This window comes from Trachypithecus francoisi, unplaced genomic scaffold (assembly GCF_009764315.1).
Source record: "Trachypithecus francoisi isolate TF-2019V2 unplaced genomic scaffold, Tfra_2.0 Lachesis_group7, whole genome shotgun sequence".
NCBI classification, from domain to species: Eukaryota; Metazoa; Chordata; class Mammalia; order Primates; family Cercopithecidae; genus Trachypithecus; species Trachypithecus francoisi.
Genome location: NW_022681472.1, coordinates 21011617 through 21072564, shown reverse-complemented (window position 1 = coordinate 21072564; position 60948 = coordinate 21011617). Strand labels below are relative to the sequence as shown.

The 60948-nt window shown below is 42.1% G+C and overlaps 1 protein-coding gene across 2 annotated transcripts; it reads left to right on the top strand.

Moving 5' to 3' along the window:
- Window positions 1–1121: 1121 nt before the first annotated feature.
- Window positions 1122–35661, top strand: ARMC1 (armadillo repeat containing 1). Of its 2 annotated transcripts, XM_033202411.1 has the most exons (7): window positions 1122–1337; window positions 12043–12260; window positions 16723–16814; window positions 23026–23215; window positions 32563–32679; window positions 32764–32838; window positions 33515–35661. In XM_033202411.1, the coding sequence occupies exons 2-7, from the start codon at window positions 12078–12080 to the stop codon at window positions 33704–33706; spliced, it is 849 nt and encodes a 282-aa protein (XP_033058302.1). In that variant the 5' UTR covers window positions 1122–1337; window positions 12043–12077; the 3' UTR covers window positions 33707–35661. The 2 variants fall into 2 exon arrangements, with proteins under 2 accessions (XP_033058302.1, XP_033058303.1); XM_033202412.1 differs by lacking the exons at window positions 1122–1337; window positions 23026–23215 and having other exon boundaries at window positions 12194–12260.
- Window positions 35662–60948: the final 25287 nt, after the last annotated feature.

Sequence of the window (60948 nt, the reverse complement as noted above, 5' to 3'; positions counted from 1 at the left end):
CACCCGCCTAGGCCTCCCAAAGTGCTGGGATTACACGTGTGAGCCACCGCGCCAGGCCTATTTGTTTTCTACTTAGCTTATCTGGCGCCTATTTTGAGTTCATTGGAAGCAAGAAGATAACCGAGAACAAGGGAACGGAAAGAAATCCAAGAAGCTGCTTGGTTTTTAAATTCACTTACGAAGTATAGGAGATACTAGCATTGAATACAATCTGGGATATTTATTGTTATTTACACTCTTTTCCTATTAGAGGCGTCTCATATTCCTTCTGACTTTAACACATGAGCTACGTGGCCGAATCAAACTGTTATAGAGCGAATCCAGAATCTGTTCATTGGGGTTATTGATTGCAAATGGATACATTATTCTCAAAGATCTGCCTGCGGGTTAAGAGTAGGTTTATATTTAGATAAATTTAAAAAAATAAAATCTATGCCCAAAGAAAACAAAAACTTCAAGTGATTGCCATCCATAAAACAAGTATATAAATCCTTACTTTGATAAACTACATAGAAGATATTTTAAAATACGAATTTGAGAAGATTCTGATCATAAATTCCTTACCAAAAAAAAAAAAAGAAAACTTCTTCTCCAAAATAAATTACTACTTAAACGAAAACTGTACTTTGCGTCTTTCAAGCTGCTAGGGAGACAGTGGACACCAAGAAGAAATAAACGAAAATCCAAGGAATGCCTAATGTAGTGCTAACGTCCACAGTAAAACACAAAACAAAAAAAAATTATGAATTAAGACTCACAGAACCGAATAAAATATTAGGTATTGCCTTTATTAGAATTGCAAGAGTTGCTAAAGCAGAAATACTCAATTTGAATTACCGAATGCAGTACCGGTTAAGTCCTACCGGCCCCAGAAGGCTGGGAATTGAAGTTGTCAAAGTGCGACAGTTTCCCAGCCGGAATCAAATTTCTTCGGTTAGGGCTTGGTGGACGGCGAGTAGTTAGGGCCAATATAGTGTTCCTGGGTCCTCATTGGATCCGTTCCTCGAACACTTAGTGTATTTCCCTAAACCACCTATGAGCGCTTCACTCTAAAAAGACCTTCACTGATTGGATACTTTATCCTCACGTTGGACTCATTAGCAGCCAATAGGAGGGCAAAAGCGACAGAGGCGTCAGGTCACCTGGGAAGAGTCTGCAGAGCCTTTGCCCGCCAGCGCCTTGGCTCTTTGGGTTCGTGAGTTAGTCCGGTTGTTTGCGATCGCGGCGGCCGGGGCTGCGAACCCAAGGGCTCGCTCCGCGCCGCCTGGGTCTCTACCTCATCCGTAGGTGTGGCCCTGATGGTGCGGCAGGCTCTGGACTCCTAAAGCTCTGGAGCGGTATGTGGGGTCCATGGGCGGCAGACAAAGCAGTGGAGCCGGGAAGGCCGCGGGAAGCGGCCCCTGCACCGAGGCAGCGAATCTGCCTGGGAGGGGCGCCCCGTCTGCCTCTTGTCAGATCCAGTAGTGCGTCCCAGTGAGGCGCTTTAGCACGCTCTACCTCCACGTGTCCCGTGAATCTGTTAGCTTTGCTCACTTCTCTGTCCCCCTCACATCCGACTTTTACTAACCCCAGCATTATTGATGGGTGTCATCTCATCTTTGGTAACTCTCTGTTATTCTTTGGTAACTCTCTGTTAGTTTTGTGGACCTGCATGTCTCCTAAGAGCGGAAAGACATAGTTGTGTTAGGCTTAATTCAAGAGAGACCAGTGTTCCCATTTTTATATTTAAGACTGTATTTTGGGAGGGCGGGGGTAGGTACTCGTGAAGTTAGCAACTCCTTTGGTGATACTTAGTGCACTGAAGTGTTAGGGCGATGAAGAAGGTACCTCCAACACCTGGCGGGACAGATGTCCCCACATGAGCAAGTAATATTCTGGTTTGGTAATTGCTGGTGTTTGATTTTACCATTTCGCGTTCTTACTTTAATCTGATAACCGCTGAGGATTGTTATGTGAGATAACTGAGGCTCTGATAACTTAACGTCTCAAAGTTACAGTTAACTCTTCGAGTAAGGGGAAAGTCAGATTTAATCTCAACGCTTATGTTATTTTTATCAAAGCCCACCTACCTGAATAAGGATTTAGGTTAAACGTATTCCCTCTGCAGCTCTTAGCATGTGAGAATTAAATCTTTGAATTGAATGGTGAATCTTGACTGTACTGTACGAGAAGGAAAAATCTTTCAGGCATCTGCCTAACTACAGGTGTCTCACATGTATCATCTAACTGCTTGCTTCTCAAAGTGTGACAAGTAGCATAGGCCTCACCTGGAAGCTTGTTGGAAATGCAGAATCTCAGACTCTCCCACCTACTGAATCAGTATTTGCTTTTTAACAGGAACCTTTAAGTTACCAGAGTGCTCATTAAAGGATGAGGAGTATTCTTTGTCATAGAATGATTTGTTTGTCCAAGTTGAACTAAACAAAAGATAAAGTAAAGGTATAAAAAGTTTTTTCGGCCGGGCGCGGTGGCTCAAGCCTGTAATCCCAGCACTTTGGAGGCCGAGACGGGCGGATCACGAGGTCAGGAGATCGAGACCATCCTGGCTAACACAGTGAAACCCCGTCTCTACTAAAAAAACACAAAAAAACTAGCCGGCGCGGTGGCGGGCGCCTGTAGTCCCAGCTACTCGGGAGGCTGAGGCAGGAGAATGGCGTGAACCCGGGAGGCGAGCTTGCAGTGAGCTGAGATCCGGCACTGCACTCCAGTCTGGGCGACAGAGCGAGACTCCGTCTCAAAAAAAAAAAAAAAAAAAAAAAAAAAAAAGTTTTTTCACATTTTCATCATTTGTTAGTGAGGCTATGGCCTTTATTTTTATTTTTTTGAGACGGAGTATCGCTCTGTGGCTCAGGCTGGATCAGTGGCGCGATCTCGGCTCACTGCAACGTCTGCCTCCCGGGTTCAAGCGATTCTCCTGCCTCAACGTCTGGAGTAGCAGAGGCCTTGGCCTCCCGAAGTGCTGAGATTACAGGCGTGAGCCACGTGCCCGGCCTCTTGTAGAGTTTATTATTATTATTATTATTTTGAGACCGAATCTCGCTCTGTTGCCCAGGCTGGAGTGCAGTGCCACAATCTCGGCTCACTGCAAGTTCCGCCTCCCAGTTTCACGCCGTTCTCCTGACCCAGCCTCTCGAATAGCTGGGACTGCAGGCATCCGCCATCACGCCCGGCTAATTTTTTGTATTTTTAGTAGAGATGGGGTTTTACCATGTGAGCCAGGATGGTCGCAATCTCCTGACCTCGTGATCCGCCCGTCTGGGCCTCCCAAATTTTATTATTTTGAGATGAGCTGTGACTCTGTGGAGCGCCCAGGCTCAGGTGATCCTGCCACCTCAGCTTTTGTATTTTTAGTAGAGATGGGGTTTTGCCATGTTTCCCAGGCTGGTCTTGAACTCCTAGGCTCAAGAGATCCACCCCCGGGCCTCCCGAAGTGCTTGGATTACCGGCCTGAGCCATGGCACCGGGCCATCTCACAGAGTTTTAGAGCTTAGCGTTTTATTCGTATGTTCATAGCCATGTTTAAAAGAGATGCATTTATACACCAACATAAAGTTTTAGTGGCTCTTTGTTTTTTTTTGTTTTTGTTTTTTTTTTGGTTTTTTTTTTGAGACGGAGTCTCGCTCTGTCGCCCAGGCTGGAGTGCAGTGGCCGGATCTCAGCTCACTGCAAGCTCCGCCTCCCGGGTTTACGCCATTCTCCTGCCTCAGCCTCCCGAGTAGCTGGGACTACAGGCGCCCGCCACCTCGCCCCGCTAGTTTTTTGTATTTTTTTAGTAGAGACGGGGTTTCACCGTGTTCGCCAGGATGGTCTCGATCTCCTGACCTTGTGATCCGCCCGTCTCGGCCTCCCAAAGTGCTGGGATTACAGGCTTGAGCCACCGCGCCCGGCCGACTCTTTGTTTTGGCAGCAGAAATTACGTGGTATGTTTATTAAAATGAGTATTGGGCTCTCTCTCCAAATACTCCTATTTAGGATGGGGATAGAGCCTAGGTCTTTGCATTTTAACAGTAATCCCAGTTTATTCTGTTCAGGTCCCCACTTCTTGGTGTTAGCATTTTAGATAAAACACAACTAGAGAAAAACTTATTTTCTTTTGAACTTAATGCAATACTCATTGTAGAAGAAGATAGGAAGGTTTTTTTTTTTTTTTAAACTTACCTTATGGTTTATTGGTTACTATAAAATTGCTCAGGTCAGTATATTTCAGATTATTTAATAATTCTTCTCATGCCTGTAATCCCAGCACTTTGGGAGGCTAAGGTGGGTGGATCACCTGAAGTCAGGAATTTGAGACCAGCCTGACCAATGTGGCAAAACCCCCTCTCTACTAAAAAATATAAAAATTAGCTGGACATGGTGGTGCATGCCTGTAGTCCCAGATACTTGGGAGGGTGAGGCATGAGAATAGCTTGAACCTGGGCAGCAGAGGTTACAGTGAGCTAGGATCATACCACTGTACTGCCTGGGTGACAGAGTGAGACTCTGTCTTGATTAAAAAAAAAAAGCAAAAAACCAATTCTTTTGGCCAGTGCAGTGGCTTATGCCTGTAATCCTAGCACTTTGGGAACCTGAGGTGCACAGATTGCTTGAGCCCAGGAGTTTGAGACCTGCCCAGGCAACACAGCGAAACCCTGTCTCTACAAAAAATACAGAAATTAACTGGTTATGGTGGCATATGCCTATAGTCTCAGCTACTCGGGTGGCATATGCCTATAGTCTCAGCTACTCGGGAGACTGAGTTGGGAGGATAGCTTGAGCCTGGGAGGTGGAGGCTGCAGCTCACTCTGTCAAATCCCCAGGCTCAGGTGATCCTCCCACCTCAGTTTTTGTATTTTTAGTAGAGATGGGGTTTTGCCACGTTACCCAGACTGGTCTTGAACTTCTGGGCTCAAACGATCCACCCCACTGGCCCTCTCCCAAAGTGCTTGGATTACCAGCCTGAGCCATGGCACCTGGCCATCTTACAGAGTTTTAGAGCTTAGCGTTCTATTCATATGTTCATAGCCATGTTTGAAAGACATGCCTTTATACACCAGCATAAAGTTTTAGTGGCTCTGCCACTGCCATCCAGCCTGGGCAACAGAATGAGACCCTATCTCAAAAATAAAATAATAATTATTTTGCATTTTGCCAAATTGGGCATATAGTGGATAGGATAGACTGAATCCTGAAATATTCATTTAAAATCATTTTTTCCAACCTATGAAGATAGACTTTTTTTTTTTTTTTTTTTTTTAAGAGACAGGGTCTTGCTATGTTGGCCATGCTGTGGTAAAGTGGCTGTTCACAGGCAAGATCATAGCACACTGCAGCCTTGAACTCTGGCCTCAAGTAGTCGTCCTGCTTCAGCCTCCCGAGTGACTGCACCCAGCAAAGGCAGACATTTTTATCAAACAGCTTGAGTGTTTGTGTGAAGTTGATAAAATTAACAGAAACATAATATGTATCTAATACATGAATTGGGGTTAGAGTTGTAACTTTTGTTTATCTGTTTTCAATTTCCTAACTGTTCTATTGCTATCTCATAAAATCTGCTTTGTGAACTCTGCAATCCACAGAAATATTGATCATTTAACAGAATTTAAGCAATGGCCAGGCACGGTGGTGCACGCCTGTAATCCCAGCACTTTGGGAGGCCAAGGAGGGCAGATCACCTGAGGTCAGGAGTTCAAGACCAGCCTGGCCAATATGGCGAAACCCTGTCTCTACTAAAAATCAAAAATTAGCCAGGCATGGTGACGGGCACTTGTAGTCCCAGCTACTTGGGAGGCTGAGGCAGGAGAATCACTTGTACCTGAGAGGTGGAGGTTGCGATAAGCCAAAATTGTGCCACGCCCATCCAGCCTGGGTGACAGTGAGACCCTGTCTCAAAGAAAAAAAAGAAAAATTCAAGAAATGTGGTAGTTAGAAATGGATGTCAGAGTGACTTGCTATCATCAAGAATATTAAAGTAAGAAAAATGAGTCTTAACTGTGAGGAGTTCTCTCCTGAAGTTTTACATAAAACCCTTGTAATTTGAGGGACAAATCACAGCTTCTGTCAGGTTTTCTTGCCTTCCTTTAAATGCCATGGGAAATGTAGTGACCACAGCTTCTGCCTCTGTTATACAGTAAACCCATGACATTGTCAGATTCAACCAAGCATGAATCAAAAATATTGTACAGTATTCTCAGGATTTGAAATCTGTGGATATAGAGCACCAGCTGCATTAGCTAAGGTCTTTGATGGATCCTGTGCAGATGCTGATTTGAGCCACTCCTTATCAGTGCTATTTGAAGATTGGAAGGTTTTTGTTGTTGTTGTTTATTTTATTTTATTTTTTTTGATGGAGTCTCACGCTGTTGCCCAGGTTGGAGTGCAGTGGCGCTATCTCAGCTCACTGCAACCTGTGCCTCCCGAGTTCAAGCGATTCTCCTGCCTCAGCTTCCCAAATAGCTGAGATTACAGGCGCCTGTCACCATGCCCAGCTAATTTTTGGATTTTTAGTAGAGACAGAGTTTCACCATGCTGGCCAGGCTGGTCGCAAACTCCTGACCTCAGGTAATCGGCCCACCTTGGCCTCCCAAAGTGTTGGGATTACAGGCATGAGCCACTGCACCCTGCCAAAGATTGAAAGTTTTAGTCGTTTTGATTTTTGTTCATCCCAAAAGAAGAGTAAAACTATATAACTTTTTTTCAGTATAGTTCCTACTGAATAGTTATCTAATGGCTCCTTGAATGAGAATGTAACTCTCCAGTTTCAAGGCCAGCATTGTATGCAGAAGGCCAACACTCAGAGTGTTTGGTTCTTTTTTCCCTGATTTATTGTAAAAAATTTTATTGTAAATTGGTAATTTATAGTTGTATATATTTATGGGGTACAAAATGATGTTATGATTCATGAATATAAAGTGGAGCAATTAAATCAAGCTAGTTAACATCTATCACCTCATACTTATTTTTTGTGGTGAGACCACTTGAAATTTACTCACAACAATTCTTCTCTGTTTTGGTTTTGAGACGGAGTCTACCTTTATTGCCCAGGCTGGAGTGCAGTGGCATGATCTCGGCTCACTGCAGCCTCCACCTCCCGAGTTCAAGCAGTTCTTTGGCCTCAGCCTCCTGAGTAGCTGGGATTCCAGGTTTACGCCACCACGCCCGATTAATTTTTGTATTTTTAGTAGAGATGACATTTCACCATATTGGTCAGGCTGGTCTCAAACCCTGACTTCAGGTGATCCACCCGCCTTGTCCTCCCAAAGTGCTGGCATTACAGGCATAAGTCATCATAGCCTTTTTAAAACCCGGAATACACTATTTTGTTTTGATTTTTTTTTTTTTTTTTTTTTTTGAGACGGAGTCTCACTCTGTTGCCCAGGCTGGAGTACAGTGGTACGATCTTGGCTCACTGTAACTTCTGTCTCCCAGATTTAAGCGATTCTCCTGCTTCAGCCTCCCGAGTAGCAGGGATTACGGGTGCCCACCACCACATCCAGCTAATTTTTGTACTTTTAGTGGAGACGGAGTTTCACCATGTTGATCAGGCTGGTCTTGACCTCCTGACCTTGTGATCCACCTGCCTCAGTCTCCCAAAGTGCTGGGATTACAGGCATGAGCCACCGCACCCATCCAGAATACACTATTATTAACTATATTCACCATGTTGTGCAATAGATGTCAAAAAAAACCCTCACTTATTCCTACTACAACTTTGTATCCTTTGATCGTCATCTCCTCATTTTGCCTATCCCCCAGCCTCTTACCACCATTCTATTCTCTGCTGCTGAGTTGTGTTTAGTTTCAACAGTTAAGCAACAACATGCAGCATTTCTCTTTCTGTGCCTACCTCACTTCATTTAGTACTTCATTTAATGTTCTCCAGTTCTGTCCATGTTGTCATAAGTGACAGAATTTCCTTCTTTTTGAAGGCTAAATAGTATTGCATTGTGTCATTGTGTATGTATATCACATTTTCTTTCTTTCTTTTTTTTTTTTTTTGAGTTGGACTCTCGTCCTGTCACCCAGGCTGTAGTGCAATGGCGCGATCTCAGCTCACTGCAACCTCCACTTCCCTGGTTCAATCAGTTCTCCCTGCCTCAGCCTCCTGAGTAGCTGGGATTACAGGCGCCCACCACTATGCTCAGCTATTTTTGTATTTTTAGTAGAGACGGGGTTTCACCATGTTGACCAGGGTGGTCTCAAACTTCTGACCTTATGATCTGCTTGCCTTGGCCTCCCAAAGTGCTGGGATTACAGGCGTGAGCCACTGCGCCCGGCCAGTGTACCACATTTTCTTTACCCATTCATCTGTTGATGGATACTCATGTTGATTCCATAACTTGGCTGCTGTGAATGTTGCTGTAATAAACATGGGAGGGCAGACCATCTATTAGACAAATTGATTTCCAGTCTTGTGGGTAAATACCCAGAAGTGGGATTGCTGGATTGTGTATCTGGTTCTTTAGCTGTGACTTGCCTCTTGGGTCTTTATGCCAATGATTGGTTCTGCAGGTTCTATTTTGGAAAGAATTTATGCTAGTAACAGCACTTAAAGCTTATGGGTGTCTGGGCACCATGGCTCAAACCTGTGATCCAAGCACTTTGGGAGGCCAAGGTGGGTGAATCATTCACCTGAGGTCAGGAGTTTGAGACTAGCCTGGCCAACGTGGTGAAACCCTGTCTGTACTAAAAACACAAAAATTACCCAGGGATAGCGGTGTGCACCTGTAATCCCAGCTACTCAGGAGGCTGAGGCAGGAGAATCGCTTGAACCCGGGAGGCCGAGGTTGCAGTGAACCGAGATTGTGCCACTGCACTCCTTCCAGCCTGGGTAATGGAGTAAGACTGTCTCAAAAGAAAAAAAAGAAGAAGAAAAAAAAAGCTTATGGGTAAGCTGGTTGGTAAATGGGGATATTCAGGATGCTGATAATATGATAATAGAGGCACCTAAGAGGCAAAATGCTGTCAAATCCCTTAGTTGTATTGCTGTGTGTTCAGTGTGTGGCTTTTTCTTGTGTCTTGATTTTTAAAAAATTGCAGTAATACCTATTTTCCTTTTGAGAAAATTACTTGCCAAATACTGTCCTACTGAAGCCGTCTTTTCTCTGAGTTTTTTATTTTGCATTTTCTCTGAGTTTTTTATTTTTGCATTTGCTCGGCTCACTGTAACCTCCGCTTCCCTGGTTCAATCAGTTCTCCCTGCCTCAGCCTCCTGAGTTGCTGGGATTACAGGCGCCCGCCACCATGCTCAGCTGCTTTTTGTATTTTTAGTAGAGACAGGGTTTCACCATGTTGACCAGGCTGGTCTCAAACTCCTGACCTGCAAATTAAAATTATTAGTGTATTTTAACACTAAATATATTTTTTGGCCATGTGGTATGAGTTAAGGGTCTTAGCAGTGGTTTAAAAATTGCTAAGAAGTTATTCCAATGCCATTTATTGAATAATCTTACTATTTTTTATTGATTTTTGACATGATATAACTTTATTGAACATTTATTGTGTGCCAGGCACTAGTATGTATGGTGTTTATGTGTATTGTCATTTCATCTGGAGAGTAACGCTATTTGGTAGCTGCTATAATTGACCCCATTTTAGAGATGAAGAAACTGAGACAGAGTTTAAGGGATTTTCCTAAAATCACAAAGTTACCCAGTGATGGGGCCTGGGTCTGACTCAGTTGATCCTTCTTCCTTATATCAAATGCATAAATAACTTTCTGGGAGGAAGTATCTTTATCTCTCCACTTTCCCCCAGTTAGCACTATTGCTTATAGCTTTGTGTATTTCAATACATAGTAAGGCCAGTTTTGCCTTATTACCTTTTTCCTTCAGATAACTTCAGTAATCTTTGTGGACTTACAGAATAATCTTGTCCCTGTTGCCCTGACAGTTGGCATTGTTACTGATGTTAACATTAAACTCATTAATTTATGGAAAGTATTTACACTTTTACATTCTTACTAATAAGGAATATACTATGTAAGTTAATTGAAGTTACTATTTTTAATTTGCTGCATATATGAAGATCATTTCTTGACATTTTGATTCTTCATATGTCCAGCATGTTGCATTTTCTATAATACCCTGTTTACTTTTATGGGAAAAAGATATGCTGACTTTATTTATTTTTTTGAGACAAGAGTCTCGCTCTGTTGCCCAGGCTGGAGTGCAGTGGTGCAATCTTGGCTCACTGCCTCCTGGGTTCCAGCTGTTCTCCTATCTCAGGCTTCTGAGTTGCTGGGACTACAGGCGCATGCCACCACTTCTGGCTAATTGTGTTTCTACTAGAGATGAGCCTCCATCATCTTGGCTAATCTGGTCTATTTATTTGTTTTTTTTTTTTAGAGACGGAGTCTTGCCATGTCGCCCAGGCTGGAGTGCAGTGGTGCGATCTCGGCTCACTGCAACCTCCGCCTCCCGGATTCAAGTGATTCCCCTGCCTCAGCCTCCTGAGTGGCTGGGATTACAGGTGCATGTCACCACGCCTGGCTAATTTTTATATTTTTAGTAGAGACAGGGTTTCACCGTGTTGACCAGGCTGGTCTGAAACTCCTGACCCCAGGTGATCCACCCACCTCGGCCTCCCAAAGTGCTGGGATTACAGGCGTGAGCCACTGTGCCCAGCCGATATGCTGAATTTTTTTTTTTTTTTGAGACAGAGTTTTGCTCCTGCAATGGCGTCATCTCGGCTCATTGCAACCTCTCCCTCCTGTATTCAATCAATTCTCCTGCCTCAGCCTCCCGAGTAGCTAGGATTACAGGCGCGTGCCACCACGCCCAGCTAATTTTGTATTTTTAATAGAGATGGGGTTTCACCATGTCAGCCAGGCTGATCTCGAACTCCTGACCTCAGGAGATCTGCCTGCCTCAGCCTTCCAAAGTGCTGGGATTACAGGCATGAGCTACTGTGCCCGGCCGAAATGCTGATTTTAAAACGAAAGTATGAGGCATGAGGCCAGACACTGTGGCTCATGCCTGTAATCCCAGCATTTTGGGAGGCTGAGGTGGGCAGATCATTTGAGGTCAGGAGTTGGAGACCAGCCTAACCAACATGGTGAAACCTAGTCTCTACTAAAAATACAAAAAAAAAAAAAGCCGGGCATGGTGGTCTGTGTACGTAATCCCAGCTACTTAGGAGGCTGAGGCAGGAGAATTGCTTGAACCGGGAGGCAGAGATGGTAGTGAGCTGAGGTTGCGCCACTGCACTCCAGCCCGTGTGATAGGATGAGACTCTGTCTCAGAAAAAAACAAACAACGAAAACGAAGTATGCAAAGTGGCAAGACTGCTGACGAGTTTAGGAAATAATAAGTAATATTTTAGGCCAGTTCTATGCTAACTAGATTTTGTTATGTGGGGCAAATTATTGAACTTCTCTATGACTGTCTCCTCATCTGGCAAGTGAATTACGTCAAATTCTGTTTCATTCTTCCCTATTCTTTTCTGTTAGGCGGTAGAATATGGCATAATCAGATGAACAGATGTGTTTAGATTCAGTCTAGATTCACTGTAATCTTTCACACTACTGGCCTGAGCCACAGGCTAAATACCTTTCCTGTCTTCTTGATTTACAGACTTCTGCCTCTGTTTTCCAAGGGCATTTTATTCTTTGTAGACAGAGTATGCTAGGTTTTTGTTCATTGATGAATAAGCAAGCTATAAGCTAGCCACTCTTCCCTCAGGCACTAGTTTTAGGGGTAGAAATAGTCTAGAGGAAAAAAAGCACTGGCAATATTAACAGTTTTAGAAGGATAGCAAAGGTTACAAGCTTGAACTATAGAGATCTTTATTGTGACTTTATTGTTAAAATATGTATGCTAAAAAGTAATTTGTGGGAATATAGAGGTTAACATATGTTCTTTAAATATTGTGCACCCAAGTTTTTTCAGTCATCTTATGTTCATTTTACTTTTCTCAAACTGTAGAGTTGCTGACTTCTAAGTTTTTGTGTGATTTATTTGTAGTTACCTGATTCTTTCTAAATGTGTTGTAATCCTGGTTATTTCACAAGTGCCATAATATACCTCAGCAACCTAGAACTAATTCTGCAAACCTTTTCTACAGAATTTAAGATTTTATTCGTGTGCATGGCATAGAAGATGAATTCTTCCACCTCCACCATGAGTGAAGAGCCTGATGCTCTATCGGTAGTTAACCAGTTACGGGATCTAGCAGCAGATCCATTAAACAGAAGAGCCATCGTCCAGGATCAGGGATGTCTGCCTGGCCTTATTTTATTTATGGACCATCCCAACCCTCCAGTCGTCCACTCTGCTTTACTTGTAAGTTACCTTTAGTAATTTCAATCTCTGTTTTATTTTTGCAATTAAGGAGAGAATTTGCAAAAAGTGCTAGATGACATGGTAAAAAAACTGAAAGCAATTAATAGTTTGTATTTATGTATGTACAAACATATGTATGTGTGGTCTATTTACACCAGTAGTAACATGCTACATTGTTTTTATTCTTTTGTTTGTTTGTTTTTTTGAGACAGAGTCTCCCTGTGTCATCCAGGCCTGGAGTACAATGTGGCAGGATCTTAGTTCACTGCAGTCTCCCCCTCCTGGATTTAAACCATCCTCCCCCACCTCAGCCTCCTGAGTAGCTGGGATGATAGGCACATACCACCATGCCAGGCAAATTTTTGATATTTTTGTAGAGATAGGATTTCGCTATTGGCCAGGCTGGTCTCAAACTCCTGGGCTCAAGTGATCCTTTCACTTTTACCTTCCAAAATGTTGGGATTACAGCTGTGAGTCACCATGGCTGGCCCTATTTTTATTCTTTAATACAAACTGTCGCATACTCCATGCATGGAATGTTCTACCACTTCCTTTCCATTTAACAGTCTTGAGGATTGGATCATATCATACACATAGACACCCAAAGAGGCACTTATTTTGTTTTTATTTTATAACAGCTTTTTAAGATGTAAGCACACAGCATCATACAATTCACTCATTTAAAGTATACAATTAAGTAGTGCTAGTATATTCACAGAGTTGTGTCACCATCACCACAACTTTTTATTTTTATTTATTTTTTTGTAACTACATTTTGTTTTTTTTTTAGTCGCGATAGGATGTAGCTGTGTTAACTAGGCTGGTCTCAAACTCCTGGCCTCAAGTGATTCTTCTACCTCGACCTCTCAAACTGCTTAGATTACAGATGTGAGCCACTGTGCCTGGCCCACCACAACTTTTTACCTATTGCTTCCCAGACCCCCCAACTCCCTATCCCTAAGCAAACTATTAATCTACTTTTTGTATGTTTATATTTGCCTATTCTGGCAAAAATGCCTATATATTTTGCATATAAATAGGGCCTAGTATGGTGGCTCACGCCTGTAATCCCAGCACTTTGGGAGGCCGAGGTGGGTGGATCACCTGAGGTCAGGAGTTCGACACTAGCTTGGCCAACATGGTGAAACCCCGTCTCTAAAAATACAAAAAAATTAGCCGGGCGTGGTGGTGGGTGCCTGAAATCCCAGCTACTCAGGAGGCTGAGGCAGGAGAATCCCTTGAATCCAGGAGGCAGAGGTTGCAGTGAGCCAAGAGTGTGCCGTTGCACTCCAGCCTGGGCAACAAGAGCGAAACTCCATTAAAAAAAAAAGTTGTTAAAATTAATGTCATGGGAAATTAATATTACTTAAATTTTATCTATTGTCCTTTACTTAAGGACTCATGATAAATTCCCCATTTAGTCTAATTTCATAAGTTTGTACAGAAGGCATATAGGCTTTTCCTTTTGGAAAAGTTTTTCTATTTTGCCTTTACAGAATGAAGTTTAGCAGTCAAAAAAGACATTGGTGTAAGAGAACAGTAGTAACAAATGGGAAAAATGGCACAGCCCACAGTCTGGTTTCTATTTCAATAAGAAATGCAATAAGGATGAGAAGAAAGAGAGGGTTGGTCTATAGATAGGGACTTGGGGCTAAAGGAAGTCTTTTTTTTTTTTTTTTTAATAGACTAGAACATGTCTAAATTCAGAGGGCAAGGGCTACTAGAATGGGAGAGGTTTGAGGGGAAGGCTCTCATAATTGCAGAAAATAGGAAAGATTTGCTAATGATAAAGTTGTTCAGCAGTGTTGAGGGGCTGATTAGTTTGGTAATACTGAATCAGTATGATTCAGGCCTGCTGTAGGCTCGGAGAGCCAAGTAGTTGGATTTGTGCAGAGTTGTTACTTGGCCAGGTTAAGTTGGGCAGAATGATTGCGCAAGGGAGTTTAGGGTCTTGGCAGGATTGTTTGAAATGATATACAGTAGGTACTAGGCTGAATAAGGAAGGGAAGTATAAAGTCATGGAGGCCGGCCGGGCGCGGTGGCTCAAGCCTGTAATCCCAGCACTTTGGGAGGCCGAGACGGGCGGATCACGAGGTCAGGAGATCGAGACCATCCTGGCTAATACGGTGAAACCCCGTCTCTACTAAAAAAAACACAAAAAACTAGCCGGGCGCGGTGGTGGGCGCCTGTAGTCCCAGCTACTCGGGAGGCTGAGGCAGGAGAATGGCGGGAACCCGGGAGGCGGAGCTTGCAGTGAGCTGAGATCTGGCCACTGCACTCCAGCCTGGGCGACAGAGCGAGACTCCGTCTCAAAAAAAAATAATAAATAAATAAATAAATAAAGTCATGGAGGGACTGAACTAAGGAGAAGGATCAATGGGTGGAAGTTCCCAAGATGCTGAAGAAAAGATTTTTTTGTTGTTGTCTTTTCTGTTTTTGAGACAGAGTTTTGCTCTTGCCGCCCAGGCTGGAAAGCAATGGTGTGATCTTGGCTCACTGCAACCTCTGCCTCCTGAGTTCAAGCGATTCTTCTCCCTCAGCCGTCTGAATAGCTAGAATTACAGACCCGCACCATCACACGTGGCTAATTTTTAATATTTTTAGTAGAGACGGTTTTTCACCATGTTGGCCAAGCTAGTCTCGAACTCATGACCTCAGGCGATCTGCCCGTCCTGGCCTCTCAGAGTGTTGAGATTATAGGTGTGAGCCACCACGCCTGGCCATCAGGTGTGTTGTTTTGTTTTTATGATTTCATTTTTTTGTCACTGTTAGCTTATTAGTATACACTTTTGTTTTTATTTTATTTAGTGGTTGCTGTAGGTTTTACAATATGCATCTTTAACTTATTACAGCCTACCTGTAAATGAATCCTACCCTTAACATGTAGTGTAAGAATCACACGAGTATATTTCCATTTCTTCCTCCCATCTTTTGTGCTATTTTTGTCATACATTTTACTTCTACATATGTTTAAAAACCTACAGTGTATATATTTTTGCTTTAAACAGTCAATTATCTTTTAAAGAGATTAAAAATTTAAAAATGTCTTTTTTTTTTTGAGATGGAGTCTTACTCTGTCGCCCAGGCTGGAGTGCATTGGCACAATCGCAGCTCACTGCAACCTCTGTCTCCCAGGTTCAAGTGATTCTTCTGCCTCAGCCTCCCTAGCAGCTGAGATTACAGGTGCACATAGCATGCCTGGCTAATTTTTGTACTTTTAGTAGAGACGGGGTTTTGCCATGTTGGCCAGGCTGGTCTTGACTCCTGAGCTCATGTGATCTGCCCGCCTCAGCTTCCCAAAGTACTGGGATTACAGGTGTGAGCCACCATGCCTAGCAAAAAAAGGTCTTTTATATTTACCTTCATTTTTATGTTTCTGGTGTTCTTTATTCCCCAGTATAGATTCATTTTTGTTGTTTGGGTTTTGTGTTTGTTTTTGTTTTGAAACAGGGTCTCAGCTGGGTGTGGTGACTCATGCCTGTAATCCCAGCACTTTGGGAGGTGGAGGCGGGTGGATCACCTAAGGTCAGGAGTTCGAGATCAGCCTGATCAACATGGCGAAAACCCGTCTCCACTAAAAATACAAAAATTAGCCAAGCGTGGCGGCCGGCGCCTATAATCCCAGCAGGAGGCTAAGGCAAGAAAATCCCTTGGACCTGGGGGGCGGAGGTTGTGGTAGGTCGAGTTTGTGCCACTTCACTCAAGCCTGGGTGAAAGAACAAAAACCCCATCACACACACACAAAAAAAAAAAAAGAGAAAAAAGATTTTGCTCTATTGTCTTCTGGCATGTATGGTTTCTAATAAGAAAACTGCCGTAATTCTTGTTCTTCTCTTATGTAATGCCTTTTTCTGGCTTCTTCTGGGACTTTATTAGTGATTTTCAGCAAATAATTATGATGTCTTTGATATGGATGGTGGTTTTTTTTTTGAGATACAGTCTTGCTCTGTCACCCAGGCTGGAGTGCAGTGGTGCCATCTCGATTCACTGCAACCTCCGCCTCCTGGGTTCAAGCCATTCTCCTGCCTCAGCCTCCTGAGTCGCTGGGATGCGTGCCATCATGCCCAGCTAATTTTTGTATTTTTAGTAGAAACAGGGTTTTGTTTTTGCCAGGCTGGTCTCAAATTCCTGACCTCAAGTGATCCACCTGCCTTAGCCTCCCAAAATGCTGGGATTACAGGCGTGAGCCACCCAGTACCCATCTTTTTTTTTTTTTTTTTATTTTTTTGAGACTTGTGAATAAGTTAGGAACCTTCATTTCAAAGAGTAGATCAGCTGTTACAGCTCAAAGGATCATTTCTTCCTTAGGGAATAATTCTGAATCATCACATTTAAAGGATTTTATTATAAAAACAAAAACCTATTTTCTCTTTTTTTAAAATTTTCTTGTAATAAGTTGGTAGTAGTTTCAATTTTGAATAGTCTGGACAGACGAATTAACTTATTACTGTTTCTGCTGTAGGCTCTTCGATACTTGGCAGAATGCCGTGCAAACAGAGAAAAGATGAAAGGAGAACTGGGTATGATGTTGAGCTTACAAAATGTTATACAGAAGTAAGTACAACAGACAGTGTCTCATTTATTTACATATATACTTATGCTACTTACTTACAGGGCCTCACTATGTTGCCCAGGCTGGGCTCAAGCGATCTTCCCACCTTGGCTTTCCAAAGTGCTGGAATTACAGGCATGGTTACTACTATTATTGGATTACTATGTTTTAATGTCGTATAGTTAACTGTTTTTAATCATTTAGCTGGCTGAGGGAGGAGAATCGCCTGAACCTGGGAGGTGGAGGTTGCAGTGAGCTGAGATCGTGCCATTGCATTCTAGCCTGGGCGACAGAACAAGACGCCATCTCAAAAAAAAAAAAAAGAAATTTCAATTTTAGGTAGAGAAAAATTACAAATTATTCAGGAAGTAGTTTGTTACTGTAGGAAAATGGTGAAACTGCGGAACTATAAAATAAGCAAGTTAAGATGGTGCTGGTGGGGCATTTAATATTTCGGACATGCAGGACATGGTGGCTCATGCCTGAAATCCCAGCAATTTGGGAGGCCAAGGCAGGCGGATCACTTGTGGCCAGGAGTTCAAGACCAGCCTGGCCAACGTGGTGAAATCTCGTTTCTACTAAAAATACAAAAATTAGCTTGGTGTGGTGGCATGTGCCTGTAATCCCAGCTACGCGGGAGGCTGAGGCAAGAGGATCACTTGAACCTGGGAGGTGGATATTGCAGTGAGCTGAGATCTTGCCACTGCACTCTAGCCTGGGCAACAGAGCGAGACTGTGTCTCAAAAAAAAGAAAAAAAAAGTATATAACCATTGTTGCTAATCTCTCATCTGTAACTGCTTTGTTTATCTAAGTAGACAGAAGCTTGTGTGACTTTCTAGATATAGTTTTGTAGTAAATTCTTAAGTTTATAATTAAAATAGTGGGAGTAGCCCCAGTAGCTATACTGGCAATTATAAGCATGCATACTCCCACTTTGCACATTGTTCATATGAATATCAATACTTGGCTATTTTTCCCCTCATCCTGTTGCTGCTAATGTGGAAGCCACTAGAACTGGTTTGTAAGAGAAGCCCTAAAGCCCTAAGGAATCCATTGGATATAATGGTTTATCTTCTGTGCAATGTATCTGAAATGGTTTCACCTCTATACTATCCTTGGAGTAATTGAAAAAGTAATAACTCAGGGTTTTTTTGTTTGGTTGGTTGGTTTTTTGAGACAGGGTCTCACTGTGTTGCCGAGGCTGGAGTACAGTGGTATGATCATGGCTCACTGCAGCCTCAACCTCCCAAGCTCCAGCTCTTCTCCTACCTCATCCTCCCAAGTAGCTGGGATTACAGACATGTGCCATTATACCTGGCTAATTTTTTAATTATTTTGTAGAGACATGGTCTCACTATGTTGCCTAGGCTGCTCTCCTGGGATCAAGCAATCCTTCTGCCTCAGCCTCCCAAAGTGCTGGAATTACAGGCATGAGCCATCACACCCTGCCCAGATAGTTGTTGTTGTTGTTGTTTTTTAATCGAACTAAATTCTTTTACAGGACCTCAGTTCAGAAAGGGTGCTAGAGAAGTGGTCAGAAGGATAGAAGCAGTGATTAACCAGGAAGAGGAGGGCTGGTTTAAGGATGATGACAGCAGAAGCATCTTCCTTTTTTTTCTGAAGCGGGTCTAGTATGGTAATCAATAGCAACATGTGGCAATTTAAATCAATTAAAATTAATGGCAGGGTGTGGTGGCTCACACCTGTGATCCCAGCACTTTGGGAGGCGGGTAGATCACCTGAGGTAAGGAGTTCAAGGCCAGCCTGGCCAACATAGTGAAACCCCATCTCTACCAAAAATATAAAAATTTAAAAATTAGCCAGGTGTGGTGGCGGGCGCCTGTAATCCCAGCTACTCAGGAGGCTGAAGCAAGAGAATCGCCTGAACCCAGGAGGCAGAGGTTGCAGTGAGCTAAGATCGTGCCACTACACTCTAGCCTGGGCGAGAGAATGAGACTCCCTCTCAAAAATAATAATAATAATAATAATAATAGTAATAATTAATTAAAATTAAAAACTCAGCTCCTCAGTCATATTAGCCATATTCCAAGTGTTTAGTCATGTCGCTAGTGACACTATTTCCATCATCTCAGAAAGTTCTGATGTAGAGTGCTGCTCTGAAATTTTTCTTTTCTTGTCTTTTTTTTTTTGAGACTGGATCTCACTGTGTCGCCTTGGCTGGTGCGATGTTAGCTCAGTGCAACCTCTGCCTCACAGGCTCAAGTAATCCTCCTGCCCTAGCCTCCTGAGTAGCAGGGAGTTAGGCCATCATGTCCTGCTAATTTTTTTTTGTTTTGTTGTGGGTCTCATTCGGTTGCCCAGGCTGGAGTGCAATATCGCGATCTTGGCTCACTGCAACGTCTGCCTCCTGGGCTCAAGCAGTTCTCCTGTCTCAGCCTCCCAAGTACCTGGGATTACAGGTGCCCGCCACCATGCCTGGCTAATTTTTGTACTTTTAGTAGAGACAGTATTTCACCATGTTGGCCAGGCTGATTTCGAACTCCTGACCTCATGTGATCTGCCTGTCTCAGCCTCCCAAAGTATTGGGATTATAGGCGTGAGCCACTGCTCCTGGCCTTTTTTTATGTGTGTGTTTTTTTTTTTTTTTTTTTTTTTTTTTTGTAGAGATGGGGTCTCGACATGTTGCCTAGACTGATTTCGAACTCCTGGACTCAAGTGATCCTCCTATCTCAGCCTTCCAACATGCTGGGATTATAGGTGTGAGCCACCGTGCCCAGCTGCTCTAAAATTTTTTTTTTCTTTTTGAGACAAAGTCTTACTCTGTCACTCAGGCTTGAGTGCAATGGCTGTGATCTCAGCTCATTGCAACCTCTTCCTTTCAGTTTCAAGCGATTCTCCTGCCTCAGCCTCCCAAGTACCTGGGACTACAGGTGCATGACACCACACCCGGCTAATTTTTAGTAGAGATGGAGTCTCACCATTTTGGCCAGGCTGGTCTCGAACTCCTGGCCTCAGGTGATCCACCTGCACTCGGCCTCCCTGTAAGTGCTGGGATTACAGGCATGAATCACCACCCCCAGCCTGCTCTAAAATCTCTTTGCTTAACTGCATCTAGGGCTTTTTTTGTGTTTTGGATTATTTTTGTTTCATGGACTATTTATTGGCGAATTACTGAGTCAAAGATGTAAATATCTTTGTCTTTGTATCCCTGTTAATTGTTTTCAAGTAATACCAATGATGCTTTTACCAGCAGTTACTTTTTTTTTTTTTGAGATGGAGTCTTGCTCTGTAGCCCAGGCTGGAGTGCAGTGACGTGATCTCAGCTCACTGCAACCTCTGCCTCCTGGGTTCAAGCGATTCTCCTGCCTCAGTCTCCCAAGAAACTGGGACTATAGGCGCCCGCCACACCTGGCTAATTTTTTGTATTTTAGTAGAAATGGGATTTCACCATGTTAGCCAGGATGGTCTCGATCTCCTGACCTCATGATCCACCCACCTCGGCCTCCCAAAGTGCTAGGATTACAGGTGTGAACCACTATGCCTGGCCTGACAGTTCCCTTTTTATTAGATTTTCCGAACATTGGAATAGTTTCTTCACATCATAGTTCTCCTACCCTGTTTAATTTGAAATCAACTTTAAAAACAATTTAAACATCTCCGTTGAGACTGATAGAAAATGGATGGTTTGGGTGGGGACATAATTCCACTGAAATTGATTTGGAAAACTTTTTACTTGGATTTTTCTGGTGATTTTTAGGTTCTTAAAGGGATTAATGGTTTGGCGCTGTGGCTCATGCCTGTAATCTCAGCACTTTGGGAGGCCAAGGTGGGCATATCATGAGGTCAGGAGTTCGAGATCAGCCTGACCAACATGGTGAAACCCCGTCTCAAACTCCTAACCTCAAGTGATCCACCCACCTCAGCCCCACAAAGTGTTGGGATTACAGACATAAGTCACTGCGCCCGGCCCGGTTTTTTTTTTTTTAAACTTAAATTCATAAGTTTCTCTAATCATTGTCTCTTCATGCCCTTTATAACTTGTTCTTGGCTGATATTTAAAATATCTGAGAACTTCAGTGACTTTTCAATAAACTCTAAAATAACTATCAATAAAAATGCTGAGACAACTAATACAAATTAGTCTTTTTGATAGCTTCCTGTAACACACAGTTAAAGTCACCAGAAGTAACTTATCTCTGGTCAACAGTGGCCCAGAAAAGCACCTGATATAGTAATTGAGTGTCTGGAATACTGTCAGATTATCACCCCTGGAATTAAAGCTCTAAATAGCTAGAACATATACAATCTGAATATCGGAAAATGAAGTATTCTTACTCATTCAATAAATAACTTGCAAACATTTTTGTTAGGTTCTATGGAAGGTACAAAAAGGATACCTTCCACCTCTTAAAGACTTCATATACTTATAAAAGAAACAGAAAATTAAGATCAGTAGTATAAGTACAAGCATAGTACTCTGATTGTAAAGGGAGAATTTGGTTATTAGGTAGAGGCATTATATGGAAGGTGTTGGTTAAGCTGAGCCTTCAAACGTTGAAATAAGAGTTGGAAAGCCTGCAGTCTGGGTGAAGCTCTTCCAGCTAAGGAAAGGCCTAAACAAAACTTAAGGGTAGAAAGCACTCGAGAGCGAAGAACATATAAAAATGCATGGTCTTTGTAGGAGATCGCCAAGTGTCATAGTCAACCCAAAGAATAATAGAAGGACAAAATGAGCTGATGGAGATAGCCAAATGGGGCCAGATTTTAAGGCCTTGAGTGTACATTAAAGGGTTTGGGCTTAGTTGAGCCCATTGATAGGTGAAATGAGGATTCTTTTCTTACGGTTACATGTACTTACTCTGTTCAATTCCACTAATAAGAGCCATTAGACTGTTGTCCAGTGTGGTTAGCCACTCACTCTGTTTGGCAAATTAATTAAAGGTCTATAAAATTTTTTTAGTTGCACTAGCCGCATTTCAAGGGCTCAGTAGCCTCATGTGAGTGGAGAGTGCAGCTACAGAACATTTCTATCACTGCAGAAAGATTATTGGACAGCACGGTCCCCTAGTTGTTGATGTGAGGATCTCTAGTAGGATTTAAGAGCTTAAGAATGAAAACTTTTGTTAGAGCTGTGGTTTTATGATAAATACATAATTTGTAATATGTAAAAAAAAATGTAAATTAAAAAACAATTGGTTTCAACATACAAAGAAATCTTGAAATTAGTTGATAGTATGAATGATCCTATTCCAATTTGGTTTCTCCTTTTGGATTTTTATATGTTGCATTTTCTTAAAAGTCAAGGTACTTTCAAATTGAGAGTTGAATGTTAGTGATAATACAGGAACATATTACAACCTGATCTTGTTAGTTGATTTTGTATTTAATTATTATTATTATTATTATATTTTTTTTGAGACGGAGACTCACTCTGTCGCCCGGGTTGGAGTGCAGTGACCGGATCTCAGCTCACTGCAAGCTCCGCCTCCCGGGTTTACGGTGCCTCAGCCTCCCGAGTAGCTGGGACTACAGGCGCCCGCCTAGTTTTTTGTATTTTTTTAGTAGAGACAGGGTTTCATCGTGTTAGCCAGGATGGTCTCGATCTCCTGACCTCGTGATCCGCCCATCTCGGCCTCCCAAAGTGCTGGGATTACAGGCTTGAGCCAGCGCGCCCGGCCATATTTAATTATTTTTATTAGGCTTTTTTTTTTTTTTTTTGAGATGGAGTCTCCCTCTGTCGCCCAGGCTGGATTCCAGTGGTGTGATCTGAGCTCGCTGCAACTTCTGCCTCCCGAGTTCAAGCAATTCTCCTCTCTCAGACCTCTCAGACTCCTGAGTAGCTAGGATTACATGCGTGCACCACCACACCCAGCTAATTTTTGTATTTTAGTAGAGATGGGGTTTCACTATGTTGGTCATGCTTGAACTCCTGACCTCAGTGATCCACCTACCTTGGCCTCCCAAAGTGCTGGGATTATAGGCATGAGCCACCGCGCCCAGCCAAATGTGTTTTTATACCTCTATAGTGATAGATTTTGAATCTCAATGAGCCACGTGTTTAAAATGAAATTAGAAGATTGTTATAGACAAGATGCTTTTTCTACATTATTGATTATTCTAGGATTCACTGCTATTGCTTTTAAATTGAATAAAGCATTAGAGTGAAAGAAACAAGGCTCCTTTTAGTGGAGAAATAAAATTACAGAATCAGTAGAAGTGACAAGACTAATTATATATGTGTTTCTTTCAAGAACTACAACTCCAGGAGAAACAAAACTTCTGGCCTCTGAAATCTATGACATTCTTCAGTCCTCCAATATGGCAGATGGTGATAGTTTCAATGAAATGAATTCACGTCGAAGGAAAGCTCAGTTTTTTCTGGGAACTACAAACAAACGTGCCAAAACAGTGGTTTTGCATATAGATGGCCTTGATGATACGGTAAGGTCTGTTAGATGGGAAAGAGAAATCATGTTACTAGTTTCTTCAGTGTCCCTTGCTAACAGTCTTTGAGAATAAATCTCGCTATCAGTATTTTACTAATACAAAGGGTCATTTTGTGCTAAAGAGGTCAATCATAGGATATAAGAATTTAAAATATTTATGTCCCTAATAATAGAACATCGAAATATGTGAAGTAAATCTTACAGAAATGGGGAGAAATAGAAAAATCCACAGTTAGAAGCAGAGATTTTTAACACAGCTCTCTCAATTAATACAGGAAGCATACAGAAAATCAGTTAAGATATAGAAGACTCAATGCTATCAACCAATTTAACCTAATTTTTATTTTATTTTATTTATTTATTTTTTATGTATTTTTTGAGATGGAGTCTCACTCTGTCACCCAGGCTAGAGCACAGTGGTGCAATCTTGGCTCAATGCAACCTCTGCCTCCCAGGTTCAGGTGTCTCTCCAGCCTTGGCCTCCCAAATGGCTGGAATTACAAGTGTGCGCCACCATGCCCAGCTAATTTTTGTATTTTTAGTAAAGATGGGGTTTCACCATGTTGGCCAAGCTGGTCTCAACTCCTGACCTCAGGTAGTCTGCCCGCCACAGCCTCCCAAATGCTCGATAACAGGGATGAACCACCGTGCCCGGCCCAAAGCATGTTCTTTGAGCACAGTGAATGCAAATTAGAAATCAATAACAGAAAGATATCTGAAAAATTTCCCCCAAATTTGTGAAACTAAGTGACACATTTCTTTTTTTTTTCCTTTTCTTTTTTCAGGGACAGGGTCTCATTCTGTGGCCCAGACTGGAGTGCAGTGGCACAATCATAGTCTACTGCAGCCTCGAACTCCTGGGCTCAAGTAATCTTTCTGCCTCAGTCTCCTCAGTAGCTGGGACTACAGACATGTGCCACCATACCTGGCTAATTTTTAAGTTTTTGCAGAGATGGAGTCTTGCTGTGTTGCCAGGTCTTAGACTCCTGGCCTCAACCAATCCTCCTGCCTCAACCCTGCAAAGAGCTTGGATTACAGGCGTGAACCACTGCACCTAGCAAAATAGCACATTTCTAAAGTAATCTATGAGTCAGTAAATAAAAGAGAAATTAGCATTTTGAACTGAATAAAAATGAAAGTGAACTGAATAAAAATGAAAGTGTAGGCCAGGCGCGGTGGCTCACACCTATAATCCCAGCACTTTGGGAGGCTAAGGCAGAAGGATCATGAGGTCAGGAGTTTGAGACCAGTCTGGCCAACATAGTGAAACCCTGTCTCTACTAAAAATACAAAAATTATCTGGGCATGGTGGTGCACCTGTAGTCCCAGCTACTCGGGAGGCTGAGGCAGGAGAATCGCTTGAACCCAGGAGGTGGAGGTTGTGGCGAGCTGAGATGACGCCACTGCACTCCAGCCTGGGCAACAGAGTGAGACTCCATCTCAAAAAAAAAAAAAAAAAAAAGTGAAGAAAGTGTAATAAAAATGGAAGTGATATGTACATGAAAGTGTAGCTGAAATTTGTTGGAAGTAGTTAAAAGATGTTTAAAGTGGAAATTCATTAGCTCCAGATGCATAACTGTTTATATACAAAAAAGAAAGGGTATCAAGTCAGTGACTTAAGCTTCTATCTTTTTTTTTTTTTTTTTTTTTTTTGAGACGGAGTCTGGCTCTGTCGCCCAGGCTGGAGTGCAGTGGCTGGATCTCAGCTCACTGCAAGCTCCACCTCCTGGGCTTTCGCCATTCTCCTGCCTCAGCCTCCCAAGTAGCTGGGACTACAGGCGCCCGCCACCTCGCCCAGCTAGTTTTTTGTATTTTTTAGTAGAGACGGGGTTTCACTGTGTTAGCCAGGATGGTCTCGATCTCTTGACCTCATGATCCGCCCGTCTCGGCCTCCCGAAGTGCTGGGATTACAGGCTTGAGCCACCGCGCCCGGCCAAGCTTCTATCTTAAAAAAATAGAAGAAGCTGAAGGGAATCACTGGATCTCAAGAGTTCAAGGTTATGGTGGTCTATGATTGTGTCACTACACACTCCTGTGTAGGCAACAAAAACCCTGTCTCAGAAAAAAAAAAGAAACTAGAAAAAGAGAGCAAATTAAAGCCACAACAAGCAGAGGAGAAGAAACAAGAAAGATCCGGGAAATGAAAAACAGTAGAGAAAAACCAATGAAATCAAAAGCTGGTGTTTGACATGATTGTTAAAATTGGTAAGCCTCTAGTCGAACAGATCAAGAGTAAAAAAGTCATAAATTATCAATATCAGAAATGAGAGAGGATACCACTGCAGATCCTACAAACATCAAAAGGATAAGTGAGGGGCCAGGCATGGTGGCTCACGCCTCTGTAATGCCAGCACTTTGGGAGGCTGAGGCAGGCGGATCACTTGAGGTCAGGAGTTTGAGACCAGCCTGGCCAACATGGTGAAACCCCATCTCTACTAAAAATATAAAAATTAGCCAGGTGTCATGGTGCAGGCCTGTAATCCCAGCTACATGGGAGGCTGAGGCAGGAGAATCGCTTGAACCCAGGAGGCAGAGGTTGCAGTGAGTGGAGATCATGCCCTCCAGCCTGGGCGACAGCAAGACTCCATGTCAAAAAAAAAAAAAAAAAAAAGGATAAGTGAATATTTTCAATACCTTTTGCCAGTAAATTTCATAATGTAGATGAAACAGGTTTCATGAAAGACACAGATGACCGAAGCTCACTCAAGAAGAAACAGATGACCCGATTAATTGTATATCTTCTAAAGAAATGGAATTTGTAGCTAAAAATCATGCCATAAATAAAACTTCAAGCCCAGATAGAAGCATGTTTTCTAGTGTCACTGGTTTTTAATTTTTTTTTTTTTTTTGAGAGAGGGTTTTACTCTTGTTGCCCAGGCTGAAGTGCAATGGCACAATCTCGGCTCGCTGCAACCTCCACCTCCTGGATTCAAGCCTTTTTCCTGCCTCAGCCTCCCAAGTAGCTGGGATTACAGATGCCTGCCACCACACCCAGTGAATTTTTTATTTAGTAGAGACGGGGTTTCGCCATGTTGGCCAGGCTGATCTCTAACTCCTGACCTCAGGTAATCCATCTGCCTTGGTCTCCCAAAGTGCTGGGATTACAGGCATGATCCACTGCGGCTGGCCTTAAATTTTATTTTGTCAGCCTGGCGCAGTGCCTCACACCTATAATCCCAGCACTTTGGGAGGCTGAGGCAGGTGGATCACGAGGTCAGGAGTTTAAGACCAGCCTGACCAACATGGTGAAACCTCGTCTCTACTAAAGATACAAAAAATTAGTGGGGCGTGGTGGTGCACGCCTGTAATCTCAGCTACTCAGGAGGTTGAGGCCGGAGAATCCCTTGAACCTGGGAGGTAGAGGTTGCAGTGAGCCGAGATTGTGCCATTGTACTCCAGCCTGGGCAACAGGTGAGACCCCGTCACACACACACAAAAATGTTTATTTTGTCTATATTTTTAGTTGTTTAGAGGCTAAATCTGGTCCCTGTTAATCCATCTGGACTGCAACTGGAAGTTCCCCTGAAGTTACCTTGCACAGAGATTATATAACTTTATGTATTTAGGGGTAGCAGTTGGTAGATTACCACTTACCTCTTTAGCAATGCCAGGTAGGTTACATTAGATTATTCACAGCTTTTTTCTGTTTTTTTTTCTTTTTTTTTGAGACAGAGTCTCACTCTGTCCCCCAGGCTGGAGTGCAGTGGCGTGATCTCGGCTCACTGCAATCTTTGCCTCCCAGGTTCAAATGATTCTCCTGCCTCAGTCTCCCGAGTAGCTGAGACTACAGGTGCCCGCCACCATGCCCATCTAATTTTTGTGTTTTTAGTAGAGACGTGGTTTCACCATATTGGCCAGGCTGGTCTTGAACTCCTGACTATGTGATCCACCTGCGTTGGCCTTCCAAAGTGTTGGGATTGCAGGCGTGAGCCATCATGCCTGGCCCACAGCTTTTTCTAGTTGTGTTTTAGGTGCTTAGGCTCAGGATTTGGGGTTTAGTAAATGAACTTGAGAAGGAACCTTCCATATGCATATTATCAGAGCCAAATCAGTCCACAGCTCTCTTACTGAAAGTGGGATCACAAGACAATTTCTAGAAAGCAAGTTCTGATAAAGATAAATTGATTCACCGGAAGATCTTAAAATATATAAAATATCTCCAATACCGTATATTTAATTTTAATGAATAAGAATAATATAGTTTTTTGTTTTTTTTTTTTTTTTTGAGGCGGAGTCTCGCTCTGTCGCCCGGACTGGAGTGCAGTGGCCAGATCTCAGCTCACTGCAAGCTCCGCCTCCCGGGTTCCCGCCATTCTCCTGCCTCAGCCTCCCGAGTAGCTGGGACTACAGGCGCCCGCCACCTCGCCCGGCTAGTTTTTGTATTTTTAGTAGAGACGGGGTTTCACCGTGTTAGCCAGGATGGTCTCGATCTCCTGACCTCCTGATCCGCCCGTCTCGGCCTCCCAAAGTGCTGGGATTACAGGCTTGAGCCACCGTGCCCGGCCTATAGTTTCTTTTTAAAGCTAGCACAAATCAAATAATAAAACCCAGCAAAGCACACACAAAAATATAGGCTAGCCAGGTGTAGTGGCACATGCCTGTAGTCTCAGCTATGTGGGAGGCTAAGGCAGGAAGATCGCTAGAGCCTAAGAGTTCAAGACCAGCCTAGTCAACATAGTGAGACTCTATCTCAAAGAAAAGAAACAGCAGAAACCAAACAAACAAACATATAGGCCAGTGTATGGTAAAAACATGATTGCCAAAGTTCAAAATGAAATATTAGCGAGTTAACTCTAGTACTATACTATCATGTTAACATTTTTTTGGTGACATAGCCTGGCACTAGTGATAAGTTTATTCCATCGATTCTCTCATTCAGTTCTGACAAGCAGCACAGAGAGATGTATATCTTCTTTTTTTTTTTTTTTTTTTTTGAGGCGGAGTCTCGCTCTGTCGCCGGGGCTGGAGTGCAGTGGCCGGATCTCAGCTCACTGCAAGCTCCGCCTCCCGGGTTCCCGCCATTCTCCTGCCTCAGCCTCCTGAGTAGCTGGGACTACAGGCGCCGCCACCTCGCCCGGCTAGTTTTTGTATTTTTTTTTACTAGAGACGGGGTTTCACAGTGTTCGCCAGGATGGTCTCGATCTCCTGACCTCGTGATCCGCCCGTCTCGGCCTCCAAAGTGCTGGGATTACAGGCTTGAGCCACCGTGCCCGGCCTATAGTTTCTTTTTAAAGCTAGCACAAATCAAATAATAAAACCCAGCAAAGCACACACAAAAATATAGGCTAGCCAGGTGTAGTGGCACATGCCTGTAGTCTCAGCTATGTGGAGGCTAAGGCAGGAAGATCGCTAGAGCCTAAGAGTTCAAGACCAGCCTAGTCAACATAGTGAGACTCTATCTCAAAGAAAAGAAACAGCAGAAACCAAACAAACAAACATATAGGCCAGTGTATGGTAAAAACATGATTGCCAAAGTTCAAAATGAAATATTAGCGAGTTAACTCTAGTACTATACTATCATGTTAACATTTTTTTGGTGACATAGCCTGGCACTAGTGATAAGTTTATTCCATCGATTCTCTCATTCAGTTCTGACAAGCAGCACAGAGAGATGTATATCTTCTTTTTTTTTTTTTTTTTTTTGAGGCGGAGTCTCGCTCTGTCGCCGGGGCTGGAGTGCAGTGGCCGGATCTCAGCTCACTGCAAGCTCCGCCTCCCGGGTTCCCGCCATTCTCCTGCCTCAGCCTCCTGAGTAGCTGGGACTACAGGCGCCGCCACCTCGCCCGGCTAGTTTTTTGTATTTTTTTTTTACTAGAGACGGGGTTTCACAGTGTTCGCCAGGATGGTCTCGATCTCCTGACCTCGTGATCCGCCCGTCTCGGCCTCCCAAAGTGCTGGGATTACAGGCTTGAGCCACCGCGCCCGGCCGAGATGTATATCTTCTTTCTTTCTTTCTTTGTTTTTGAGACAGAGTCTCACTCTGTCGCCCAGGCTGGAGTTCAGTGTGACACGATCTTGGCTCACTGCAACCTCCGCCTCCCGAGTTCAAGCATTTCTCCTGCCTCAACCTCCCAAGTAGCTGGGATTAAAGATGCCCACCATCATGGCCCGCCAGTTTTTTTGTATTTTTATAGAGATGGGGTTTCACTCTGTTGCCCAGTCTGGTTTTGAACTCCTGAGCTCAAGTGATCTGCCTCCCTCGGCGTCCCAAAATGCTAGGTTATAATAGAAGGGGAAGTTGAGTTTAGAATGGTCAAATAACTTAACTGCTCCACCTATGTAACTTTAGCTTAGTCAACATTTTTTGGACTACTAGGTAGTGTGACTTCAGAATTGAACTTTTTTTTTTTTTTTTTTCAGATAGAGTTTTGCTCTTTTGCCCAGGCTGGAGTGAAGTGGCACGATCTCAGCTCACTGCAGCCTCCAGCCCCTGGGTTCAAGTGATTCTCGTGCCTCAGCCTCCCAAGTAGCTGGGGTTACATGTACCCGCCACCACACCCGGCTAAGTTTTTTGTATTTTTAGTAGAGACAGGGTTTTGCCTTGTTGGTCAGGCTGGTCTTGAACTCCTGACCTCAGGTGATCCACCTGCCTCGGCCTCGCAAAGTGCTAGAATTACAAGCATGAGCCACTGCTCCTGGCCCAGAATTGGACTTTTAATCACAATATTATAATTTCCTAAAAACAATCTAGTTTTATCCTGGAATTGTAAATATGATTTAACATAATGAAATACTTTAGTATAATATCAGTAAGTCAATAATTTGATAATTTGCTATTGATACTGCTGTAAATACAGAAAATCCAGGAGAATGATCTGAAATTTCTTAAAAATATTTTAAAAATCCAGTGACATTATTAAATATATAGAAATCAGTCACTTCTTAAAAGGAGAAAAGTAGTTTTACTCTCTCAAGCAAAATAAACAGCTAGGAAGAGTGCAGGGGTACTTTTTCTTTTTTGTTTTTGGTTTTTTAAACTTAATGATCAGTGTGATAGTAGCAAGGGTATTCTTATTAAGAACATAAGAGACTTAATAAAAAAAATTAAATGTCCTCAGTGTTATAAGAAGACTGGAATAAGTGGAATGAAATGCCTGTTTCTGAAAGTTTGTAAGGATGTCAGTTCTTCCTAAATTTGTAGACTTAAAATAATACCAATCAGTCTGATGACTTTGGAAGTTTATTTCTCGATCTAAAAGTTCACATGGTAGAATGTACTAATTTTTACAATAAAAGGGAGCACCTAATGTTAGGCATTATTTTAGATACCAGGGATACAGTGATGACCAAAAAGCAAAACTTTTTCCTCTCTAGGAGCTAGCATAGTTGGAGGAGGCAGACAATAAGCTTGCTAAAAAAGTGTGTTAATTTGTGTTGAAATAAAGATAAATTAGACTTACGAATCTCGTTTCTCACTGTGGCATGTGGTTGGCATTTAGTACCAGACTCTACCTGTGGTAAATTAGGCAAGTTGTTTTTCAACTTTTCACTTTACTCACATTTGAAATAAGAGATCAGATTAATAATATCCTAACATATATATTGTGCGAGCTTTACTTCACTTATAAGTTTACCTGGTGTTGAATATGTGGAAGAGATAAACATGGTGCTATTTGGCACCAATCCTGTAAGAGGGCTTCATCAAATGCAGGCCCCTGCAGAGCAGGGTCCAGACACAGTGCTCTAGATGAGCCCACTGTGGGCCCGTGCTGTGCCACAGACTGTCGTGTCCCAGGCCTCCCTGAGTAGGGTTGAAATGCAGAAGTAGGGAGATGAGCAATGATGTGAGCAGTTGTTCTGAAGGATGTGGAAATAAGTTTGAAAACTGGATATAGTCTACAGACTTGCCACATGGGTCAGTTGCAGATTGACCCCTCAGAAATATAAATGAAAACCTGTTCTCAATACAGAAATCAGAAAATGTAGAGAGTGTGATTTGGTATGTGGGCCAGAGGTGGAGGGAGCTATGAGGAGAAAATGCAGTTACTTTTTCCGGTTTCACTTTGGATCTTGTATTGAGATGACCACTTGATGGTCAAGTGGGTATGTCTGACAGACAAATGAAAATAAGAAAGTCATATTGGAGTTAGTAATGTTAGTGATGGCTAAAGTGATGAGAATAGTCTCCTGAGGGTTGAAGCAGAAAGAAAGTCAGTGTAGGCAGTAGACTTTGGAGTTAAGGTGAGACAGAGCTGGAATAATCAGTGGGGAAGTGGAAGGCCAGGATAATGTAGTACCCTGCATTGAAGCATTGAAGAGTACATGTTATATTGTGTTTTGAAGAGTATTAGGAAGATGAGAACCACACAAGGTATGTCTAACCCTTGAGAATGCAATGGTAACCATAAGAATGCCATAAATGAATGATATAGTGATATTTATAATACCAGGTGATTTAAGGAATAGGGACTTAAACAGTGAATGCTCACTAATTCTAACTTCAGTCTATTAGAATTTATCCCTGGAGATTTTTAGGCTAGAGTGTGGATCATAAACCTTTTCTTTTTTTTTTTTTTTTTTTGAGATGGAGTCTTGCTCTGTCACCCAGGCTGGAGTGCAGTGGCACAATCTCAGCTCACTGCAACCTCCGCCTCCCGGGTTCAAGTGATTCTCCTGCCTCAGCCTCCCGAGCAGCTGGGACTACAGGCACGCATCACCATGCCCAGCTGATTTCTGTATTTTTAGTAGAGACGGGGTTTTACCATATTGGCCAGGCTCTTCTTTAACTCCTGACCTGGTGATCTACCCGCCTCAGCCTCCCAAAGTGCTGGGATTACAGGCGTGAACCACTGCGCCTGGCCAAACCTTTTCTTTATAGGACCAGAAAGTAAATATTTTTGGCTTTGTAGACCATGATGGTCTCTGTCATAACTACTAACTCTGTCTTAGCATGAAACTAGCCTCAGATAATATGTAAACAAATGGGTGTGCTTGTGTTCCAATAAAATTTTATTTACAAAAACAGCTGGTGGACTATGGTTTTCCCCACCCGTGAGCTAGAAGAACCTGTGCTTTTCTGCTTTTTGGCATTTTTTCCCCTGTATTGTGTTCTGCTTTATTTAAGATGTAAATTAACCTTGGCTAACTTCTTTCTGATTAAAAAAATTATTAAAACTGCATATTAGTATTGAAGCTTTAAAAATTTAGGAATTACTATTCTGTTGATCTTGTAAAATTTAAAAAATTTGACTAAGCACTCCCCGACTCTGTTCCCTGAAATAAGATGGTAAAACTGAAATAGGTCATTTGCTGCCTTCCCCCCTCCAAAATATAACTTGGTTTTAGCTGATTTATTACCTTTTATTTACCTATTTTCATAACAATTTGCTTTTACTTTTTCAGTCTCGGAGAAATCTATGTGAAGAGGCTTTGTTAAAAATTAAAGGTGTTATTAGCTTTACTTTTCAAATGGCTGTTCAAAGGTGTGTGGTGCGAATCCGTTCAGATTTGAAAGCTGAGGTAAGTATTTTAAAAGGCTTAATATGTTTGAGATTACAGGTAAACAATTCAGTTTCAAAATTGTTCCTTTTTATCTTGACTTAGGCTTTGGCATCAGCAATAGCATCAACCAAGGTTATGAAAGCTCAGCAAGTTGTGAAAAGTGAAAGTGGAGAAGAGGTAAAAGTTGTATTTAATTTTCTTTATATCTAACTCACTCTCAGTTATTTTTTATGGCTAGCAGATTGCCAGTATTTCTAAATTAATAGTGCCAAGTATGTAAGGATGTGCTGTTTCTTGGTTAACAGTTAACTATTTTAGAAATATAAAGAGATCTTTTGTAGATATCAGAGTCTGCTCTTGCTGATTTTTACATGGAAATAAAGGATATGTGTCTTCCTTGCATTTATTTTTAAATACTTTCTTCATAACCTTAACTAATTTTGACAATCCAAAAAATAAAGGTGTAACCACTGGGCAAGTAAATAGGGTGAAAATCCTTGTCTCTTGCTACTCTCTTCACTAGCTTTGTGATGGGGGAAAAAATATACCTTGAGCTCATTTGGGTTCCCATCTCATAGATGGGAGGTTCCATGGCTATCCAGTGGCCTGCAGTGGCTAGACACTTGCTTTAGTCATTATTACACAGAGAAAGGTTGCTCATTTACTCCTAGAATTTCAGCAGATCAGCTTCTGAGTTCTTACTTGTACTCTGCTTACTCCTTTCTGTATTGACACTGCTCAGCAATTGGGCCTACTGTCATGTAAGAGGAAAATTTACCCTGAGAATAACCATGGTAATTAGAATAAGGAGTAAAGTTGATTTTGTAATAACTCTTAATATTTTCTGTATCAGATGTTGGTCCCATTCCAAGATACTCCTGTGGAAGTAGAACAGAACACAGAGCTACCTGACTACCTGCCTGAGGATGAGAGTCCCACAAAAGAACAGGACAAAGCAGTGTCCCGGGTTGGCTCACACCCAGAAGGTGGAGCTAGCTGGCTGAGCACAGCTGCAAACTTTTTATCCAGATCATTTTATTGGTGACTTCACTTTGGGGCTCAAGGACTGTGTGAACCAACAAGGGGCCAGTTTTCCATTGTTGTGGTGAACTGTCAAGTGCAATTTGCAATAAGTTATCATGAAAAGTTTTTAGATTACATGATTGCGTATGCTGCATTTTACATTTTATTGGACATTTTACCCCACTGAGTGGTAAAAAGGACAGAGGCTACGGATGGAGTTGCTTTGTTATGAAAGTATTTTGGTTTTGTTTTCTTTCATTTAATTGCCTCATATTTAAAAACCATGGGTCCACTGTTAAAACACACGTGTATGTGCAGCTTTAACATTTTATTTTACATGAAGCACGTGATTAGGAAAACTCGTTTTCTCCTCAAGCCTCAGGACCTACCTGAAGAGAAGTTTTCTTGTAGCTCAAGTTGTGCATGAATTACTGAATATTTTACTGTGCTTTTCTTCATGAAGGATACATGCTTTGTATTCTTCACTGAAAGCTGAAAACATTTCTTGTTACCCTCTTTTGTGCCTTTTTATTTTGCCAACCATGTTTATAGAAAGGACATTACTAATGACATTTTGCAAATTAAAAACATTCATTTGAACATAGTAGTCCCCTAGAAAAACAACTCTACAAAAATTTTGCAGCCTTATTCATTATAATTTTAATAAAATTAACACAAAATCAGTCAAGAAGAAGGAAACATGTATATTAGCAAAGTGTTTTTGGAGACTATTTGAATGTGACCAAATGTGGTTCTGTTTGACTTCTTTTCACTTTGGCTTATATCAGCTCTTGAGAGTTAAATCTGATCATGATATTGCAAACAACTGGAAATGGTCTCTAGGCCTTACTTTGTGATTATACGTTATCTCCTGCTAGAAAAAGATAATGTAGTAAAGAACTGACAAACTGAAAAAAAGAAAACAAAAATCAAATGCCTATAATACCCTGAAATGCCACTTTGGTATAGAGTCTAACTTTAAAACATGAATTGCTCGACAGAATTCTATTCAGTAGGTGTTTCTTTGTATTGCCTTTTGTGAATTTATTATGAAAATGCTGCAGTTGTGTTAAATGAAAAAGACCCAAATTATAGCTTATGAAGAAATAAAGCCAGCATTGATCACTTAATCCTGTTTCTCATGTCCAGCCAGAAAAAAAGAACTTCAGTGAAGGTAAGATAAATAAATATATACATATATAATACTTTTTTTGGTAGATAAGTGCTAATTACATATATGTAATGCTTTATTAAATTTCTGAAATATTTGGTAACTAAAATTTTCTTTTTTGGAAATTAATAAATCCAGATATGTATTAATGTTGATATGACTAAAAACAAGAAGAAATTGAAGTTTCTTTTCATCAACATGTAGAGCTGCTATTTTACTATTTGGAGAATATGATGTGAAAATTGGACCCCAAAGGGTTTCCTTGTGTTTTCATTGTAAAATACCATCATCAGTGAGAGTCTTGAGTTCACTAACAGTATCACCTTCTGGAGAGATAGTTACTGGAGGCATTGAGGATGATATTTTTTTTTCATGTGTTTGGTTTCTCATTCAAGTGACACGCACAAACTGAAAAAACAAACAAACAAAAAAAAAACAGAAAAAAAACAACAACTTTCAGGGCACCTATTGCTCTAAATGCATAATGTAACTTGCTGCCAGAACCAGATGTATTGAAAAAAGAAAATAAAACCACCTTCTTTCTATAGCCATTAAAGCAAAGTTTACTGTTCTAACAAATTTGTATTTTATTTTGCATTGCCACACATCTGCTTATTTAAAAACTACATCCCTTTGGTAGTAATGTTTCAGGACAAGTAGGTATTACCGCTTGATGTTTGTGTGTTCTAATTCTAAGAGTTCTTTATTCCAGATCATATACAGCAGTTAAGGCAACTGTAACAGCATTTTTTGAAATACATTGTAAAATAATAAAAGGTAACATAATTAAAATTGAGTGGATATTATATACTTGTGGTATAAGTATTATTGATTATTTTTAAATTTTATTTTAAGTTCTGGGATACATGTGCAGAATGTATCATAGGTGTACATGTGCCATGGTGGTTTGCTATACCTGTCAACCTGTCATCTAGGTTTTAAGCCCCTCGTACATTAGGTATTTTTCCTAATGCTCTCCCTCCCCTTCCCCCCACCCCCCGACAGGCCCTGGTGTGTGATGTTTCCCTATGTTGATTACTCTTAAGCCTGTGTGTACACACATTGCCTGGCACACTTTTCCAGTTCCCTGCAGTTGTGCCACCTGACTAATTCCCACGCATCCTCCATTTGTTTCCTTCCTGACACCACACCTGCCTCTCCCCAGATTGGATCGCTGCTCCTGTGCATATACTCATTGTAGCATCTATCACATTGTATCAAAATTGCATATTTACCAGTGTCTCTTCCCTACTAAGCTCTCTGAGAAGAGAATCTTTCTTTTTTAAGTTTTGCTTTGCATTGACACATAATATTTGTGCATATTTATGGGGTACAATAATGATGTGAGTCTTCACATTAACATTGTAACTTTGCCTGACTTATAGTAAATGCTCAGATTTTTTTAGGGGAAATGAGCAAAGTTTTTTTAAAAATCAGTAAAACATAAACATACTTGTTGGGCAAAAGGAAAAATGTCATATGTATTTTTTCTGGGCATGCTTATTTCTGACTTATCAATATTTAACACATTTTAGTCAGGCACAGTGGCTCATACCTGTAATCCCTGCATTTTGGGAGGCTGAGGTGGGGAGGATTGCTTGAGCCCAGGAGTTTGAGACCAGCCTGGGGAACATGGTGAAACCCTGACTGTACAAAAAAAAAAAAAAAAAAATTAGCTAGCTGTGGTGACAAGTGCCTGTAGTCCCAGCTACTTGGGAGGCTGAGGTGGGAGGATTGATTGGGCCTGGAAGATTGAGGCTGCAGTGAGCCGCGATAATGCCAGCCTGGATGACACAGTGAGACCCTATCTCAAAAAAAAAAAAAAGCAAATGTCTTCATTTATTTTATCATTTGGTTTTTATTTTTAAAAAATGGGAGGGGCGTAATATTTGCTCCATTGAATGGAGCTAGAATTATCCTGATTCTTACAGAATTTTTACAGGAGAAAATGATATACATAAAATAGTGGTTTTTATTTTCTGTTTTATAACTGATAAGCTGTGTGATCCTAGGCAATATTTTAATCTAAACTTTTTTCGTTAGTAAAATGGAGATGATTCCTCTGCCTCATGGGGCCATTATTAGGATCCAGTGAGAGATCAGTGTTTTGAAAACTAAAAATTTACCAGTGTGCAATGGATTTATTGTTACCGGAAGTTTCTCAAGTGGTAACCCTTTTTTTTTTTTTTTTTTTAAAGAAGTCTTGTTCTGTTGCCCAGGCTGGAGTGCAGTGGTGTGATTTTGGCTCACTGCAACTTCCGCCTCCAGGGTTCAAGCGATTCTCATGTCTTAGCCTCCCCGGTAGCTGGGATTATAGGCACCTGCTACCAAGCCTGGCTAATTTTTGTATTTTTAGTAGAGACAGGGTTTCACCGTGTTGGCCAGGCTAGTCTTGAACTTCTGATCTCAAGTGCTTTGCCCTCCTTGGCCTTCCAAAGTGCTGGGATTACAGATGTGCGCTACCTCGCCTGGCCTTCAAACACTATTCTAATCATGCTTTATCTGACTCCTCATCGTCCCGTCTTCACACATCCAATCAGAGAGTTTTTGTTTTTTGAAATTTTTATTTATTTTTGTTTTTTTTAGGCTTAGTCATCTGCTCTTTGATTTTTATCTAAATTTTCTCCCTTGGATAATTCATTTATTGTCAGGATTTTAATTACCTTTTTGTAGATAATTTCTAAACCTCCACTGTACTGTCAACTTTGATTGCACTTTTTTTCCTTTGCAGTACCTATCAAATGTAAAGTCTGAATTTTAATTTTTGTTAGAACTGAGCTCATGGTAGGCATGCAATAAATTTTAACAAAAATGAATTCTGTGCCATGTACTATGCTAATGCTTTACAAATATTTATTCACTGAACCCTAAACCACTATGAGATAGGTAATCTTAAATCACAGTTTTACAGATGGGGAAAAAACGAGACAGAGATTAGGTAACTCAATGGTGCCAGGTTATGGGCCTAGTAAGTGGGGAAGCCAGGACTCAAACCTGGGCATTTTGGCTCCTGAGTCTTACTCCCCCAGAAGGCAGTCTGCATCTTGTGTTCCCCCGCTGTGCCTTTCCACATTTACTACCACCCTTCTAGTCCAGACCCTTTGGCTTGTATCTGGTCTGGGGACTTAATTCAGGTACCTGTTAGCAGTCAGAAACTCAGTGTCTGGAGACCAGAAAAGTTAGGTATATAAAAGCAATAAGCCTAGTCAGGCGACAGCACAGGAAAACACAGCACCTGTCTAAAGGAAACCACATTATCCTCATATGGGTGGCTGGCTTTGAGAATGCACAGCTTTTGGACTTTATGGCTCTTCCAGCCCCATCAGACACTACCAGAGCCATATAAGATATGCCTGTTGGCCAGAAATAGGCTACCCTTCCTCCTAGAATGGCCCATTCTGTTCTATCAGTTTCATCTTAATAGTATTTTCATCATTTTCAGCTCTAATGTCAACAAAAGCCTATGGACTGAAGTTTAGACTGTTTTGTGCAGCATCAAAAATGCCCTGAGAGTTTAGTCGCCAGCCTAGCCTTTCACAGTTTTGCTAGGATTAGTTCAGACTATGGAAGGCACAGTTGTATATCTCATTGTTAGAATAACAGTCTGCTTTATTTAGCCCTGCCTATTATAGCATAAATATTCCATATTCATCCTACCCTCTAGATCTTTTTTGTAATCTTTTCGGGAATTTCCTCCTTTATACTCTTCTTTAAAATATTTTGTTATGAAAATAAGCTCAATATATTACGGAAATGCATAAGAAAGCACAAACCACCTGTCATGTCACCACATAGACAGTCTAGGTAACTGTGAACATCTTGTTTCATTTTTTTTTCATTTATCTTTTTACAATTTTTTTTACATTGGCAACATTTTCAAAATAGGCATCCAGAACTGGGTGTGGTGACATGTACCTGTAGTCCTAGCTACTCAGAAGGCTGAGGCAGAAGGATTGCTTGAGTACAGGAGTTCAAGTTAAGCCTGGGCAACATGGCAAGACTCCATCTTGTAAAAATAGACATCCAGGGTCGGGCGTGGTGGCTCACACTGTAATTCCAGCAGTTTGGGAGACTGAAGTGGGCAGATCATCTGAGGTCAGGGGTTCGAGACCAGCCTGACCAACGTGGTAAAACTCCATCTCGGCTACAAAATTAACCAGGCGTGGTGGCACATGCCTGTAATCCCAGCTATCAGGAGGTTGAGGCAGGAGAATTGCTTGAACCCAGGGGGCAGAGGTTGCAGTGAGCCGAGATTGCACCGTTGCATTCCAGCGTGGGCAACAAGAGTGAAACTCCATCTCAAAAAAAACAAAAAAAAAGGCATCCAGCGGAAAGTCCTGCTTGTCTTCTTTTGAACCTTAGTTATTGGTTCCTCTAACCAGGGGCAGCCATTTTTACTAATTTTTTATGCCCATCAGAGATATTCTACAAATTTACTAACTTTTTCATATTTTTTTCCCACGCAAATGGTAGTGTGATATCTTGCACCTACTTTTTTCCCTTAAAGTGTATCTTAGAAGTTACTGTATATTCATGTATAAAGCAGCTCCCTTCTTTTACAGCTTCAAAGTATTATACTGTATTAATGTTCCATGATTTATTTAGTGCTTTGTAATCTTTTGCTCTTAAAAAAATAGTGCTGTATAAGTATAGCTGTAGGAATGATTCCTTGATGTGGAAATGGGCCAAAGGCTAGGTTTTTAATTTTGATAGTTCTTGCCTCCTTAGAGAGTATTCCAGCAAGGTGTGAGAGTGGTTCCCCTCAACTTCTCACTGTGTTATCCCATGTTGGCCAGGCTGGTCTCAAATTCTTGACCTCAGGTGATCCACCCGCCTCAAGACTCCCAAAGTGCTGGGATTATAGGCGGTAGCCACTGTGCCCAGCCTTAATAACTTTTAACACTACTTGAGCACTTACTATATCCCACACTATCTATTGGACCTTTACTTGTGTTATCTCCTTTAATTATTACAGTGGTCCAGTGAGCTGGGCTTTTTCTTACCCATTTTACACAGGAAACTAAAGCTTAGAAATAAAGTAACTGGTCATATCACCCTGAACATGCCCGATCTTGTCTGAAATAAAGTAACTGGTCTTAAGTACACTTAAAAACTAATCAGTGGCAGGGCTGGTATTTAAATCTCAGAGGTCCTTCTTAGTGACCTTTTAGTCTATTGCCCAAATAATTACTATGAATGAGAATGAGCCCAGGTTGAGAAGCATGATTTAGTTCTTGCACATTTAAGATTTTTATTGTTTTTTTTTTCTTTTTGTATTCTTTTCAACATTTTCAGCATTTTTCAACATCAGCCATTTGATTTTTTCTACTCTTCTGCTTATAAGCATTTAATGGCTTACTGTGTCAAGTCTAAATTCTTGTGTTTTCAGGAATCACCATAACCTGCTCTCCTTTCCTGTGAATTGACCCGACACTCTTATTTTTACTTAAATTGACATCTTTAAACTTCAGTAAAACTTGCATTGTGTGCTTGGGAGTCCACTCATTCTCTTCTCCTCAACTTAAAAAATTCTATCTGTTCTTTAAGAACTGGCTATTCCATGAAGCTGTCCATGTTTGTTTTGGTTCTTGCTGATTTATTTCCCAGTTGTTCAAAGTTTTGCAGCACTTAAACAGTCTGCTGTATATTGAGCCACTGATTTTGTGTCATTTGTATCTTCATTCCTTAATGGGTTCATTATGTAGATTATGATAGCAGAGATCTCTTTCAAACCTTGTGCTTCCCCTTTTGCACTGCCCTCTTCCTTATCAAGCCAAATTGAAGCCTAACCCCAAGCCTCCTCTTTACTGGTGGCTTCAGGACCAGCCTGTATCCTGAGGTTCTTTCTGGCCCTTACTGACTCTGAAGTCCTTTTCTAACCAATTCTCCTCTGGTAAGAAGTTTAATAAGTTGTGTAAGTACTATTTTTCTCATGTTTAATTATTTCAGGTGGAAGATAGTCCATTAGGACACATTAACACTAATACTCTGTGTGTGATCTGTAGCAAATAGAAATATTCCAATTATGCAGAAGGAACAAAATTGGGCAATTGAAAATGCACTTTCAGGGGAAAAGTATTTATGTGATTGGTTGAAAAGGAAACATTTTACTTTAGGAATGAATTAGAAAACTGATAGGTAAGCAAGTGACATAGAATGAATTGAATATGATAGTAGGGAATAAAAGAAGATGGAAAAAGAAATACATGGAAAACCAACTTTACCTACCTTAAAACAGAGTTAAAGCAAATGTGGATGACACCATGTAAAGCAGACTGAGAAAGAGCTGAGTCAGAAGCCAGACTCAGTTTTAGGAAATAAACTTCAAGGGAAAAATGAGTCATCACCTCTCAGTGCAGAAGCTCAGAGAAAAAGTGCACTGCTTTAAGATAACTTGTATGTAAAAATAAAGATGTATACAGCAAAACTTTTGCTTATATAGGTGTTTACGCTTTTAGTTTTGATTTTACTTCTTTTTTTTTTTGAGATAGACTCTCGTCCTGTGTCCATCCTGGAGTGCAATGCAATAGTGCGATCTCAGCTCACTGTAACCTCTGCCTCCTAGGTTCAAGTGATTCTCCTGTCTCAGCCTCCCGAGTATTTCGGATTACAGGCGCATGCCACCATGCCCAGCTAATTATTTGTATCGTTAGTAGAGATGGGTTTCACCATGTTGGCCAGTTTGGTCTCTAACTCCTGACCTCGTGATCCACTCGCCTTGGCCTCCCAAAGTGCTGGGATTACAGGTGTGAGCCACTGCCCGGCCTGATCTTTTACTTAACTTTTTTTTTTTTTTTAGATAGAGTTTTGCTCTTGTCGGTCAGGCTGGAGTGCAACGGCACGATCTCGGATCACTGCAACCTCCACCTCCCAGGTTCAGGCGATTCCCCTGCCTCAGTCCTCCCGAGTAGCTGGAATTACAGGCGCCCGCCACCACGCCCAGCTAATGTTTATATTTTTAGTAGAGACAGGGTTTCGCCATGTTGGCCAGGCTAGTCTCGAACTCCTGACCTCAGGTGATCCATCCGCCTCAGCCTCCCAAAGTGCTGGGATTACAGGCATGAGCCACTGCTCCCAGCCCTTTTATTTGACTTTTAATGAAAGTAGTATATATAGTAAAACTCGTAGAGATGGAAATCTACAGGAATTTTTCTCCTGTGATTGAATAGTAAATAACAAGTATAGGCAACTGTAAGGTAATGAGTTAAAGAAAAATTGAGATCCTGGTCGATTAGTTACAGTCCAAGATGGGAAAGAAAATCAGTATTTTTCCTTCACTATAAAGTTTCCTAATGTTATAATAAAATAGGCCAAGGGCTGGGCGCAGTGGCTCACGCCTGTAATCCCAGCACTTTGGGAGGCCGAGGCAAGTGGATCACTTAAGGTCGGGAATTCGAGACCAGCCTGGCCAACACGGTGAAACCTTGTCTCTACTAAAAATACAAAAATTAGCTGGGCGTGGTGGCAGGTGCCTATAATCCCAGCTACTTGGGAGGCTGAGGCAGGAGAATCGATTGAACCCGGGAGATGGAGGTTACAATGAGCCGAGATTTTGCCATTGCAGTCCAGCCTGGGTGACAAGATTGAAACTCCATTTCAAAAAAAAAAAAAAAAAAAAATTAGGCCAAGCGATGTCTTACCACCTCCACCAAAGTTTTATTAGAAACAAAAAATGAAGGTACTTTTTTACGCTATATGGTATGGCCTTTCTGGTTGGTGAAATTCAGGGAAGACACAGAGAAAGAGAAATGCCAACAATTCCCGACTCATGCTAAAGGGAGTCACAGGCTTCTACCTGAGTATAGCACTTAAAGGGTATTTTTTTTTTCAGTTATGTCATTAAAGTCGGTTACCAAATATTTGAAAACCTACATTGTTCCATTCATGGTGCTACTTGGTGGAATTACAGAGAGGATCTTCACAGGATTCATAGTCTTATGCAAAGGAAGGTCATAGGACAGATAACCACAAATGTGTTGTATCAGGAAGTTACACAGTAGGTTTGGAAGACCTAGTGTTTGTGGAGTTGGGCAGTGGGAAAGTCAGGGTAGGCTTTCTAGATAAATTGTGGTTTAAGCCAGAACTTGAAAGATGAGCAGGAGTTAGTTGGCCAAGTGGGGGCAGCGAGAGCATTCCAGCCAAAGGGAACCCCATTGTGACAGCTTCTAGTGAGGCTGCTGGGTCAAATCTAAGATTATATTGAAATGTTGGTGGAGACCAGATTGAACAAGATTTTGCAGGCTCTTCGAGTCTGTGAATATTACAGTATTTCTTCTCCTAATGTCAGTAGTTCAACTGGTATTAAATCTTTGTATGTTAAACTAATAATAGCTACCATTTATTACGCTTTGTAGTTACTAAGTGGTTTTGTCTAGTATTTGATCTTAACAATCCTGTGAGCTCTGTTTGAAAAACAAGTGGACTTCACATATGGGAAACATGGAGCATGGTTCAGTACTTGCCTAAGATGAGACTAGTCAGGTTACAGTGTGGAGAGTGGATTGGAGAGGAGAAAAGTGGATATGAGGCTACAAAGTTACAAGGCTTTTACTAACACATACAGTACAGGGGCAATGCTGGATGGTAAGTAGCAGTGAACATGGAGAGAGGTGACATGTTTGGGAGATTATACTTTAAGGCTGTATCGCAGAAGAATGTGATGATTTGTTGTGAGGGAAGACTCCCAGGATTCTTAGTAGCTGCGCTGATGGTCTTGTTGCGCACTGAGCAAGGAGACACTGTTAGGATAGGATTGTGGGCAAGGATACCAAGGAGGGGGGTCCAGGGATGCATGTTTTAAGATCGGGGAGAGACAAGTATTTAAATGCTGGTGGGATGGATTCAGGAGATAGATCAGATATAGAAGAGAATGTTTGGCTGGGCGCAGTGGCTCACGCCTGTAATCCCAGCGCTTTTGGAGGCCGAGGTGGGTGGATCACATGAGGTCAGGAGTTCGAGACCAGCCTGACCAACATGGCAAAACCCCGTCTCTACTTAAAATACAAAGTTAGCTGGGTGTGGTGGCACATGCCTATAATCCCAGCTACTCTGGAGGCTGAGGCAGGAGAATCGCTTGAACCCCGGAGGCAGAGGTTGCAGTGAGCCAACATCACACCATTGCACTCCAGCTTGGGGAACAGGAGCGAAACTCTGTCTCAAAAAAAACCAAACAAAAACAAAAAAAAATTAAGCACAGTGAGAATGTGCTCAGTCTTAATAATTTAGTCACTAATATTTTTTACATTAGCATGAATGAGGTAACTTCCATGATAGAGCTTCAGATTTCTAGATTGTCATCTGCTTAACCTTTTTTTTGAGACAGAGTCTCATTCTATCGCCCAGGCTGGAGTGCAATGGTGCGATCTCAGCTCACTGCAATCTCCGCCGTCCAGGTTCAAGTGGTTCTCTTGCTCAGCCTCGTGAGTAGCTGGGATTACAGGCGTGTGCTACCATGCCCAGCTAATTTTTATTTTTTATTTTTTAAATTTTTGAGACGGGGTCTCACTCTGCCACCCAGGCTGGAGCGCAGGTGGTGCAATCTTGGTTCACTGTAACCTTCACCTCCTGGGTTCAAGCAATTCTCTCACCTTAGCCTCCTCAGTAGCTGGGATTACAGGTGTGCGCCACCACACCTAGCTAATTTTTGTATTTTTAGTAGAGATGGGTTTTCACCATGTTGGCCAGGCTGACTTCAAACTCCTGACCTCAAGTGATCCACCCACCTCAGTCTCCCAAAGTGCTGGGATTACAGGCTTGAGCCACAGTGCCCGGCCTTTCTCTTATCTTTTCATTTAATCCTTTCATCTAGTTCAGTGGGTCTCAGCCCTGTTGATACATTAGAATTTCCTAAATGCTTTGTGTCTGTGTGCGTGTGTGTGGCTTTTTTTTTTTTTTTTTTTTTTTTGAGATGGAGTCTGTCTCTGTTGCCTAGGCTAGAGTGCAGTGGCACAACCATGGCTTACTGCAGCCCCAACCTCCCAGGCTCAAGCAATCCTCTTGCTTTAGCCTCTTGAGTGGCTGGAACTACAGGTGCAAATGGCCATGCCTGGCTAATTTTTGTATTTTTTATGTAGATAGGATCTCACTATATTGCCCAGGCTGGTCTTGAACTCCTGGGCTCAAGCAATCCTCCTGCCTTGGACTCCAGAAGTGTTGGGATTACAAGCATGAGCCAACACAGCTGGCCAGCATATTTTTAATAAACAGCAGTCTGTGTTCCCACTGCAGACAACTGAACCGGAGTTTCTAAGGATGGGGCAAGGGCTTGGGTATTTTGTAACCATGTTGTGGTTATGCTTATATGTAGCCCAGGTTGAAAAGCACGACGTAGTTCTTGCACATGGAATATTTTTATTTTTATTTTTTATTTTTGTATTCTTTTCAACATTGTGTTAACATACAGTGCACATCTAAGATTTAAAGATCTTCTGAGACCTGCTACCTTAAACTTTTGCTCCATTTAGTAAAGCTTCTTCTTCCAGCCAGCTGGTTTTAGAAACTACACAAATCATGAATTAGAACAAAAACTTGTATACAAAACCTTTGATTGTTAGTTGGATATCTTTGCTATTTCATTATTTACTAGGCTTTGTATGGCTTTTAGTATGCTTATTTTACCCTTGTGCTTATGTCTGATCAGCTGTTTGATGACAGATATTCTTCCTAGATTTGAAATTTCTCTCAGTTTTGCTTTTTTTTTCTTAAGTCTAGTTAAGTGAAGCAGTGGGAGTGCAGAAGGAACAAAGAAATCCGTAACTGGTTGTGAGGTGTAAACATCACTGCACTCGGACCATAGATTTGAAGTTTCTTAACCTTGAAACTCTATTTTAGCTCCAACTAGTATTATTTTAAAATAGGTGGTTTAGCAATACATATATCCAAAAATGTTTAGATTCTCCAGATATCTAGAATCTTAAACCATCATCAGAGTAAAAAGGCAAGAATATACTTCAAAGTTTTCTCAAGACAATCCTGGCCAGAATGCCTGAGTAGTCAAATACTTAACAAAATGAATATAAAAAATTTAGCACTAGCAACTAATCAAAAGGCATGAACATAAATGCTTTACTATGAAGAAGCCATTGATAGTCGTAATAACTTTGCATTGCTACTTGGTATCTTACGAATTACAACTTACGCAAACAAAATTATGTTGGTCTATAAATATTGGTTAAATGTACATGCTTCCTGTACATTTATAAATTCTCCAAATGAAAAATACTAATCTGAAATGCTAAAAGCAAAAATGTTATCAGTAGAAAAGCAGCTATTTAATGACTTTTTAAAGCAAGTTATGTCTGTTATTTTTCACCTGTTTCAAAGGAATGCATAAGATGCTTTTATAAGTGTTTTTGTTTACGTATAACATACTTAGCACTTACTACAGATGAATGCTGTTGACTACTTAATTTCAAATGCCTACATTTTCAAAACAATGAAGACATATTACTGACCATAAAATGGAAATAGCAACCATTCAAAACAGTTGAACATTTATTGTGTCATTTACTCTACAGAGGCAATCTCATTATTAAAGAAATTGTAGCCAGTTTATGTGCATATGTAGGTGCAAGTATGTATAATGTACATTTTAATTTGTAACTATCAAATACATAAGTGTAATGAATATTGGTTTATTTTCAATACAAACTTATATAAAACAAAGATGCCTGTGTGCTCTATAAGGAATAGCTTCTATTTCACCTAAAGATTTGAAAGTTGTTTATAAAATTTTACCTCCTTTTGTTTTGAGATGTTGTCTGGCTCTGTTGCCCAGGCTGGAATGCAGTGGTACCATTTTGGCTCATTGCAACCTGTGCCTCCTGGGCTCAAGCGAACCTCCTCCCTCAGCCTCCCAAGTAGCTGGCTAATTTTTGTATTTTTTGTAGTTACGGGGTTTCACCATGTTGCTCAATCTGATCTCAAACTCCTGGGCTCAAGTGATCTGCCCACCTTGGCCTCCCAAAGTGCTGAGATTACAGGCGTGAGCCACTGCCCCTGGCCCTGACATATCTTAAAAATAAATATTTTTGCTTATAAATTTGCCTTGGCTTTTATTTGTAATCTGAGCATGTCAGTGATGGAATTTGGCACCCGGAATGGGATATAATAAACTATTTTAAGATCTTTGTTACTAGTTTATGATTATAGTGTAGTCCCATCTGAGGCATATTCAAGGTTTTGGAATCCAACTATATGTGCTGGGGCAGAGAGAAAGGTTGAGACTTTAAGTTGTGCAGTCACTTCTGCCTGCCTATCTCTCTGAAGAGTATTCCCCAGCGTAAATGTTAAAAGGGAGACATTAATCTGCTGTTCCCTCAAATGGTCATAGATTCTTTGTGGCTTGCAGCATGAGCTTCTCACTGTGCAGAGTGTGATTCTAGTGTTTAAAGATAAGTATTTTTTATACAAGATGGCCTCAAAAGCAAGCCAACTACTTCATCTGGTGCTCACCCAAAGAATGAGCCATCTGTTTGAACACTGAAAGAAAAACTGGCTGTGTTGGACATATTGAGAATCTGCCTCCAACATAGTCTGTAAATGTTGTATACTGTATTTTAAAGGTGACTTAGATTTTCAAGCATAATTTGGACTCCATGAGATTTTTTTTTTCTTGTGTGTACAACTCTATGAGATGCAACCACTATAATAAATGCTGCATCCTTCCAATTTTCCTTTGTTACCAATTGACATAGACAATCACAAAAGCTCTTTATCTTCCAAGGTGTATGGAAACCTCTTTAAATAATCTTTTCATGGGCTGGGCGTGGTGACTCATGCCTGTAATCGCAGCACTTTGGAAGGCCAAGGCAGGTGGATCATGAGGTCAGGAGTTCGAGACCAGCCTGGACAATATGGTGAAACCCCATCTCTACTAAAAATACAAAAATTAGCTGGGCGTGGTGGCAGGCACCTGTAATCCCAGCAACTCGGGAGGCTGAGGCAGGAGAATCGCTTGAACCCGGGAGGCGGAGGTTGCAGTGAGCCGAGATCGTGCCACTGCACTCCAGCCTGGGTGACAGAACAAGACTCCATCTCAAAAAAAAAAAAAAGTTCATTAAGAGAATTAAATGATCCAAATACAAAGTAGGGCTTTGTGCAAGCATTTAAGAAATTACATGTAACTATAAATGACTCATACAAAGTCATTTATAAAATTAACAAAATAAGCCCTAGTCATGGCAGCAGCCTTATAGAGCTATCATCTGTAACTGTCCATTCCAGGAGGCTATGTTGGCAGGACTGGCTGTGGACTAGAAGATGATGCTCTGGAGCAGGGATCAGCACACTTTTTCTGTAAAGGATCAAAAAGGCTTTGCAGGCCGTAAAGTTTATTGCAGCTACTCAGTTCTACCTTTGTACTGAGAAAGCAGTCACAGACAATATGTAAACAAGTAAGTGTGGCTGTGTGTGAGACAGTAGAAACATCACTCACCATTTCACCTTTGCTCACCAAAATGTGCGGGGATTTCTTCCACCAACAACCAGTTCTCCAGTGGACACCAACTTGGTGTCCTATAATTCAGTTCAGTTCCGACACTATACCTAGAGATAGTATTGGATCCCGCAGGTTAAGCCTCAAGCCCACAAGACTGCCCCAACATTAGATACCGTTTGTAAGTCCCAGGTTTTAGCCTGTATTTCTGATCTACTGGCCGTAAGTTGGGATTCCCATGACCCCCTCTTAGCAAATTTGATTACCCTGCACAGCTCACAGAACTCAGGGAAACACATTTTATCAGCTTATCATATTAATACTGGATATAACAAAGGATATAGATGAGCAGCCTGATAAAGAGATGCATAGGGTGAGCTTTGGAAGGGTCCCAAGAGCAGGAGCTTCTGTCCTCATGTAGTTGTTCACCCTTCAACATGTGGATGTGTTCATCAATCCAAAGCTCTCCTGATTCCATTTTTTGGAGGGTTTTAATGGAGGCTTCATTACATAGCCATGATTGAGTACAGGCCATTGGTGATCAACTCAACCTTTGTGCCTCTCCCCTCCCCAGAGGGTCAGGGAATGGGGCTGAAAGTTCAAACCCTCTGATCACATAGTTAATTCACCTGGCAACCAACCCCTCGTTTTGAGGCTATCCAGGAACGCACCAAGAGTCACCGCATTAGAACAAAAGATGGTCCTATCATCCAGGAAATTCCAAGAGATTTAGGAGCTCTGTCAGGAACTGGGAGAAGAGACCAATATGCATATTATTTCACTGTTACAATGAAACTTTATTTATACAAGCATGTGACAGATTGGATTTGGTTGACTGGCTTTTCAGAGCTAGAAAATGATGCCCTAAGCAATTCTTCTCAAAGTGTAATTCCTGGACCAGCAGCATGGCGTCACTGGAAACTTATTAGCAATGCAAATTGTCAGACCCCACTTGACAGTTGCTACTGAGTCAGAAACTCGGGACAGCACCCAGTATTTGGTGTTTTAACAAGTGCCCCAGGGGATTCTTATGTATGTAGTGCTGAAGTTTGAGAACCGCTGCTCTAAAAATCTAGACCCGTTTAAGGCCAACCCCAAACTATACAAATAGCTACTTTTGGCAATGTTCCCATTGGTGCACATGATAGTAATTTGAGCAATGAAATAACTGTAAGTACTCTATTGAGTCAGAAAATAGTTTTAATACTTCTAGTAAGGAAATGTTTGCTTTTCCAATTTCTGAAGTTGACTTTTTCGTTTACTATGTTTGAATGTATCCTAAATTTCTCTTGAGAATTTCTCCTTAAATTTGAGACCAGCTTTCATTTGTGCTATTAACACATATACTAAAAACTATGAAAATAGTGTGGCCGGGCATGGTGGCTCACACCTGTAATCCCTGCACTTTGGGAAGCTGAGGCGGGTGGATCACTTGAAGTCAGGAGTTTGAGACCAGCCTAACCAATATGGCTAAACCCTGTCTCTACTAAAATTACAAAAATTAGCCAGGCGTTGTGGCACATGCCTGTAATCCCAGCTACTTCAGAGGCTGAGGCAGGAGAATCACTTGAACCCAGGAGGCAGAGGTTGCAGTAAGCCAAGATCGTGCCACTGCACTCCAGCCTGGGTGACAGAGCGAGACTCTTGAAAGGAAAAAAAAAAAAAAAAAAAAAAAAGAATGAAGAAAATAGCGTGAGGTTTCCTGTTGTTAGAGTGAGACCTAACGATGCAGTATTGTTGCCTGTGAGCATTTCAAGTGTGGTTTTAAAAGACCTATGTCTGGCTGGGCGTGGTGGCTCACGCCTCTAATCCCAGCACTTTGGAAGGCCGAGGCGAGTGGATCACTTGAGGTCAGGAGTACAAGACCAGCCTGGCCAACATGACAAAACTCCACCTCTACTAAAAATACAAAAATTAACCAGGCATGGTGGTGCATGCCTGTAATCTTAGCTACTTGGGTGGCTGAGGTGGGAGAATTGCTTGAACCCGGTAGGTAGAGGTTGCAGTGATCCAAGATTGTGCCATTGCACTCCAGCCTAGGTGACAGAGTGAGACTCCATCTCAAAAAAAAACAAAACAAAACAAAAAAAAAACAAAAAACAAAAACTAAAAGACAAAAGACACATATCTTACAAATACCTGTGTCAGGATATTCAATGGGGCCTGCTGTGGTTGAGATATGTCTCCCAAATTTCATGTGTTGAAAACTTAATCCTCAAATTTATATACTGATGGCATTAGGAGGTGGAGTCTTTGTGAGGTAACTAGAATTAGGTAAGGTTATCAAGGTTGGTCTCCATGATGGTACTGGTGGCTTTATGAGAAAGGAAGAGAGACCTTGAGCTGGCATGCTCTTGCTTCTTCTCTCACCATGTGATACTGTGCCCGTTATGGCACAGTAAGAGGGCCCTCACCAGATACAGCTTCTTCACCTTGGACTTCCCAACCTCCAGAACTGTAGGAAATAAATTTCTTTTCTTTATAAATTACCCAATCTGTGGTACTCTGTTATAGCTACAGAAAATGAACTAAGAAGGGCCTTTCTTACTATCCTGGAATTGCAGGCAAGACCCAAAGCGGAGAGCAAAGCATTCTAGATTCTCTCATTTCTGTTGCTCAGCTCTGCCAAATTCCAAATTTACATTATCAACCACTTCCTTCACCCCCAGGTGTATATAAGGAAAGTCTTGGGAAGGGGGAGTGACACCTTGGCCTTTCAGGAAAACAGTTTCTGTAGCAGAAGGCCACTTCCTCTCTTCATGGGGAGAAGAGTGAGGGTTTTCCCCAAACCCAGGGAGTGGGGAGGGTGGGTTCAAGAGAATCAATCTGAGACCAAGAGTGCTTACAGGCCCTTCCTGTATTGTCACTTCAGTGGAGATGGACAGAGCCCAGAGAGAGCTTGCAATTTATCGCATAAGAATCTGGGGCACTAATGTGTACATAGAAACCAATACCCGTGTGTCTATCCAGAGGCTTCTGAAGATGTGAGATCAATAAAAGTAGCCTGTGTCAGGAGAGCTTGAAAGGACCTTGATGTGGCATGCCTGGATAGAAGGTGGCAACTGCCACCCCATTCTAAGTGTTCATAGTCCTCAGAGGCTCTAGGAGAGGTATCCAGAGGTTCTTTGGGCTCCTTGTGAAGGAGCTTGGAGGTTTAAGGAAGGGCAGGAACTGTAGAGTCACCTAGGTCAAGTGAGAAGGCAACCCACCTCAAGAGGGGGTTAGGATATTACCACTCTTAGGGTCAAAGGGGACTAGGCTTTTCCTCCCCGAGGGGCTTCTCAGCAACGAAAGGAGCCATGGTGAAGCTCACAGCAACCCAAGAACAAACAGATAGCTGTTTGGAGACCACCAGCATCAGGGAGAACCAAGTCCAATCATGAGGGCCCCTTCCTACCACCATGAGGCAGGCAGGCAAGTACATCACATTTTGGTCTCCCTAATTCTTCCTGCCTTCCCCCAACTCCAGCCTTAAGATGAAAGGAGAGAAGGTGTTACAAAGACAGACAACCCTGCTATGAGCCCCTGTAGTTGGCATCCAGCCCATGATTGAGATAGTCATAGGAGTAGGGACGGGTGGAGATTTTGCATCAGATATGAGGGCTGAGAAGTATGAAGGGTATGATTTTACCCAACTTACTAGCCTGCTATGATTTTGTATTTGCTAGCAGACGATGTCAGACTCCTGGGTCAGAAACAAGTGGCTTTTCATACTCACAGCATGATGAAAGCATGAGCCTCAGTGTATTTGTGTTGGTTTTTCTTGTTCCCAAGTCCCATGAGGGTGATTTCATGGGCTGAGATAACACAAACATTGTCAGTGGGTTTTGTTCCAGGAGAGGCCAGGGCCAAGAGCCCAGTGCTTTTTGATCAAGCAGCACACATTGTAGCAAACAGCAGGCAAGCTGGTTCCCCTGGCCTCCAGAATGAGCAGTTAGGTGGTGGTCATCTGCTCTGGGATAAGGATGAGGCAAGGGATGGTGCCCAAGGCAGACAATGTAAGGTGGTACTCTCAGGTTTGTGCAAATGCAAAATTGGCACCTGAGAGGGAGAGCTTCCTTAAATCTTATGCCCTGGGGGACTTGCTTGCCCTACCCTCTTCCTAGCTCTGCTGGTCATACTGGACTTCCCACTGACTTACTGACTTATTCAGCTGCCTGTGGGACTAGCTACAGAATTTTCTCAGTGTCAAAGGACATGTAGTCCTGGCAGTCCAGTCCACTTAGCAGGAACACGTCGGGGCTCTCAGGGCCCAAAGCACCTATCCTAACAACGAGATTGAAGCCCAAAACTGAGCTGTTTTAATAACCCATGGGCCAGATGCAGCCCAGCTCACGGTTCTGACATTTTTAGAGGATTGTAAAATAAACAAGAATATGCAATAGAGATCATATGTGGCCCAAAAAGCTTAAAATATTTACTATCTAGCTCTTTACAGAAAAACTTTGTTGACCCTTTAACAACTGAAAGGCATTTAATCTGTGCATATTTTTAAAAGATGAGAGGGATGCTCAGTGTTGTGTTTGAGGCAGTCATTTGAAAAAAGAAAAAAAAGATTATGTTACATTTATTTCCCCAAAGAGGTGAGTGTCTTCAATAAAATTGTTATGCAGATGATAGGTATTAGTGCTGTTTCACCCAACTTTAGTTAAAGCCAAAAAGAATGCATCAGTTCCTATAGATAAACTGCAGAAAGGGCAGGCATAGAACCTGCCCCAGGGTCCGCTGGATCTAGAGATTTAAACACCATTGGAACTTGTGCACATGTTGGCTTCATTTTTGCCTCCATAGACTACTGTGGAAGGGCTTTTCCCAAGTGGTGGGGACCAATGTTCAGGCTACTCCAGAACTCCCCATCTAGGGCTGCAATCTGAGAGGCAACAGGAGGTCTGCTTCCTAGCTACAGGTTGGCCATTGTCTAACCCTACCCAGCAATGTGGCTGGGATGCAGAGGTGCTCTGGGATTAACCTAACCATGTACCCATCTCTGGAGCCAGGGAGAGGCAAGATCTTTTTACCAGAGAGCAGCGAGGAGCAGCACACAGATGCGACCCTGTGTGTACGCTGGGGACAAACTGGGGCAGCCGCCAGCAATCACCCAGGGTCGCATCTGTGCCACTGCTCCTCACTGATCTCTGGTAAAAGGACAAGCGTCTTTTAGTTAGGAATAATGTGGGATTCTTAGGCTCTGTCTATATCTGCAGTCAAAGATCTTTGCCTGTATAATTTTCCTGGGTTTAGAATTAGTTGCTATGTGTCTGACTGCCGCATTAGATTGACCTCTCTACCCTTGTTTCTATAGTAGTATCACTTTGTTTGGAGGTGTGCTTTGTTGTGACTATGCCTTGCAGCACTTCCTCTTTTAGTGCTGCAAGAGGTGGGCTTTTTTAGGTGGGCTGACCCCAGAATAGTTTTTTAGGGGCGTCTTTGTTATTTTTTATTTCTATTTTTTGAAACAATGGCATGATCTCAGCTCACTGCAACCTCTGCCTTCCGAGTTCAAGTGTTTCTTCTGCTTCAGCCTCCTGAGTACCTAGAATTACAGGCACCCACCACCACGCCAGGCTAATTTTTGTATTTTTAGTAGAGATGGGGTTTCACCATGTTGGCCAGGCTACTCTCAAACTCCTAACCTCAAGTGATCCACCTACCTCGGCTTCCCAAAGTGTTGGGACTATAGGCGTGAGCCACTGCGCCTGGCCTTGGGGGCATCTTTGATTAATTGTCCTCTTATGATCAGAATCTCATCCTGTCCACATGCGTGGCCCAGCCAGATAATTCAATGGCAAACAGTATGTTCCTGATTCTAGACTCTCTGTGTCCTATCATCACAGTGAGACTTCTGTTTTGCGAATTAACTTCTAGTGTGGGTTTTAGATGGTGCTCATGAAAAAAGTGAAATGTGACAGCCTTATAATCCATAAAGAAGCCTGAAAAAACAAACCCTCTAGAGGGTTGACTATATTTGGCAGTTAATGCCAAGTTGATTCTAGAGCCCTAAAAAGCTTGCACTGCCCCTTCCTCAGGGAGGAAGCTTGCACTGGGTCCTTCACATGCCTAAGGTCTAAGCAGTTACAGTAAGGTGTCATTTTATTCTTCTGTTTTGGGGATTCCCCCCTTTTTAAATCTATTTTTTATTGCTCAATTGATTACTTTTTGCCCATTCTTTCTTTCTTTTTTTTTTTTTTTTTGAGAGAGGGTCTCACTCTGTCACCCAGGCTGGAGTGCAGTGATGTGATCTTGGCTCACTGCAACCTCCGCCTCCCAGGCTCAAGCCATCCTCCTGCCTCAGCCTCCCAAGTAGCTGGGACTACAGGTCCACACCACCACACTTGGTTAAGTTTTGTATTTTTTGTAGAGCCAGGGTTTCATCTTGTTGCTCAGGCCGGTCTCAAACTCCTGAGCTCAAGCAATCTACCTACCTCGGCCTCCAAAAGTGGTGGCATTACAGGTGTGAGCTACTGTGCCCAGCCTCAATTTTTTAAAATGAAGGGTTAAATGTTAAATTGTGTCTACATTTACAGAGTACAAGTGCAGTTTTGTTAAATGGATATACTGCACAATGGTGAAGTCTGGGCTTTTAGCATAACTGTCACTTGAACAGTGTACATTGTACCCACTAACTAACTTTTCATCTCTCACCTCCTCCTGCCACCCTTCCAAGACTCCAATGTCTATTATTCTACACTTTATGTCCATGTTTACATATTACTTAGCTCCCACTTGCAAGTGAGAAAATGTAGTATTTGGCTTTCTGAGTTTTTTCACTTAAGTTAATGGCCTCCAGTTCATCCATGTTGCTGCAAAATACATGATTTATTTTTTTTTTAATGACTGAATAGTATTTCATTGTGTGTGTGTGTATATAATAAATATACATGTATTTCTTTTAGTAATTTTTAAATTTTTATTTTTTTAAGATGGGGATCTCATTCTGTTGCCCAGGCTGGAGTGCAGTGGTGTGGTCACAGCTCACTACAGCCTCGACCTTCTGGGCTCAAGTAATTCTCCCACCTCAAGCCTCCCAAGTAGCTGGGACTACAGGCAGGTGCCACCACACCTGGTTAATTTTTTCATTTTTTATTTTTTGTAGAGATAGGGATCCCACTATGTTGCCTAGGCTGATCTCGAATCCCTGGACTTAAGTGATCCTCCTGCCTTGGCCTCCCAAAGTGCTGGGATTACAAGTGTGCCCAGCATAGTTCTTCCTCTTTTTCTTCTTCTTTCTTTTCCCTCTCCCTCCCTCTCTCCCTCCCTCTCCCCTCCCCCTCCCCTTCCTTCTCCATCTCCTCCTCCTTTTCCTCTTTCTTCTTCTTCCCATTACCCTGCCTCCTCCTCCTCCTCCCCTTGTTATTCTCCTTCTCCTTCTTCTTCTTCCTCTTCTTCTTCTTCTTGTCTCATTCTGTCACCCAGACTGAAGTGCAACCTTTGCATAGTTCTTCTTCCTCTTCCTCCTCTTCTTTCTTCTCTTCTCTCTTCCCCCTTCCCCTGCACCTTCCTCCTCCTCCCCCTCCCCCTTCTCCTCCTCTTCCTCCTCTTCTTCTTCTTCCCCCTCTTCCCCTTCTTCCCCTTCTTGTCCTCCTTCTCCTCCTCCTCTTTGTCCTCTTCCTTCTCCTCCTTTCTCCCCCTCCTCTTCCTTTCCCCTCCCCCTCCCCCTCTTCCCTCTGCCTCTCTCCCTTCCTCCTCCTCTCCTCCCCCCTTCTTCTTCTCCTTCTTCCTCTTCCTCCTCCTTCTCTTCTTTCTTCTTCTTCTCCTCCTTCTCCTTCTCCTTTTCCTTTCTTCTTTCCTCTCCTTCTCCTTCTCCTTCTCCTTCTTCTTCTTCTCCACAGACTCTTATTCTGTCACCCAGGCTGGAGTGCAGCCTTTGCCTCCTAGGCTCAAGTGATCCTTCTGCCTAAGCCAACAGAGTAGCTAGGATTACAGGGTTTCACCATGTTTGCCAGGCTGGTCTTGAACTTCTGATCGCAAGTGATTCACCTGCCTCAGCCTCCCAAAGTGCGTGATTAAAGGCATGAGCCACTGTACCCAGCTGCCTGGCATATTTCTTTATCCAATAATTTGTTGATGAACTGTTAGATGGATTACATACCTTTGCTGTTGTGAATAGTACTGATACACATACAAATACAGGTATCTTTTTGATATAATGATTTTCCATTGGCTAGTGTGATTGCTGGATCAAATAGTAGTTCTATTTTTATTTTTTTTTCAGAAATCTCCATACTGCTTTTGATAGAGATTTTACTAATTTACATTCCCACCAACAGTCTATAAGTGTTCCCTTTACTCAACATCCTCACTGATATGGTTTGGCTCTGCCCCCACCCAAATCTCAATTTGAATCGTATCTCCCAGAATTCCCACATGTTGTGGGAGGGACCCAGGGGGAGGTAATTAAATCATGGGGGCTGTTCTTTCCCATGCTATTCTTGTGATAGTGAATAAGTCTCATGAGATCTGATGGGTTTGTCAGGGGTTTCTGCTTTTTTTTTCCTTCCTGATTTTTCTCTTGCTGCCACCACGTAAGAAGTGCCTTTCGCCTCCCACCATGATTCTGAGGCCTTCCCAGTCATGTGGAACTACAAGTCCAATTCATTTATTTTTTTTCCCAGTCTTGGGTATGTCATTATCAGCAGCATGAAAATGGACTAATACACTTGCCAACATTTGTTATTTCTTGACTTTTTAATAATGGTCATTCTCACTGATGTATGATGACATCTCTTTGTGGTTTAAATTTGCATTCCTCTGATGGTTAGTCATGTTGAGTATTTTTTCATATGCATGTTGGCTATTTGTGTGTCTTTTTTTGAAAAACGTTTATTCATGTCCTTTACCCATTTATAATGGTGTTACTTGTTTTTTGTTGTTATTGAGTTGAGCATATTCTGAATATTAGTCTTCTATTGAATGCAAAGTTCTTCCATTCTGTATGTTGTCTGTTCACTCTGTTGATGGTTTCTTTTGTTGTGCAGAAGCTCTTTAGTTTAATCAAGTCCCATTTGTGCCTTGTTTTTGTTGTTTATTCTTTTGAGGTCTTAGGTACTCTAAGACCTCCAAAGGCAATTCTTTGCCTAGACCAATGTCCAGAAAAGTTTTCCCTTAGTATTTTTAAATAGTTTCAAGTCTTACATTTAAGTCTTTAATCCATCTTGAGTAGACTTTTGTATATGGTGACAGATAGGGATTTAGTTTAATTCTTCTTCATATGGATATCCAATTTTCTCAGCACCATTTATTGAAGAGGGTGTCCTTTCCCCAGTGTGTGTTCTTGGCACCTTTGTCTAAAATCAGTTGGCTGTAAATATGTGGCTTTATTTCTGGGTTCTCTATTCTATTCCATTGATCTATGTGTCTATTTTTATGCCAGTACTATGCTGTTTGGGTTGCTGTATCCTTGGAGTATAATTTGAGGTTGGGTAATGAGATGCCTCTAGCTTTGTTCTTTTTGTTCAACATTACTTTGTCTATTTGGACTCTTTTCTGATTCCATGTGAATTTTAGGATTGTTATTTCTATTTCTATGAAAAATGACATTGGGCTGGGCACCGTGGCTCATGCCTGTAATCCCAGCACTTTGGGAGGCCAAGGCGGGTGGATCACCTAAGGCCAGGAGTTCGAGACAAGCCTGGCCAACATAGTTAAACCCCATCTTTAATAAAAATACAAAAAAAAAAAAAAAAACTAGCCAGGTGTGATGGTGGGCATCTGTAATCCCAGCTACTGGGGAGGCTGAGGCAGGAGAATCACTTGAACCCTGGAGGTGGAGTTTGCAGTCAGCTGAGATGGCACCAATGCGCTCCATCCTGGGTGACAAGAACAAAACTACGTCTCAAAAAAAAAAAGAAAAATGACATTGGTATTTTGATGGGGATTGCATTGAATCTATAGATTGCTTTCAGCAGTATGGTCATTGAAATGATATTAATTATTCTAATCATGAGCATGGGATTTTTTTTCCAATTAAAATTTGAGATTTTAAAAATTATACTTAAGTTCTGGGATACATGTGCAGAACATACAGATTTGTTACATAGATGTACATGTGCCATGGTGGTTTGCTGCACCCATCAACCCATCATCTACATTAGGTATTTCTCCTAATGCTACCCCTCCCCTTTCCCCCTACCCCCTGACAGGCCCCAGTGTGTGATGTTCCCCTCCATAGGCCCATATGTTCTCACTGTTCAACCCCCACTTATGAGTGAGAACAGAGCATGGGATGTTTTTTGCGAGTTACTATTTTAGAACTCTATCCTCAGTAGACTGCCTGGAACCCAGTGGTGCCAGGTCTAAAGTGCGACAGAAACACAGGCTGTGGCTTTGGGGCTTAGGTGCAAGCAACTGTAGCTACTGCACTGGGGGTGAAAGCATGGCTGAGGTATGCAGCTGCCTTTAGGACTGAGGTGCAAGTGAGGTGCCATTCTAGAGCCCCATCCCCAACAAACTCCTCACTGTTCTGGAGCCCTCTGGTGCTGGGACTGAGGCGTAGGAGAAGAGCTGGCTGTTAACCCTGGTGCTTAAGTACAAGCAACTGTGGGCTGCTGCACCAGGAGCTGAGGCATGAATGGCATGTGTGCTCCCCAGCTGCTGGCCTAGGCTGCTATCACCAAAGGTAGCACTCCCTCACACCCTGTGGCAGAGCAACAGCAGAGCTGCTGCTGTCCACCACTCGAGCATTCTGCTGGTGGCTTGGAGATTGCCTTGTCCTTACCTACCACATCCAGCTCCTGTACACATGATTGGGGGTTTTGAGAACAAGTCATCCCACCTCATACCAGAGCACTCAATCAGAGCCAGGTTATTAACCAGCCCACCCACCACCATTGGTACCTGAACACTCGCCCGAGGATCTGAAATTGGGCCTACCCACCCGGCCACTAAAACCACAGCTGGCACTTACCTGCATGTGCCACCTGTGGGCCTGGAGACTGGCTTGCCCAGCCCATTGCAGCCACCACCAACATCAGTGCACACTGCATGGCATGAGACATGGAGGGTCATCCTGTCACTGCCACAACCCACACCACACTGGTTGCCCAGGTGCCTGAGAACCCGCCTACCTGCCTGGTCCATGGATGCCACTACTAGCATCTGAGTAAGCCATGTGGAGGCCCAAAAATTGGTCCGCATGTACCTGCTAACACTGCTAACACTGGTGCCAGCATATGCCACCAAAGGACAGGCATGATCAGCCCATGGCTCCCACCACTAGAGCCCAAAGACTGGGCTACCTGACATCCCAATCCCTAATAAAACTGCACACAGCCTCCACAAATACCACACTATAAGCCACCAAAGAAATCTTGACTACTCCGATACAGAGTATCATACAGAGACTACATTATTGCACAGACCCAGAATAAAAGTCAAAGTGTTTTACCCAACTGTCATCATGGATTCATCCTCAGGAGAAAGTCCTCCCCATATGAAAGCAAATTCAAAAAATTGGAAGAAGCAGCTAATACACCAGATGTGCAGATTTTTTTGTTGTTGTTGTTGTTGAGACAAAGGCTCGCTCTGTCGCCCAGGCTGGAGTGCAGTGGCGCGATCTCGGCTCACTACAAGCTCCTCCTTCCAGGTTCACACCATTCTTCTGCCTCAGCCTCCGGAGTAGCTTGGTCTACAGGCACCCGCCACCACACCCGGCTATTTCTTTTTTGTATTTTTAGTAGAGACGGGGTTTCTCCGTGTTAGCCAGGATGGTCTTGATCTCCTGACCTCGTGATCTTCCCACCTCTGCCTCCCAAAGTGCTGGCATTACAGGTGTGAGCCACCGTGCCCGGCCCAGATGTGCAGATATTAACATGTGGATACAGGAGGCATGAAGAGCAGGGAAGTATGACACGTCCAAAGGAACACAATAATTCTCCAGAAATATATCCAAATCAAAAAGAAATTAATGACAGCCTGGAAAAAGAATTAAAATTATTGATTCTAAAGAAACTCAGTTAGATACAAGAGACTCTCAGGTGTAAGCAACCATAAGCCATTGCACCAGGGGCTGAGGCACAAGGGTAGACCAGCATGTGGCTTGCATCTAACTGAAAAAACAATACAAATAAATCAGAAAAACAATTCAGGATATGAATGAGAAATTTATCAAGGAGATAGATATCATAAAAAAGAACCAAACAGAAAATCTGGAACTGAATAATTCTTTTAATTAATTACAAAATACATTTGAAAGCTTCAACAATAGAGTAGATCAAACAAAAGAAAGAAGCACTGGGCATGGTGGCTCACACCTGTATTCCCAACCTTTGGGAGGCCGAGGTGGGAGGATCACTTGAGCCCAGGAGTTTAAGGTTGCAGTGCACTCTAGCCTGGGTAACAGGTGAGTCCTGTCTCTACAAAAAAATAAAAAGAAAAAAGTAAAAAAAAAATCTCAGAACTTAAAGACAGATCTTTTGAAATACCCCAGTCAGAGAAAAATAAAGAAAAACAATAAAAAGGAATGAACAAAGCCTTCCTTCTTGATAGATGGGAGACCGTAAAGTGACCATATAAAGAAATTATTGGTATCCTAGAAGGCGAAGAGAGAATGAAAGCGTTCAAATATCAATGTAATGAAATAATAGATGTGAACTTCCCAAGTATAACAAGAGATTTTTTACACATCCAGATACAGGAGGCCCAGTAACCCCCAAACAGACAC

What these genes read in the sequence shown, in the direction of transcription:
- ARMC1 (XM_033202411.1), top strand. Translation starts at nt 12,078, where the DNA reads ATGAATTCTTCCACCTCCACCATGAGTGAAGAGCCTGATGCTCTATCG. An exon ending in TCGTCCACTCTGCTTTACTT is followed by an intron (nt 12,261 to 16,722) that starts GTAAGTTACCTT and finishes TTTCTGCTGTAG; the next exon opens with GCTCTTCGATACTTGGCAGA. An exon ending in GTTCAGATTTGAAAGCTGAG is followed by an intron (nt 32,680 to 32,763) that starts GTAAGTATTTTA and finishes ATCTTGACTTAG; the next exon opens with GCTTTGGCATCAGCAATAGC.